The following is a 61,643-nucleotide window of genomic DNA, read 5'->3' as shown; positions in this document are numbered from 1 at the left end:
GCTGGCTTGCCTGCCTCCTGCAATCTTTTCCTCCCCATTCTCTCTCACATTCCTAATCCCCCACCCCACTCTTTCCTTAATTTTCACGATGAACAGGGACCTTATACACCTCCATGTTTCAGATCTGGCTGTATTTAGTGTTACAAAGCCTGTTTGGAGGAGGGGCTCCATACACTCTGCGGGACTCTAAGAGGCTCATGGATAGAATTTAGGCAGACTGTAAGCAAGGCTGTTCATTCAACAAGAAGCACAGTTCTAGCTGGGATTTGCCATGTACAGGCATTCAGACATTTCTTCTGTAAGATTCTTGCAATACCATTTCAATCACTGCTTTGAAATTATATAGTGAGCAGACCTTTGGCTATTTTGATATTTAATGTATTAATTAACAAGCATATGGCACAAGTGACATGTTTTCACTATGACATAACTACACTGATGCAGTGGGATTACTTCACAACCCTAGGCTTTGTTCTATTAAGACCATGGTCTGTGGGCTGCACATGGGTGTATATAGTGAGACTGCTGACCCAGAAGCCTGTTTAGGCAAACTTTAGTTACCTCAACACGTTGCCTTTCTTTTGTTTCCATATGCAGCGAAGTCTCATTTCTGTCTTCAAATGTCATACCAATTTGTTGACCTTGAAAATTCCTACTCTGTCTAAGACCTTTTTTCTCCAAGGGCACAGAGGACACCATGTCACACCTCCTAGTTCCTGGACTGGAAACGATTCAACTTCATCCTCCTCCGCCAAATGTGCTGCTTCCCAGCCAAAGTGAGAAATACACACATTTACTAAACTGGTAGTGAGTTTTCCTTTTGTGATGGTATTTGAAGATCTGTTATAAATGAACTTCAACATTAAGAATCATCTGGTTTAGAATATTCAGTAGCAGTTGGAGTATAGCCTACAGGGACGACATGTGCTTCGTGAGACTCCACCACCATCCTCCTCCTCCTCCTACCAAGTAAAGCCAACACGGACACAACAATATTCTGATGGTAGTTGATGACTTTAGGCATAGTTTTGAATAGTTTTACCTAAGATATTAATATTTAGGAAGATGAACAAAATATATACAAATATTCTTATGCTATCTCCCCACTTTTTATGTCAGAAATCATTCCAAAGTGAAATGTTGAAATGAAGAATTAAAGAAAATATCCTCATCATATACTCAACTTTATAGGACTAAGTCAAAATGTGATTTTGGGATATATTTGAGGGAATTATAACTTATTTTTACAAACATGGCGGTGTGTGGCAGAAGCAGGAGAACCAGGAGTTTGAGGCCCAGCTGTGCCACAGCAAGGCTGGGTATCCTCTAAAACCAAAGAAAACACAAAGTGAAACAAAATTGCAGTAGTCAAATATCTTGCTCCAGGAGGTACAAGACTCATTGGTCCTTGAACTGCACCATGAACTCAGTGAACAGAAAGAGCCAGTGTTATTTAGGACACAGTTAGAAAAATGAAAGATGGGGGTAGGGGTGCTGGAGAGTTGACTCAATAGCTAAGTTCTTACAGTTCTTACTTGTTCTTACAGAGGACCCGGGTTCCATTCCTAACACCTACATGGCAGCCTACAGCCACCTGTAACTCCAGTCCCAGGGGATTTAACATTTTCTTTTGAATAGGCACCAGGCATGAATGTCACGTACATTCATACATATGGGCAAAAATATTCATACACATAAAATATAAAACTAAAAGAAAGAGAAAGGCTGTCAAAGTATTCTTCAAGAACAGTCTAAGTTGGCTACTAAAACCAGGCAAAGCAAACAAACTGAGCCAAACCAAACTAAAGTAGTATAAACTGATTAAGGCAAAGTTATTTATCACATAAAGTATAGTTGTGAATTAAAACTATACATTTTGATATAATAGAATTTATGCAGATTATATAATTTAAAAAATTTAAGTGATTTAGAATTTTATACACTGAATAAAAACTTCCTCCAAACCACTAGCAGCAACTTTTTAGACAGTAGTAAGCAAAAAATGAGGGTCATTATTACAAGATTCACAACAGTCTGATTAATGCAAATAGAAAAAGAATAGAAATTAATGGGTATGCAAATTGACAAATGGTTATGGATGCCAAAACCTATTTTGATAAGCAATCTGAAACAATTGAGAGCCATTACCATCATTAAAAAAAATTCAGTAGGATGATTGTTCACACACACACACAAACACACACAGACACAGACACAGACACTTAACAGGTTTCAAATTATTCAAGAAAGATTAGTTCCCTTAATATAGTAGCCCAGGTGGTGATCCCAGCACCCAGGAGTGTTGGCAGCAGCAAAGGTCTTTATCAGTGGCTCTTACTGCTCATTGTTCTGCTTTTTATCCACTTTTTTTTTTTTACATATTTAGTTTCATGTTAAAGTTTTATTTGAACAAGCATCGCACACTAGAGTAGGGTACTTCTAAACTCTTGGCAAGCACTAATGATGAGGAGAAGTGTATAAATGAGTCCCCCAGTGTGGTCTGTGTACAGGAATACTTAAGCTTTGGGTAGGCCTCCTGTTCTACACACATGTGTGCATGTGTCCAGGAAGACAAGTAAGAACATATACTATAAAAAGTCACACATGCACGAGGGGGCATGACAAAAAGCTAAAAATAACTGGTGACTTTGGCAACCTGCTTTTACCCCATGTCACTCTGTTTAGTATTAAGGATTCTTTGTAGAATTATTGGTGACCAAAGAAGGCATTATTCAAAAAATGCTATGTAAGAAGCATGGAGACTATTGACGGATTTGATGTTCTAAATTAAATTAAAAAATAATTTGATCCTTAATGAGCAGTTCAATTTCTTGTATTCCAAGGCAAGTGAGCATAGTGGCAAGCCTCAACAGTGTTGCCTTGCTGGGGAAAAGCCCATCTTGTCTTTGTTGGTTTGCTCTGAGGGTGCAATCCAGGGCTGCAATGAAGTTAAGCACACTATTACTGAGTGTGCATTGTGCAACCAAGTAGTCATGCCCCTAGCCTTCCAGTGCCACTTGCTTTATTTCCCCCAGGTCTATGCCAGCCAGAATGAAAATCTTCCAAAGACCACAGGGATGCACCGACTCCTACCTACTTAATAGACCTGAACACACCCCCCCTTTTAAATTAACATACCATTTAAAGATTCTTTAAAACATTTTTATTGTATGAGCGTTCTGCATGCATGTACATATGTGCACCACGTGTGTGCCATGGAGTATGGAAGAGAGCATTGAAACCCTGGAACTAGAGATACAGACAGTTGAGTCACCATAGGTGTCTTCTTCAAGACCAGCAAGCCCTCTTACCCATTGAGGCTTCTTTCCAGACAGGAACATCATTTTTAGACGAATAATTAAGCAACATATATTCTTCCTCCTCTGAGTCCAATTACAATTAAGGAGTATCTTTTAAAATTATCATTAGGAACTAGCAACAGAAGTCTGGGTTTCATTGTGACATCTTATTAGGATCATTATCTACCACATAGAGATCACTGTATTTGTTATTCCCTCCCCCACCTCCCTCTGTCTCCCCTCTCCACAAATATGCCCTTGCTAGTTCTCCCCTCCCCCTTGCTTTAGGTCTCTTTTCTGCTCATAGCTTTCTACTTTCGGTTCCATATATATCCCCACAGGGTTTCTCTGTGTAGCCCTGGCTCTCCTGAAACTCAGTTTGTAGAGCAGGCAGGCCTTGATCTCAGAAGACCCATCTGCCTCTGCCTACCATGGATTAAAGGTGCATCACCACAATAGGCCATTTTACTTCGTATTTTTAGAAAATACTAAAATAAAATTAAATAATTAAAAAAACTATGTGTATGTGTGTGGGTGCTTGAGGGGGCCAGAAGAGTGTATCAAACCTCCTGGGGTTATGCGGTTGTTACAGAATTACGAGGATGTAAACTGCCTGGTGCTGGCTGCTGGAAACTAAACTCAGGTCCTCTGCAAGAATAGCCTGTGCTTTCTTAACTGGGAGCCATCTCTCCAGACTCTTACTTTGTGGTTTTGACGTCTATGCCATGGAGAGGTTCTTTCTGATCATGTTGTTTGGGGTTCTCAGTGCCTCTTCTCCATTCTTTTCAGATAGGGGAAACTTCCATTGACCGCCCCCCCCCCCCCCCCCCCCCCCCCCCGCCATTAATCCGTTGATGGGATTCTCTGTGTCTTAAGCTTTTCAGTGTTTGTGTGGCTGCATGTGCGCATGAGCACGCAAGTGCATATATGCACCTCTGTGCAGGGGTGCACACATGGAGGCCAGGAGGGCAGCAGGTGTCCTCTTTATTGCCTTATGTAGGGTCTCTGAAGTCAGGATCTGCCTCTACCCCACGGGTGTCCGCATCTGGGGTTCTAGGCATCAGTGGGTATGCCTGGCTTTACGATGAGTGCTAGGGATCTGAGCTCAGGCTCTCATGCACACAAAGCAGCCATCTCCCTAGATCCTTTGCCTTATTCTCATCTCAGCTCCTTATTCTACCCACAGCTTTGGTATTTTGATCCTATCTTGCAGTTTTCCAAGTTATAGCTAGACTCATTTATTTACTTATTTTTTGATGTTAAATTGTAGTATTTCCTTGAACTCTTCCTCCATCTGCTAATCTTTTTTAAAAAAAATTTCTTTTAAGCTGTCTTGTAGTTCCTTGCGATAGACCTAATAAACAGTCCTGAGTCAAGTAAAACAAGTCATTATGTGAGGCATTCCCAGTGCTGTGTGGCTACAGGAGAAGCTCCTTCGGGAGAGACCTTAATGCATCTGGTAATCTCTAATCTGCTTGATATCTGTTGGAGCCTCCCGTTGTATTTACCAGACTGAGATTCTAATTTCCAACATTTCCGTCCCAGACAATTTAAATTTCCTTGTTAAATGTCTCCCGTGCAGCTGAGTTCATTCACATTGCCCAGCACTGCCACCTCCCCCTCTACTCCCCCACCCCGCCCTTTTCACTTGCAGATTTTCTCACTGGTTACTGGTACTGGACTCAGTTCCTTAATCATCTTTTTTGTCTGTAATATCTTTAGGTCACTGACCATTTTTGCTAGTAAACTCCTGAGATCATTATCTGGTGTTTTCTTCTTCTTCTTCTTCTTCTTCTTCTTCTTCTTCTTCTTCTTCTTCTTCTTCTTCTTCTTCTTCTTCTTCTTCTTCTTCTTCTTCTTCTTCTTCAACTGCATAGCTCAAGAGTTACAATCTTTTGCTGAAAATGGTGGGTAATGATTTGCCTTTTCATGATTACTTTTTTTTTTTTTTTTTTTCGAGACAGGGTTTCTCTGCGTAGCCTTGACTGTCCTGGACTCACTTTTGTACACCAGGCGATTCGCCTGCCGCCGCCACTTTACTTTTTTTTTAATGCTAATTTGTGTGCGTGTGTGTGTGTGTATGATATGGTGGGTGTTTGAACAGAGAATAGCTTGGCAGACTGGTTATTTCCTTCCACTGTGGGTCCTGGGGGATTGAACTCAGGACATCCGGCTTGTGTGATGTCATAGTTAGCTTTTGTTGTCAACTGGACTTATCTTGGAAAAGAACAATTCAGCTGAGGAACTGCTATCAGATTGGTCTGTGAGGCATGTTCTGGATTGCTCCTGAATGAAGGATGGCCTGGGCTGTGAGCAGGGATGTCCCTTGGCAGGCGGGCCTGGGCTGAGAAAGGCAGCTTCCTAAGTCAGGACCATGCCCCTGCTTCAGTGCCTGCCTTGTCTCCCCCAGTGACAGGCTGTGACCTGGGAGCTGTAAGATGAAATAAAGGCTTCCTCCCCAAGCTGGTTTTGGTTAGTGCTTTATCATAGAAACACGAACACCAGAGGAGAGTTTATCTGCTGAGCGACTTCAGCAGCCTGTGTTTTTAAGTTGTGATTTATGAACCTACTAGTTTAGATATAATTTCTGGTTTTATCTGAGGCTTTTTTAGTAATAGCTTGCTCTTGAGGGTTTAATATACCATTCATTGAGAAAATTAATAGTAGCAGTATCAAACCACACACAATACAGAAATACACTTAAAATCAAGTAAAGTCAACTAACATATAACCAACAACTAAAAATGTACTAATGTACAGTGTATTATGAAATTAAGAATATTAAAAAAATCAGTTTTAAAATACAAATAGTAAATGAGTGAGATAAAGGGATAGGACCAGAGGAAAGTAGAGAAACAAGAGTAAAGATGAAAAAATAGCGAATGAATGAAGAATGCTACTGAGGAGATAAAGGCAAAAATAAAGGAATACGAAAGCATAAGGTTTAGAAAATAAAGATAGTAAAAATAAAAAGATTACCCAACAATGAAGAACATGTATAAAGAAAACTAGATAAATGGCAAAAAGAGTAAAAAAGGAAACCAATTGTTTTAAAGACAGACTAACATAAAAAGATGGCACTGGAGAGGTGGCTCTGTGGTTATCAGCACTGATTACTCTTGCAGAGGATGTGGCTTTGATTCCCAGCACCCACATGTGTCTCACAAGTGTCTGTAACCCCAGTTCTAGGGGATCTGATGCCCTCTTCTGGCTTCAATAGGCACCAGGCACTCGTTAGGGCTTATACATAACACGTAAGCAAAACGCTCATTCACATAAAACAAAACCAAAAAAACCCCAACAACCCAATAAAGGAAAAAATACTTCTGAAAGTATAATATTAAGAAAACCCAACAACTAGAGAAATACAAGGGGAAAATACTAAGTGTTGGAGTGGCTTCTTTCTTTGGTCTTTGAAAATTGGAGACTGCCAGGTATGAGCACAGGTTGGGTGAGAGGTCAGTTGAACTGAATCATGGCATAGTTAAGCTTGTTTTTGCTAGGTGGTGTGGTGTCTGCTGAGCAGGCTTCAGTTCTGTACCTTCTCTTTACATACCAGCGGCCTCTGCTGGCCACACAGAGCTTTGCAGTCTGTTCTGGAGAGGTTCTCAAACCCTTCCAAGACTCCCCACTTCTGATCTTCTTGGGGAGTGGGATGGTCTGGCTGGGAATTGATTCTCATAGACACTGGGGGTGAGGGAAGCCAGCACTTATCACTGAGAGCTGCACAGGTAACTATTCTCATACTTTCAAAGTCTGCTAAGTGTTCATCACTTTGCTGGTAGATGCAGCTCTGATGCGAAGCCCTGCGCCAGGACTTTGCAGTTTAAACTCAACAGCACTGGGGTAACCGGCTCAAGAAGCTGTCTACTGCAGCCTTCCAGCCCAGTGTATTAGGGTTATTACATAACCAACGTCAAGTTGGGAAGAAAAGGGTTTATGTGGCTTAACCTTTCACGGGCAGAAACCTGGAGGCAGGAGGCCGTGGAGGACTGCTGCTTACTGGCTTGCTCATCCTGTTTTCACTACCAGTCCAGGGATGGCCTCGACCACATGGGCTGGGCCTTCCCGCCTGTTTATAGCCTGATCTTATTAAGGCATTTTCTCAATTGAGGCTCCCTCCTCCCCAGTGTCTCTAGCTTGTGTCAGGTTGACATAAAAGTATCAAGTACACCCAGGGCTACTGAACTCCTTACTATCACTTAGTACTTAATGAGGTCTGTTCCCAGGTACTGGTGGGGCTACCTCTCCTTGCTCTTGTGTCAGGAACTCTTGCTCTGCACATGTCTCAGGGTTGCCTCTCTCCATAGAGATGGTAAAAGGTTGAATTCAGATATGTTAGCTTGATTGTCCCATGTTCTCAGGCCCTGCTTGGCTTGGTTTTACACAGTATGTTCCTTTCAAGATGGCATCTGAGTCGCACTCTCTGGGTAGCTTCCCAACCTGAATGCTGGAAAGTTAACTTAGGTCCTCTGCAAGAGCAGTACTCACTCTTATGCACTGAACCATTTCTCAGTCCTAGGAAACCCCTCTTAATGCTAAACTCTTCTACAGCAGCAACTGTATCTGGCTGGGCTTTCTTCATTTTGATTCATTGTTCTGCTTTTCAACAATTTCCAGCTGCCTCACACTCTTGCCATCTATTTCCGAAGAGTGTTCCTTGTTTTTGTGTTTGGAATAGACTTTATTTTCCTCAGCCTGATATTTCTGCTTTCCTAGGTCTCATGGAGGAACAGTGTAGAAAATTTCAAGAATATAAACTTCTATATTGCTATGCTATTTCTATATACTCTATTATAGTCTATAATACTATATTATTTCATACTGAGTTTGCCATGACTAATTAATTAAAAGGATGTGGACTGGAGAGTTAAAAGCCCACACATTTTTGGGGCTCACTATCACTTGTAGCACCTATTCCAGGAGATATGACATCCTCTTCTGGCTCCTGAGAGCATTTGCACAGGCGACACACTCAGAAAATCATGCACGCATAGACACTTAAATCTTTAAAAAGAAATTCTAGCTAAAGCAAGGAAAGAAAATAAAATTTGAGACAAATAAGCCTAAAAAAACAAGTTCAACTTTATTGTTCAACAGCAAATAAGGAAAGACTAATATATTTACTAATACTTAACAGTTGGTAATCATATAACCATAAAAACAGCTTGCATGCCTCTCAGTAAAGAACTAGTTTATACATACAGATAATGTATTACAAGACAGCCATTTAAAACACGAGGTAGATTTACATGTATGACATGTATGTACTGAAATGGAATGGCCTTCAAGAGACACTGATAAGCCAGATGCGGCAGGTGGAGGCAAGAGGGTTAGGAGCTCAACATCATTCTCAGCTACATAGAAAGTTTGAGTCCAGTCTGGGTTAATTGTCTGAAAACAAAAAACAAAAACAAAAACATCCAAAAAACCAAAACCCCCAAAACAAAACCAAACCAAACCATATCAAAGCAGAAAGTAAAAACATTGATTAAAAACAAAAACAAAAACAAAAAAACCAAAACATCTTGGGCTGGAACAAGAACTTCCACTTCCAGAAGACCCAAGTGCACTTCCCAGTACCCATACTGGGCAACTCACAACCACTTGTAACTCCAGCTCCAAGGGATTCTATACTCTCCCCTGTACTCTGTGGGCCCCTGTGCACACACGGGTACACATGCACACACACTCACTCTCTCTCTCTCTCTCTCGCTCTCTCGCTCTCTCTCTCTCAATCATCTATTTAGTAAAATATACATTAAGTATCCAAAAGGGAAGGCACTGAATGAACAGTGAGTGCATCAAAGGAAACTGTATCAGGACACACTGGTGTACTGCAGTCTTTTCTTCAGAATTATTAACAGGGAACCAGCGGGATGGCGCAGTAGGTAAAGGCTCTTGTTATTAAGCCCAATGACCTAAATTTGATTCCCAGCCCACACGGTGGAAGCAGAGAACAGACTCCTGTAAGTTGTTCTCTGACCTCTAGACACACAGACAAAATAAAAATGTAATAAAAACGTAAAAAACAAAACACTGTTAACTGTGATTATCTTTAGATAGTTGAATAAAAGGTAGGTAAGGTGACAGGAGTTTTACTTTTCCTGTTTTAGCATTAAATTGGTAATATTATTTCAATAAAGGTTAAATGTGTAGGCAGAACTGCTTTTTCTTTGCAGTTTAAAACAAAGCAATAATTATTTGCACACAAAGATGCAATAAAAACATACATATATACACATATGCACTTAATTTAAGCACAGGGACATGGCTAGACTTGATTTTTTTTCCAGGGGGGCAAGGTCTCATGTAACTCAGGCTGGCCTTGAATTGTTATGAACCACAGGTTGACCTTGAATTCATGATCTTTGTGCCTTCACTTCCCAAGTGACACCACCTTGCCCTGATGCTTATTGTTTTAAAGTACAGAACACAGCTCAGTTAACATTACCCAAAGATCTCAAATCACTTCATTAGCATTCTTTAAAACCCACAGAGGTTTCCACACCACATGTGCACATAGTATCTAGGAAGACCTTCCCAGTGTCTCACTTGAATGCCATTCTTACTCCACATGATCCATATGTGTTTTGCAGCATCACACTTCTGCCTCAGAGGCTGGTCTTCTGATCAGGTCACCAAAATATGCAGTGATTGTCTTTAATTTGTTGTTAAGAAAGTTCTGTTCTATTTCCACTTGCCCTCCAGGCCCAGCCAATGACGCCACCTGCCAGGAAAAACACAGAAGTCATGCACATGAGGGTTTTCTTTTTCCTGGAGTCATGGTCTCACTAAATAGCTCTGGCAGGCCTCCTCAGCTGTCCTCAAACTGATATCCTGCCTTGTCTCTTGAGATTAAGGTTCCCGACCACCACACTTAGCATAAACACGACTTTCAAAACAGCCCCTCCCCACAATTTACACCTTCAGTAAGCGGAGGGCAGAGGGCTCTGTGGGGCAAAGCACTTGCTGTTCATGTTTGACTATCTGGGCTCTACCTGGAATCGGCCCAAAGACAGGGTGTGGTAGCGCAGCACGGAAACAGAGCTCCAGGGCCTCATATGCAAAGTGCACGCACACGCGCGCGCACACACACACACACACAATTTTAAAAAGTTGTTCAATTAAGGTAGTAACATTCTCAACATTCCCTCCAAAATTAAAGGCTCTAAAATAATAATTATTTCTCATGTAAAGCATAAATAGTGATCTCGAGTTTAAGTAGTGTTCTCAGAACTTTTCAGGGCCCTTGCATGAGGGACCTATGGGCAAGCAGAGATGAGAGTGTTTGGAGATCAGCAGCAAGAGTTTGTTAATCACTCAACAATTATAAATCGCGTGCCACCAGTTTTTGTTACAGGGAGTAGAGTGCAGCAGATAACAGAGCCAAACACAGTATCTGCCTTCAGAAATGCTCACAACCCAGCAGTGTTCTTTTTGTTTGTTTGTTTCGAGACAAGGTTTCTCTATGTAGCCTTGGCTGTCCTAGAACTCGCAGCAATCCACCTGCCTCTGCCTCCCAAGTGCTGGGATTAAAGGTGTGCACCACCGCCGCCTGGCTTTCCAGCTCTGTTCTTATACTGAGTCTACATGCAGGCACAGAATGAGAAAACTAACTTACCCTGGACAGACAAAAGAAAATCTAAGAGAACATGCTACTCTCAAGTACTACGATGAAATCCATCTTCAACCTTAGGACTTCCTCCTCTTACAACAACATATACTTTAAAAGTAAAACGAGTCATGGACTAAATTCATACTCAAGTAAATACAGTGCTTTAAGCAAACTAATGCTGTCAAGATTGAGCTGCCGTTATTTTTCATTATCAGGTTCAACTGACAAAATGTTACTTAGTTTTTAAGGTTTAATGAACTGAAAGAGAATGTACAGTAAAGACTGGCAAGATGGGAAAGACAGGAGAACTGAAGGGTAGCAAATGAATTTAAATCTACACTCTAGGCTTTTGGCACATTACCTAAATGTCAGCCTCACCAAAAGGCAGTCTCAGGGCAGTAGAGAGGGTAGGGGGACATTAGTTCCACTTCCAGCACAGACTGGGCAGCTCATAGCTACCCGTAACGCCAGCTCCAAAGGCTCTGATACCCTCTTCTGACCTCCACAGGGACCTGCACATATGTGTATACTGTCTGTCTCTGTCATCTACACTCAAAAACATTAACAGGTAATTTGGACTAGAATTAGAACTAAGGACTGGGTTTTCGTCACTAAAATGTTACTGAGGCCATACTAGGAAAGGGGAGGTGAGAAAAAAATGAAGATGGCTGGAGATAAATGATGTTAAGACAAGATTTGAAAGTCAAATATTAACTTTCATAAATGAACTACTGTAAAAATTTGTGCTTGAGGCTTGGGTTTGATGTCCAGCATTATGAAAGAACTAGTGATACAGGTGACCATGACAAACACCTTCGTTTTCAGGTCAGAATCCACAGGCAGAAAAGGGGCCACCCCAGGGCTTGCTCACCAGCCTTGACTGTCGCTTTGTTACATCCAAATAATAACTGCATCAGAGCAGAAGCAGACAGAAGCAGAAAAGAAGAGACTTAGGCAGCTAGATAATTAGGCAACATTCAAACATAAAGTCAGCTCCATTTTCCTGCAAAGTAAAGAGGAATGAGATTTCTACACTTAAATCTTTGCTAATGGCATTGCAAAGAGCTTCTTAATGCCACCAAGCTGATAAAAATCAATATAATTTTAAAGAGCCCCTACCATCAACTGACAGGTATAACATTCTTGCAGGCAACAGAATGTCATCTCTGCTGGTCTAAGTGACTGATAACCAGCTCCATAGCTTTGTCCCTTACTAACTATCATAATCTGATCCTTGATACACAAAGGCTGTTGCTCTTCAGTTCAACAAGGTACCCAGACCAAAGGATCAGGAGTTCTGATTTTTTTTTTTAAAGGTCCTTCAGCTTTAGTGTCTTTCTGGAGAAAGATAACATATGTAGTGCAAGGATGCACAAACCTGCTCCAATTGTCTAGCAGCAAATTCTCTATAGACAAGAGGGCTACTAAAGACTACCATGTGGCCTCAATTATCTCCCTGTACAAGAACAGCATCCCTCTAGACAGCTGGGTGCCAGCAGCAGAAGTACAGGAGGAAACTGACAGTTAAAGCCCAGAACAGCGCTCTCTACTTGCTTCCAATTCTTAGCACTCTAGTATTTGTTTTGTTTTGTTTTTCAAATCAAACAGAAATGGACTAGACCTGATTAAGCAGATTTTTAAATTTAAAGTACATCAATTATTACTTGTGTGTGGGTGCATGATCCATGGTGTATGTGTGGCAGTCAGAGGACAACTTGTGAAGGTCTCTGTTCTTCTACCACCATGTGAACTCAGGACATCAAGTTCAGATTGTCGGGCTTAGCGGGAAGAACCTTTATCTGTTGAGATATTCTAAAAACCCTTAGAAATTCTTTTATAATTCTTTTGGCTCATTTTGTCACGTGAGTTTCTGTCACCCCCAATCTCATGGTGACGAACTACTGCAGTATCTTATGAATCTTGTTTTTCTCAACAGTAAATACTCTATTCATGGGAGGCACCAAGTTGCTAGGGTGCTGGGTCTTCCAGCCTGTGGCAGAATGGCTAGGTACATCAGCAAACTTCTTCAGGAAATTAGGCTGATAATCTCACGTGCATATTCTTCACGGTTGGAATAATCCAATGTGCATTAGACTCTTATGAACCCTTGGGGAACTATGCACCAAACTGCCATAGTGTATACGTCTACAATTATTTTAGAAGGACGAGTGAACTTCTATGTACCCTAATTCGTAAGGCTTGTTACTCTCACGCTCAACAGTCTCAAGCCTACAGTTCCTCCATACATGCAGACACCCAGCACCGCCTTTAACCCTCTTTCATGCTTCTGGTTTCTGAGCCTGGAGTAAGGGCACCTACCTGAATTACTTCATGGCATTCACCACATGGATACGGTTTTAAAATATATTTCTATTGTTAGTTTAATTTAGAATATTTTGATATGACCTTTCACAAATTATAACATTTAGAAAGAAGTAAGGCTCTAATTTTCTACTTCAAAAATGCCAGTGAGGCTGGGCGTGGTGATGCACGCCTTTAATCTTAGCACTCAGGAGGCAGGGGATCAGTGTGAGTTCGAGGCCAGCCTGGTCTATAAAGTGAGTCTAGGACAGCCAAGGCTACACAGAGAAACCCTGTCTCAAAAAACCAAAACCAAACCAAAACAAACAAAAAAACCAACCAACCAAACAAAAAACCCCCAAAAATCTAATGAACCAAAGGTAGTTATAGTCAGAATATTTTCCAAATAACAGCATCATTTACAAGGCTCTCTTATTTGTTAGTATTTCTAGTTATTCAAATACATACTACTAGATTTTAGACAGCAAATTTTAGAAATGTTTTCAGGGCTAAAGAAATGGCTCAGAGGTTAAGAGCACTTGCTGATCTTGGGTTTGGTTTCCAGCACCCATGCTGGGTGGCTAACATATGTAACCTCAGTTTTAAGGGATCTGATGCCCTCTTCTGGTCTCCAAGTGTCACCTGCATACACATGGGATAATTCTGACACACTTAAACAACAATAAACTTTATAAGCTATAGCAGCTTCAGACATAGCTCAGTAGTCAGCACCTACCCACTCCCCTGCACCACATATGGAATAGAATTTACTTTTGATGCTGAGCATTGAACCGAGGGTCTTGTGTATGCTAATATAATCTGCCACTTAGGTATACTTACAGCCACCTATAGAAGGACTTTTTAAAGGCAACGAGAATCTAGATACTAGAAATAAAATAGGTGCTATCAGAATATGCATCTAAAAAGCCACAGAGGGTAGAGTTGTACTAGAGCAGGGTCAAGAGTTGCCTGGTGGAGAGCTACAGGTTTATCTTATTTTATGTGCATGGAGGAGTGTTTTGCTTCAATGTCTGTGCAACATGTATGTGCAGCACCTGCAGAAGCCAGAAGAGGGTGCTGGATCCTCTGGGACTAGTTGCAGCCAGTTGTGAGCATGTGGGTACTGGGAATTAAACCCTGGTCCCCTAAAGAGCAGCCAGTGCTTAGTTGCTAGGCCAGCTCTACAGCCCCCACATTTACCTTAATGTAATTCCAGGGATGGTGCTCAACGTCACCGCGCTGTACGTTCCAGCACGAACGAGATCCAAGTGCTTGGTTTGCACTGAGAAGTGGAAAGGTTCTAAGCTTCCGTGTTTTGTGTAGTTTTGAAAGCAAACAGGGACAAGGACGACGGCAGCCAGCGCATGGGCTGGGGCCTGCTCTCATTATTCTCATGCCTCTTCATGTGAGGGAGCCCACGGACGGGGATCTCCAATATTAGTGCCGTCTGACACTGCTGCGTGAGGACTGTCAGACGACTAAGATGCTGAGAAGCATCCCTTTCTACTACACTGGCTTACTCTTTAAAAAAAGATTTCATGTTTGCAAAGTATGGTGACTCCAAAGCTAGTGCTGCCCAGAACGCGAGACTATTAAAGGAGAGAAAGGAAGGAAAACAGCAAGAAACAGGAACCAAGCAGCAAGATACATTTCAAACTGTAGTCTCTGAATCAAACCCAAGTCTCTGGATTTCAGTAGCAATTTCAGATAGTTATCTGTCCCCAAAGAGCCCCACAAAAAGATGTTTTAAACAAATTAGTTCTGGTTCAATAGAGTTTGGGTAGCAAGGGCTACATGTTCTAGAACAACTCCAAAAGAAAAGGGAATAAGAGGTCAAGGAAATAGGGCACCTAGAAAAATATTTCACTGGCTACAAGTCAATGGGCACCATCTCCTACATGGAGCAATTTCTAAGACAGTTCTGTTTGCATGATCAGTTTAGCAGTGAGTACAATGTAGCATATCCTCTCTGAAACAGAAAGTAAGTGCTTGCTACTAATATGTTTATGGAAAAACATAGCCCTAGTCAAACACCAGGCTCATAATCAACTCATACTTTCAACTTTGCACCACTATCTCTTTTCATTTTACAAACTTTATACACGGATATACTTTCTGTTAAAAAAAAAAAAAAAAAAAAAAGGCTGACTTCCCCCTGCAGTTATGTCATCTACATTTCAGACCAACCAATTTCCTTTACCATTTTCTAGTGTCACTACTTCCTCTAAAGGCAGGAAACACAAAGGGACCACCAAGCCTCATACTGTGTGCTTGTGGATGGAGTCTATGTGGGTACTCACATACAAATGAGACACGAATGGAAACGTGTGCACATGTTGCGTGCAATTAGGTGCTTTCCTTTTCTTAATTGTTCTCCTACTTTTCTTTACCAAATGAACCATCTCCCCAGTTCCTACAAGTTTTATTCTGACATATTTTGAGGATAAAAATAAAAGCAAAAAGCAAGTTAATTTTTCTTTGTGTTAAAAGGAATTCAATCACTGAAACTTTCATACTAGAAAGTGGCTTCTAGCCAGGCAGTGGGGACACATACCTTTAATCTCAGCACTTGGGAAGCAGAGGCAGGCGGATCCCTGAGAGATGGCAAAACCCAATGGGAGTGGTAGTGGTGGAGGGTTTTCCCATTGCTACTAATATACCCAAATGAGTTTGTCTATGTACTATTAAGGACCAGGATTTAGCCGGTGAGGATCATACAGCCTCTTAGGAAATAGTTTGGAGCATCATGTCTATCTAAGTCTAGAACACAGTTACATAAGTAACACGTAACAGGTTCAACATGAAGCTGACATAAGAAACTCAAGAACCCAAATGATATCCACACATACTACTTTGGGAGGCTTAATGCTGGGCCAAGTAAATTGTAAATAAACAACAGAAGACAAGACGGAATTTAATTTCCCTCTAACTCAGTCTAAGCACTCAGCTTTTTCATGTACTATTTTTATAACCCAGAGAATTTCAACTTTGGAGGACTTTGTAATTACCTGGGGGGTCTAAAAACAATTTATGCTTGGGCCTCACCCCAGAAAATAAACCAGAGAATTTTTCTTAGTAGATCAGGGTTATCCTTAGTGGATATTCAGCCAAAACGATAAGTCTCTCAGATAAGAAAGAGAAAACAAGTAAAATACATTAACTGAACTTTAAGGAATATACATGAGTTGAAGGGACAGATAGGTGATTTAGAAGGAGAAAGAAAAGTATACAGAGGGCCAGCACGAGGTGAATGGTCCAGTAAAAGGACAAGAGATGGTGAAAATGGTCAAGTTAAGGCAACCTGCTTCCTTCTCATTTTTCCCCCTCCCACTCATAGCAACCCTCCTGGTTTTGCTCATGTGCTGGCATTATGAACCAGTACACCTTGGTAAGGTCTTATCTCTTTAGCAGGGCTACTATTTTCTAAAATATAGTAGAGGTGGGTCTTTGTAAAAGTAACTTTTATTCTACTGATGTAATTGTATCTTCAAGCTTACGGCCTCCATCTGCTAACCTAGGCCTAGTCCTAGAAGTTTCTAGGCTCTATATAATATAATCTAGGCCTTGAACACTTTCAGCCTCTGAGACTTAGTGCTAAATAAGCTCACCCTTTGTAGCTCTTCCTGAATTCTGGCTGGCTTGTTCAAAACTCAGCTGCTTTGGCTAACTCCTTTGCAAGCTGACTGATTCAGCCTCACTTCTCTCTTAGCTTGAGTGAACTGCTCTGCTTGGCCTCGAACTAACTCTATCAATCTGTTCTAATGTTCTCACTCCTTCTCATTCTCTGGCTCGTTCTGTCTTCACCTGTGTCTGGCTTGTTCTTTCTTCACCTTGTCTCTGTAAACTCTCCTGGTGTAAACTGTTTCTGAATTCTATGAACTGAACTGCCACAAACTCAACTCAGCTACACTGCCTCTCATTCACTGACTCAGCCAAATTGACAAGAACTTAGAGATCTGCATGCCTGTCTCCTGAGTGTTGGGACTGAAGGCATGTAGGACCACACCTTGACTTAAGCGGGACTTCTTACAGCAGTTCTCTGGTAAGGAAATTACCCTGTATCCTTGTCTGTCCATCCTTTCTAACAGCTAAGCAGAGGTGCACAGAATTTCCTCAGCAAAGGCTTACCTGGTCAATATCAGCATTTCTCGGAAGAAAATAAACAATATTATTAGTGATCTTCTGGGAAAGCTTGAAAATTTCAAAGGTGAAGAGCAGTTAAGGATAAAAAGTTCATTTCTGAGCAGAAAGAGATGTTCATTATTTGTCATTAATCAAGTGTACATATTGACATCTGAAGAATGAGACACGAGATCTGAAATCTATCAACGACTGCATCCAATAGAAGATGCTTTAGTAGAAGGCATTGCACACTGACGGTCACTACCCAGACCCGAGGTCCTGAAGAAACTTCCAGTGTCTGCTAATTCCAAATAGCAAGTACATCTATGTATTCTCAAGGTAGGTTTAGTAGGGCAGAGCTAGAACAAAGGCACTTGGCTGTGTGTCACAAATTAGCAGCCATCCTGTCAAGCCATCTTCATAAAATTCTAGCAAATAGCATTTCTTCTCCATTCCTCAGGAGCTAGGGCTAATCTCTTGCATTACACTGGCAAAATCAAATAGCAGCAGAGATCTACATACATCTGTGTCTACGGATAATACATGTATTGATCAAACAACATGTAACTTTTATACTATATGTCCATAAAGGTTTCGTTATTACTATCATAGGAGTGCGTGTATGTGCAACTCCTGGGTATATCAGAGGACAATTCTCTTCTTGTACCCTTACTTGGGCTCTGGGACTCAAGGTCAGGTTGCCAGGTTTGTGCAGCAAGTGCCTTTACCAGGCGACCCATTTTTCTGGCACCACATGACCTCTTTTCAGTGTAAAATACAATGGAATTTATCAAATGTGATTAGCTAATGCCTTTCCTCTACACTTTCTCTCTCTCTCTCTCCACACACACACACACCCCTTTCCTCTCTGCAAGCATTTACATATACTATTAGGACTTCCAAAGGATATCCATCAGGAGACATCATTGTCCTAATGTCGAAGATCTCGGCAGTAGCATAATCTGGGCCCCCCCAAGGTGGGCTTAGGAACACAACATCAGCCTTTAAGCACGGAGCCAACAGCAGGAAATCTCCACAGATAAACTCTATCTTATCTGCTATCCCATAAACTTCAGCATTATTCCGAGCAAGATCAATCTTAACGGGGTCGATATCAATGGCAATCACTAAAACCAGAAAAAGAAAAGTCAGTTGACATTAAGATGGTTTTCTGAATAAAGCACTTAAAAAATACTTTATAGACCTACAGCCACACACAAAATTCTAGTTAGAATTTATTTAAATTAAAAAGCCTCACATAGAGTTGTACCAAGAGAACATCATCTAAAGAACAGGTTTCCATACTGTCTCGCCCAGCCATCTTGCAACGCATGCATGGCCTTTGGGGGGAGGGGAGATCTATGTACAGTTAGAGCAGGAAATGCTCACAAATGTTCCTGCCTCCAGGCAAAGCTCAATGCTGGCTTACAGAAAAAACAAGTTTTCTTAAAATGAGCCAACCTTTCTATTCCCACATGCTGCTAGGTCATCACAGCATTAGGAAGGCCTAGTATTAGCTACTTGCTTCCTTTTCTTCTCAGGGTTTAGTAATCTTCAAAGGCAAGTGATAAAATGACATCAAGAGGCTATAGAGCAAGCAGTGGTTCTCAACCTTCCTAATGCTGCAATCCTTTAATACAGTTCTTCATGTTGTGGTGACTGGAACTATAAAATATTTTGTTGCTACTACATAACTGTAATTTTGCTACTGTTATCATTTGTAATGTAAAGATCTGGTATGACCCCTTTGGGGGTCGGTCACAACCCACAGGTTGAGGAACCACTGCTACAGAGGGAGTTGGCAAGAAGACCACAGCACTAACCTTCCTTTAAGACTCACATTATACATCTTCCTTTACCAAATGTGTGCTAAGCTACATAAACCCCTGCAAAAACCTTACCAAATAAGAAACTAATCTATGATTCACATTTTTTTTTCGTGATATTTAAAAAAAATTTTCAGACTTGCTTTACCATGGTACACATATTTTAACCACTGTCTTATGACAAAATGCTAAAAAGGGATGAATTTGATATTTGAGGGGAATATTTTCAGGACACTCACATATACATATGTGGCTTATCTGAAAAAATCTGAGATTTTTAAAATACAGAATTAGTGGAAGACAAGAAAATAATTATTCTGGTAAATGTGAAAACTACTGGGAGATCATATAAAGTTAGCAAATCTACTAGAATCTTGGCTCTAGAGATTCGTAGGTGTATCCATAAAATCCTGTGCAATTACTTATCTTTTTATGTCTCAATTCCTTTGTGAAATGAAGATAGTAGAAGACATAAGTTATGACAGTTGACTAAATAAGTATATATGAAGTACCTGCTAAACACAGTATGCAAGATGAATAATAAAGAGAGCAAGCTATTGCTTTAAATATTTGGCATAAAATTATCAATGATATACTAAATCTCATCAACAATAGGAATAAAAGAATATTTTCTGCATAAGTTGGAAATAAAACAATTTCTGGCCATGAATAACTACATTACCTCTTTTCCCTGTTAAGGCAAACTGGATGGTGTTTCCTCCAACTCCACAGAAAGCGTCTACCACAATGTCACATTTGAAGGACTGGCTGACACGGCCTGCAATGTGCTCAGCAATCTTCTCAGGGGTAACTGAAAACCAGCCCTCTGTAAAGGGAGAATATTTTATTAAAATGTTCAATTCCAAGAATCCATGCATGAAAAAGAAAACATATTGCACAAGTTAAACAAACTTGGTTTTGGATCTAGAGAGACGTCTCAGTTAAAAAAGCTTGTACGGCTCTTGTAGGGGACCTGTCACAACCACCTCTAACTTCAGCTCTCCCGGATCTGATATCCTCTTCTCTTCTCCATACTCAGGTGTACCCTGTACCTATACACATTAAAAAATACAAGCTACCTAGCTTTAGAGAAAGGTTCTACAAAGTTGCTAATTGCTGATTCATTTGTAAGATCACATTTCTTTAGTAATTGCATGGAGTACATCTTTTCTGTGTGAGGCACTCACTACTGCTTATCAGCTATGGAATTTGGCAAGTTCTAACTGACCAGCTGCTTCCCATACTATGATGAGTTTCTCAATTATTTTATACACAATGGAGAGGCAATGACAATTTCTACTGACACTTTGGGAACATTTACATGGTTTCAAAAAAATTTTTTTATTATTATTACTTTCTATGTGTTTTGCCTTCATGTATCTATCCATGGTGTGCATGCCAAATTCACTTTTTTTTTTTTTTTTTAAATTTGGTTTTTCGAGACAGGGTTTCTCTGTGTAGCCTTGGCTGTCCTGGACTCACTCTGTAGACCAGGCTGGCCTAGAACTCACAGCAATCTGCCTGCCTCTGCCTCCTGAGTGCTGGGATTAAAGGCGTGCGCCACCACGCCCAGCTCAAATTCACATGTTTTTAAAATTATAATTTATTCACATCACATCCTGATTGTTATCCCTTCATTCTTATCTTCCTGTTCCCACCCCCCTCTTTCTTCCCTCCTATTCCCCTCCCCTGGACCTCTGACAGGTGAGGTCCTCCTCCCCCACTGTCTGACCACAGCCTATCGGTCTCACCTGGACAGCCTGCATCCCCTTCCTCTATGTTCCCGGAGGGCCTCTCTGCCAAGGGGCAGCGATCAAATCGAGGCACCAGAGTTCATGTCAGAGGCAGTCCCCTGTTTCCTCCCCCTTCCCCATGTGGAGAATGAGCTCTTCATAGGCTATTTAAATGTCAAAAAAAGCAAAGAGTGGTAACCAGTGACCAGGAGGCTGCTTCAGCATAGTAGGAATTGCCATCTTCAGAAATGAAGCTACACTTACCTGGAGGAAAGAAATAGCACCCTTCCTCTCTGCTAGAAAGAGGCTGCATTTTTCAGAAAGAAACTTCTTTAACAAAATGATGTCTAAGTTTTCCTGTTCTCACTACTTAGTAAAGCTTTAAATGGCTCTTCACTACCTAAACTCCTTAAACATTTTGTATTTCTTCCCCAGTCTTTGTTTTTCTAATAAATTCCCCCAAAACTTCTGTAGCACACAGGATTTTACAAATTATATAGGGGGCATAGAATCACCCACACTCCACAACAGAGCAAGACCTCCTGATTTTAAAGTTCATAAGGAGGGATAGTTAGTTGTAATATGAAAGTGAGTATCAGTCTGTGAGACTAAGTTAAGTCTTTAACATCAGAGAAGTGGGGGCTTGAAAGATGGCTCAGTGGTTAAGACCACTTCTACAGGCCCCGAGTTCAGTTCCCAGCAATCACTTGGTGGCTCACAACCATCTGTGATGAAATCTGACTCCCTCTTTTGGTATGCATGAAAACAGACCTCTCATATACATAAAATAAATAAATCTGAAAAAAAAAAAAAGATCAGGGGAAGGAAAATTCAATGAAGGATTCAAATTTTTAGTGCTAATTATATCATAAATTTCTACATTAGGTATATCTTCATCAGATGTTCTTTTTAATAACCTACATACTTTTGCTACTTGGCATAAGATGCTTCAAATGCCAATTAAATCTAAAATTAAAACATAGTTGTATATGTGTAACTGAGAACAACAAGCATCTTTCCTTGAAAGATGTCCAAGCCATGCTGGAGGACTGCGTCAGTGGTACAGTACCTGCCTGGCTCAAGTGAAGCCCTGGGCATGGGAGTCTGAGGAGCTACTACAGATTAAAGGAATCTAAGGAAACATGAAGAGTCGATGCACAGCACACTTCTTCATGACAATGTGTGTTCCAGAGATAACTTACTATCTTTGGTTTATTTTCTTGTTGTACAAGGGGATCCTGGATCTTGATTATTTTCACAGCAAAAATCCTTGTTCTAAGAAAATGCACACTAAATTAATACTGGGGAGTGGCATGCAGGTGGATCAGAAAAAGACAACACATACACATACACTGAAAATTATTAATGTCAGAGATAGCTGAAGCAGAGTAAAAAGGGTATGAAAATTTTGCCTAACAACTTTTTTGTAAATTTAAAGTGGCACCTAAATAAAGTTAAATAACACAGCAATATTTTATTTACCTTTGTCCAACTTGATGCCATCATCAAAGCGAGAGAAGAGCCTGTATCTCTGGGCCCAGTATTTTGCCAGCTCTGGAACAGAGGCTATTTCAGGTGGCAGACCATTTATCTTTTTGTTCTTGTTCTTTTTCTTCTTTTTCTTCTTCTTTATTTCAACTAAAATAAGGCACAAATAATACAGATGCTGACCATGAAAAGAGAAGTATGGTCAAATTCCAGTCAATAATTACTTATTAAAACAAATATTAATTGATTATTAGGTTTCAGTCTCCAGAAGATTAAAAGCAGCAATATATAAAGACGAAGAGTGCTGCCACAGAATAAAAGCAAGATTACAGATAAAGCTCCATTACATTTAAATGTTTTTAAGGATAGGACTATGTTCTAATCTGACCATCAGGTCATTGCAAATAGGCAAAAATGTTGAGATAAAAGTACTGTTTTCACTCACCTCAGCAGGCTACATATAGATTAAGAATCTAAATAGCATAAGAATGTCAGTTGTTATAACACTGGTAATGAAAAAAAACCATAAAACACCTGAAGTCTACAGTGTAAAAAGGCAGGAGATAAGTGAGAGGAGACTTAGGTTTATGTGTGTGCACACAAAGGAAATGAACCAACTAAACTAAGTGTCCTGGCTAGTTTTATGTCAACTTGACATGAACTGGAGTCATCTCAGAAGAGGGAATATCAACTGAAAAACTGCCTCCATAAGATGGGGCTGCAGGCAACTTTCTTAGCTACTGATTGATGTGGGAGGAGGAGGGAGGAGGGGAGTGCTACCTCTGGGCCGGTGGTTCTGGATGCTGTAAGAAAGCAAGCTGAGCAAGGCAGTAAGCAGCATCACGATCTCTGTGTTCTTGCTTCCACTGAACCCCTGCCTTGGCTTCCCTCAAAGGACTGTAGCAGTATATATATATAAGCCAAATAAACCCATTCTTTCCCGACTTACCTTTGGTTATGGTGTGTGCATAACTAAGAGCCTAAGCTGCTCTAGGAACAGAAGAAGGGAAGGACCGTGACAAATACAGCTGCTCCAGAAGGGCAAACACGAAGCATTTCAACAAAATGGACACTAAGCTAAGTAAAACACCTTCATCTTTATTATTAAAGAAATCTGGCCACTAAGAATGTTTATTAGTGCCAACTACTGTGAACATGGTTAATGTTCTACCAACCCCCCCAAATCATTACAGAAAAGCAATTACAAGAAGAAAATGTGTGCCTCAATTTCAACAGGAACATGCCATTGCCAGCTAGGGACAGAGTGGCGGCAGAGATGAAGGTCCACACAGCGAGTTCTCTCATGTTTGTCTTGATTGATCCAGCTGTTTAACATCGCAGCTACTAGCTCATTCACATTACATGCCTTCTCTCCACTTAAAAGAATCCTGAGGTTTAAATGCTATGGAAGTGTGAACAAGGGGCACACAAGGGGACATGCATTCCTTCGTACCTTCTGTTTCTGCGTGGGGAGAATGTGTTATTTCTTCAGTTATACAAGCCTGCTTCTCTGGAACAGTCGCTACCAAGGAGCCTCCTTCACTCTTTTCTGCTTCAAGTTCACTGGCTGAAGAGACGGTCTGACATTTTTCAGGTTCTGGATCTCTGCTCTCCATAAGGCCATCAGCTCTGTCCAAGGACATGTCTTGTTCCTCTGAGTCACTGCTTGTGCAAGTGTCTTGCATTTTGTTGTGGGAAAGAGACTCCTGTGATACCTCCTCATCTACTGGTTCATTAACCCATCTTAGGAATTTTTCCACCTGAAATTTTAAGATACCATAACAATCATCAATTAACTACAAACAGAATCTTCTCACCTTTTACCATGTGTGACTTGATTAACAAGCCATCATAATTATTAGCTCAGAGAAATACAATGTATCACACAAACTACAAATAATTCTGGGCTATCTGGAATTTAGGAGAGCACCCTGTGAGTTCATTAAGAATTCCTTTAAAAGAAGCTACACGGCATCGACAGAAGAGTGGCAGTTTGTCTTGAGAGCACGCACTGCTCTTGCAGAGGACCTTCAGGTTCTAGCTCCACACAGCAGCCCACAACTGTCCCAGTCCCGAGGAATCTGATGCCTTCTGGTTTACACACGTATCAGGCATACACATGGTGGACATATAAACACACAAACATTCATAAACATAAATACATCTAAAAACAAAATAAAACCCGTCAGAGCTATCTCACAAAGAATGAGTAAGAACAGCAGAGCTGATAAGATTAAGCCATAACAAAATTAAGTCTCTTCGCTAAAATGCTACAGCAGCAGTTGGATGAGGTACTTCCTTGCATTTGCTGTACAATGAACTTTATCAGGGCAGGATGGTACAGGGGTGGGGTGGGGAGGGAGGGGCTCCCTTCTCTGGGAAGAAGGGGAGAGGGGAATGGGTAAGGGTGGAACTGGGAGGAGAGAAGGGAGGGGGCTGCAATAAGTATGTAAAGTGAATAAATAAAGAGAAAAAGATACATTTAAAGTTGAAAAAAGAATGAGAAAATTTCAGAGCAGGAGACAAATGATAAAAACCTTACACTCTGGGAGGAAAGTGCCACCTATCTACACCCAAGAGAACTAAGGACACAACAGCCACTACATACAGCTGTTTCTATATTCATCAATAGGTGAATGTATGGGAATTATTACTCTCAATACATTACAAAAAGTCTTAAGAAATTGACACTAGGCAGTCTATTTCAGGTGTAAGAAAGGGCCATTAAAATATTGATTAAAATGGCATCAACCTTGACCAATCTGAATATATATAAATTTGCAGCATGCTTTGCCAGAAGGTAGGTGAGGGACAACAAGGCCCTTGGGAAGCCTGAGGCTGTGCTCCCTGCCCTCAGAGGACACCACCACTGAGAGCAAGGCTCCGGACATCAGAAAAGCCCGTCCCCAGCAGAACTCAATCACAAGATCATGCTCTAAGACATTTATTTCCTATGTCAGAAAGCAAAGCACAAGAGGGGCCTTCAAACTGTCACGGCACAGCGTGAGTCTATAGACTGGGCTTGTATTTTAGTTTCATGGGCCAAGCCTATTACTCCAAAGTGTGATCAATCTTTGGATGAGCTCAGAATCCAGGCTTTTAGTATAAAATCTTATCAGGCTCTGTACTGGGATCCTACTTTATGTCAAACAGGTAGGAAAATTCTTTGTCCTCATCATCTGTACCATGTGGGCAAAACAATTTAATTGAGTTACCTTTTTAGATGCTCTAACTTTTTAGTTTTTAAGCAGCTGTTTCTTCATATAACCTCAATTTCTTTCCTCAAACCTAGTTTATATAATATATAACTTGGTAAAGCTAGTGGAAAATACTCTGAGATATCCTTCAATCTTGAAGTGTGAAACTTCCCATTTGAACACAACTTTAAGAAACCAAATTATAAATTGTGCTTCTATCTGACCCGAAGGCAAGCTTGTGCCCACCTTACTCCGCACTTTACTCTTCTTCACAAGAGGTTTTCCCGACTCCTCGGTGAACAGGATGTGTTTGTTCTTCACAGTCATCCGCTTGCGCATGTCCAGGTACCGTGACTTGTATTTCACGTTCTTCTCTAGATACCTGACCTGTCGATGACTGAAACTTGGAATTCCACCATATCTAGATCAGACCAAAAGAAGTGACTCACATGTTAAGTTCTAGAAAAATCTTCCTGCATAGGAAAACAAACAACCGAAAAACCCAAAAACACCAACCCCGGCCCCCGCCCCGTAACACTCTTTACTAGTATTTGCTAGATATTATAGCTGCAATTTAACCCTAATAAATTTTGAAAATGATGAAATCACATACTATATGCAGAAGAGTTTATGGTCTAGTTCTTATGACAGATTAAAAGTAAATATGAAGGCAGATTTCTGAGTTTGAGGCCAGCCTGATCTACAGAGAGAATTTCAGGAGCGCCAGAGCTAGACAGAGAAACCCTGTCTCAAAAAACCAAAAACTAAAGCTGAGCTCACACCTTTAATCCCAGCACTTGGAAGGCAGTGGTAGGCAGATCACTGTGAGTTCGAAGCCAGCCTGGTCTACAAAGTGAGTCCAGGACAGCCAAGATAACAGAGAAACCCTGTCTCGAAAACCTAAAAACTAACCAAACAAACAAAAAACGCAAAACACCACCACCACCAAAACAAAACCCAAAAAGCAAATGTGAAAGAAACACCAATGATGAGACTAGCAAGGTTATTTTTTTCTTGTTTGATATAGGGTTATAGCATGCAGCCCAGGTTTGCCTTAAATTCTTGATTCTCCTGCCTCAGATTCTTGAATGCTGAATTATAAGTGTGCACCATCACAACTGAAATACATTTTTAATGTAGATTAGAAAGTGGAAATTATGTAGCAGACTGCAATAAAGAAGGATAACAAAAATCCATTTCCTTGTTAGGAAAATTTTTCTTAGAGTTAGGTCAAAGACCTTAAACATATTGGGACATATTCAAATTTATGTCAAGAATGGCCACTGGAAGCTTAGTTTAGAGAAAATCTGATCCAATCACTTGAGTTTTTGTCTGTCTGCCACAAAGTTTTCAAGCCCCTGAAAATTTTCTGTTTGAGTCATGTTACCTTAATAATAATAATAATGAAAACAATATCCCTTATCTTTCTCTTTAGGTAGAATTCTATTTCTAAATAGAAAAGAAAAGTTACACCCCAAGCAATGAAATTTATCTCCATGAGTATGGTGTACTATTAAGAGCCAAACAACAGTCTAAAAAAAAAAAAAGTGGGGTGTGGGTGTGGTGGCGCATGCCTTTAATCTCAGCACTCGGGTGGCAGAAGCAGGCTAATCGCTGTGAGTTCAGAGGAAGCCTGGTCTACAAAGCGAGTCTAGGACAGCCAAGGCTATACAGAGAAACCCCATCTCGACAGACAAACAAACAAACAAACAAAAACCAAAAAAACCAAACCAAACCAAACCACCACCACCACCAACAACAACAAAAAGAACCCAGCACTGCCAACAGCGTAAACAGTTTTTACACACATTGTTAAACTCTGTCCTCATTAGCTTAAAATGACTATATAAACTACTGCTGTCTTCAGGTTAGTAGGTGGCTTTACAAGCCATTTGTAGAACTTTAATTATAAGAACGTACTTTTGAACTAATCCGGAGTTGATTTATATATTAATCATGAGGCAGCCTTCTTTTCCTGCTGAATTCATGATGCACAGCTTATTTAAATTTCCTAACATATAACAAATGTCTAGGACATTAAGTCTGAATGCTTAGAAACAAACTCAAAGAATGGGAGAAACTGACCTACACAGTACATATTGAGGCTGCTTTATCCACTCAGTTCAGTCTTTCTGTCATAAGATGAAATTACCATTTATGCTTAGATAATAATCTACTCATTCATGTTTAATTTTAACATTTGGGCATTTAATCCCGGAGAAAACTTGGTTTCCACACACAAATGTTCATAGCAGCTTTATGTACCAGAAAAAAATCCAAAGGCCTTTTAAAAGGCGAATGGTTGAACGATTTTTGGTGTCTCCATTACAATGTACTGAACAGCCCATCAACGTCACTGGAGTGATCAGGTAAAAGCTGTGTGTGCTAAGAAGGTGGAATATACAGCACACTGCTGAGAAAAGTAAGCTGTAAGCTGTGCATCCTCCATTAGTGACTTTTAAACAAGGAGGTAATCTGTGTGCCTAGTTGCGAAACATGTGAATGTTCACATCTTTGCTGCCCAGTGTGCTTCCTAGTCACTAGAGGAACAAGGGGCAGCACGATGAGACGCTGGGTGGCAACCACAGTTCTAAGCTCTGAGCGTAAATCCCCCTTGTGAATGTGATCTGGACAAGGTCAAATGTTTGTGCTTACAGCTAGCTGCTGTATCTGTGAAGAAGACTGGAACGCCTAAGTACAGCTGAGTTAATACAGGGAATACAAATGTACAACATGATTTCTACTGCTAAGTCTTACTAACATGAGAAGCTGGTATTTTAATTGCATTATTTGCAATGACATCAAATACAGCCTTAGATATTAGCCACGTGAATGCCAAAGACATTTAAGGTAGCTGAGGTTATTAAGATTTCTAGAAGGCAAAAGCCCTTATGAATAATTACTTTTGTCCTGAGCCATGCTTGAATCCTAGAAGGAAACCACTGTCATCAACTTCTGAATCTGGGTTTTCATCGATGTCCAATTCATGGCTAAACAAACAAAAAGACAAAGGATGGAAATGGTAATAAGCCACGACTTTCAGTGTGAAGAGTATCACATAAAACCACAAGGTATGGAAACAAAGTATTTTAATCAGGACTTTCCAGATAACTTAAAACTTTCCAGTGTTTGAAACATACTAACAAGCATGCATACTCTTTTAATTTAAAGATTTTAACTCGTGTGTATGCATGTCTTTCTATGTGCATGTAAATACAGGCACTAGTGGAGCCAGCATGAAGGCCTCAGATCCTACGGAGCTGGAGTTACAGGCTGTTGTGAGCTCTCTGACATGGGTGCTTGGAACCTAACTCAGGTCCTCTGGGAAAGCCATGAATGATCTTGACTACTGAGCCATCTCTCCAGCCCCTAACCTTAAACTCCTCCAGTATTCTACCTCTATCTCTGAAGATGATGTAAATATGAATCTTTCTATGTAACCTTGGATGAAGCCCAAGATTAGTTTTCTGGAGGAATTCCTCTACAGGTCTCCATAAAAAGAAAATTCTTGAGAAGTACCAATCAGACCAAAACAATTTCTAGAGAAGAAATGTTACTAAGAAGAGTAAGGTATGGGGGCTGAAGAGCTGGCTCAGAGACTCCAAAGCACTTTCAGAAGCCCAGTGTTTGGTTCCCAGCACCCACAGTGAGCGGCTCACAACCCCCTCTAGCCCCGGTGCCAAGGGATCTATCTGATGCTTACTTCTGCCTTCTCTGGGCACTTCACACACTACCCTCAGAACATAAACATACAGGCAATAAGAAAACAAATCCTTAAAAAAGGCTGTGATACAGGTGGTAAGTAACCGGAGAATCTACAGGGATGGTTCCTCTTCACTGCCAACTTGACTAGACTTAGAACATCTAGGAAACACACCTCTAGCTAGGCCAGTGAGGGTTTTTCCTAGAGGCTTAACAGGGGAGAGAAGAACCACCCAGAAAGACTAAAACAAGATGGGAACTCGTCCTTATCTCTCATTGCTTCCTGATGCAAGGTAACCAGCTACTCGTGTTTCTACAGTCTGAACCTTGAGTTGTTTCCACCGATGTGCCTTTCCTGCCACGATGGGATCACAGTTTCAAACCATGAGTCTAGCTAAGCCTCCTTTCTTAAGCTGCTTTTGTCCAATATCTTGTCTCAGAAGTGACAAGTGACTTAAACAAGTTTAGAAACCCTGATGGCATGACCCACAGCATCAAGCAGAATACAGCAATAACCTATAAAGTTTGTCTTTCCCAGGAGGTCTGCTACATGCTAGGACTATGAGCACACACCCTTCTGCCTCTAGGAACCTGTCATACACAGTGAGGCAACTAATAAGCAGAGTTTCATATGTACAGCCAAAGCACCAGCAGCAGTGGCATACTTGAATGGACTACACCAGCAGCAGTGGCATACTTGAATGGACTACACTCGCTACTCAGACTTCAGAGTTTTCTTATCATTTTTCTAGATGCTACACGGAAGAAAAAAAAAGTCCTATGGGGAACACAACAAAGAAATTTCTCCACCTAATGCTCTAGTTTCAGTACTTGGGACACATTTGACTTTATATTACTCTGTATTGTACTGTATAGGTGGTAAACAGAAAGGGGATCTTCGCTGTAACTTTAGATTTAAAGTACTGAAATAAAGTACTTATCTTTGTCTCAGTATTCCTATGCATACAACAAAGGCATTTGATTGAAGTTTGTTTCAGAAATAGGTTAACATATATTTAAGAAAGAAATTCAGTTGTATGTATGGGCTGGGCTGTTTGTTACGTAATCATCACCTGAATGCTGCATACTTCATTGATGATTAATATACTGTCATATACTGTGTGATAGCTCTAGTCAACCTAATGATCTTACAAAAATTGCTCTCAGTCTCATTTTGTAGATGAGGAACTAACTTTTACTTAAGAGTTTATGAGTAGAATTAGCATATGACTCTGAGTCGAAAAGTCTGTCTAATCGATCCCTCTTTTCCTTAGAGTACAGTGCTGCCAGGCTAGGTGATGTGCAACTTGCCTTCTCTTCACTTTGCTGGGCTTATGCTCAGGGGGGTCATCCTCACTCTCATTTCCATCAGCCCTCTTGGGGTGTGCGCCTTCTTTACTTGTATTTGTTCCTGAAGACTCCTGCAACTCTAAAGAGAGAGAGAGAGAACAGTGGATATTATTCCCCGGGGTCTGGCAACTTCCCTGTTATTTTCAAACGCAGTTAATTATATGCTATGCCTGTAAGATTTAAAGTTTCCTCATCTAATCATACAGTTATGTATTACATGATAATGTTTTGGTCAAGGATGGCACTACATATTGGAGAACACTCAATCGTGGTCCCTCGAGGTCTTATCACAACTCAAGTATTTACATTTCAGTGTCCTCCGATGTATGCACCGCAGAGAAATTACCTGATAACAAACCTTTGAGAACCTCATCTCCTATGTAAATGAAGCACAACCATGCTTTAAAAGGCAAAATGAAAACTAGTTTCTCCAGATCTACACAAAGTATACCACAGGGTACACTGTTGCCTTTCTGGTAACTGTTGTTAACTGTTGGCAGTAATCAATTAATCTGTGAGGGTGTGCGATGGTGAGGTGGCATGCCATGACCTGAGTGTTGCGGTTACAGGATACGCTGTGGGAGCAGGTACCCTCTTCCAGTATGTGGGTTCTGGAGATCAAACTGTGGTTGTCTGGCAAGTGCCTTTACCTGCTGAGCCATCTCACTGACCTAGGCACCTTTATTAAGGTGAACAGTAGTAATATGTCAGAACGCTCTAAGAATGGAGTCATGTGATTAAGAAATCTTAGTGCTTGTGAGAAAACTCCAAGAAAACAAGACAAAGAATCTTGAGACTTTAGTTTCTTCAAAACACAGGACTGTTCTTGTAATGTGGGTCTGTGTTCCTCTCAGGTACAGTGGATATGAGTGAATTTACTTCAGATAATTCACTACAACAGGCTATTATTATTTGTTTATGCCTCTATTGAAAACCATGGCTTTGTCTCGTGCAGCCTGTGCTGTGACCATACACTTTACTCAAGCAACTTCATACCCCTCAGAGTATAAATTACCTGATGCTCTGAATAAAGTTGGTTATTGCATGAGACTTTAGTGCAGTAGACTTTATGGGCTCCATTTTCCAAGCTTCCTTCACAGCAAGGAAACAGAGAGAGACTGGAGAGTATCAGTGACAAAAAGTAGAAATCACATGTACATAAAAATATAACACAGATTTTATGCTTTGATCTTAATGGGAAAATGAAAGTATGTTAAAACCTCAAATCCTCACTGTTCCTGAGGGATGACACAAAGGAGCAAATTATAACCAATCACATACATTTATAACTAAGGGGCAGACAGTAGAAGGCAGTGACCGAGAAGTTTTACTGTGTTTGGAAAAGAAAAAAAGCAGAACTAGGGACAAGAATAAAAAGGATAATAAGGCAAAACCACAGTCTAATATCCTGATCAACATGTTACAAACTTTTATATTTTAATAAGAAGAGAAGCTGTGATGGTCAGTGTCCACTATCAACCCGACAGGGTCTGGGGTTGTTCTAGAAGACCGGCCTCCAAGGATACTATAGGGCATTTCCTTAAATAGGTAATCTGTCAGGGTCAAGGTCAAAGGGTGCGTGGCACTATATTCTGGGTGTGGTCCAGGGCAGCATACAAAGTATGAGTTGAGTATGAGCGAGCATTCCTTCCTGACTGCAGCTGAAGTAAGACCAGCTGCTTCAAGGCCCTGCTGCCTTAAATTCCTGTTATGGGGTCCAAAACCTTCCTTAAGGTGTTTTTGTTAGCAACACAAAGCTGTATTTTATCATAGCAGCAGGAAAGAAACCAAGAGACACATCAGGAATATACAGAAGATCACCAGAAACTTAATATATAAAATATCAGTTAAGAAAAGATGAATACTGACTGGGCGTGGTGGAGCACACCTTTAATCCCAGCACTCAGGAGGCAGAGGCAGGCAGATCTCTGTGAGTTCAAGGCCAGCCTGGTCTACAAAGGAAGTCCAGGACAGCCAAGGTTACACAGAGAAACTCCTCGAAAAACTAAAATAGAAAGGATGGTATCAAAACAGAAAGGAATGAGACTGTAATATAGCAGAGAAAAGAGAAATAGGAAAGCCACAGTGTTGCGGTTAATTTATAAATATGACCTAATAATGTTTATTATATAGGCCTATAATTATTATTATAGCGGTATTTTCTAACCCACTAGCAATCAATCAAGACACAGACACTTGTTATATTTTAAAATAGCCTTAGTTAACCTGGGGCAGAGCAGATATTAATCCCCTAAACTGCATCCCGTATTGGGGCAGGTATAACATGCCATCTGTTTCTAATTATTTCTGTTGAGCCACCTCCATCATAATCCCAAATACTTGCTAATTATCATCATCCGCGCTAAGTCTCCATCCATGCCGGCCATGTGCTTCCCCTCCACAGCCTTCTTCCTCCTCTCCTCTCTTCCAGTCTCTTCTCCTTCCCCAGATTCTTTCAAAGTCCAGGAACCTTAGCCACGCCTACCCCATTTGCCCTGCCCAGCTGTGATGGTCTTTTATTGGTCAAACGCGGTGGAGCACAGAGACAGCAAGCAGTAATTAGTCAAAACACACCAGACAACCTCCAACAGCACAGAACTCTGCAAACTTCAGCTGGAGCCACAACTGGTTCACAGCTGCATCAGTCCTAGGACAGGAGAGGCTGGGGCAGAGGGACCACAAATTCCACGACAGCCTGATTAGGTAGCCACGTCTTATACAACCTCAAATTTCTCACCGAGAAGCTCAGCAATCTATGACAAGCAAAGCGGTGGCTACAGAGGCACAGAGGGAGGATTATTTTTGAGGATGCAATTCCAATCTTACCAATGTAGATGAACAATCAATGTACTGTTTGTGATATAAAATTAAGATGGGATACTTTTGTTAAGTATTAGTGTTAAGTAGATTGTTTGATGAGTATTACCTGACAGAGTAAGTCTGGACAATCCTACCTTGAGCTGCTTGGTCTGTGCTTCCATTTCCACTTTCCTTGGGTGCTCCACTACGGTGGTCACTTCCTCCAGAGGCAGGGCACTCTTTTCCACTGCTAATTTCATTCAGCTGCTTGTCACAGTGTACAGTGCAATCTACCTGACTCTGTTCTACTTCCTCTGAACTCAGAATTATATTATTAATTCCAGTAATAATTTCATTATGGTCTTGATTATCATTTGACCCAGGACTTTCGTCATCAACTGTGTTAGGTGAAGAGGAAAAAGATGTTAAATCCGCTTTCATGCTGCTCTCATATTTCTCATCAACCTCTGCTTGAGATGCACAAACATCTACGTCACTGTTTTGTGAGGCAGCGAAAGTCCAGCCCTGAGCTTCCCAATACCGAAATTGTTCCAAATAGTACCAATAAAGCTGACTATAATGCTGCTCCCATTCCTCCTTTGTATCAGGAAGGTTCCAAGGTTCAGAAGACACTGTCTGGTCTGGATATTTTTCTTGCCAGCTTTGCCACAGCAGCCCTTCTCCATATTCATTCCAATACTTTTCCCAATTCTCTGTGACCTCCAGCTGTGGTGACAGTGTATTGTCAACAGGAAGGCTGTCTGTTTCAGTATCTGTTTTACTTTGAATTTCACATATTCTGTTGTTCTCACAGTGTTCAACTGAAGATGGATCATCTGAAACTAACAGGTCATCTTCTTCATGGTCATTTCTCCAAGATTCCCGCACCATCTCATCTAAGCACTTCTTTCGATGTTTTCTTCTTTTTTGCTTTACTTTATTTCTTGTATTCATAGACACCTGCACCAGATAAATGGTAAGAAGTCTGAGTCTATTTGAAAGGTAGCATGACTAAAACCACACCCAAATTCCCAGTATGGGCCTTTAATACACAAGGAAGTGACTCTTAAAGTACTCATGAGAAGAAAAGTTACATGTGGGACGTATCTCAACCTGCAGTTTAGTTATAATATAAATATGTAAAGTGTTTCAACCATGAATCAATCTGATTGTAAATAAAAGTATAGTTCTTTATGCTGATTTATGAAAAACAGGAAATAGAAATATTAAGATCAATACCTCAAAATTCTCATGAGCCGACACTCTACCAAACTGAATTGGCAATCCCATGCTTCTCATGAGTTTGGCCTCTGAGTCAAGTTCACTCTCATTTGGGCTATGTGATTCTGCGGTGCCATGGGAATGACCATCTTCCTCCTCTTCTGTAGCCTGGCCTCCTACAGAGAGAATGGGTTAGCTTCATTGTAGAGAAAAATGCAAAGGCAGGTTTTCTTATCCTCATTTTAAAGAAGAACCTAAGATCCAGAACTCTTACACATGACTTGCTCACATTTGCACTAATGCTACGCTACATATTAAAAACAAACAAACAAACAAAAAGAATTGGTGGTAAACGGAACTAATATAAAAAACAACAAAAAATTGAGGTCAGGTTGTCTACATAGCAAGCTCCAGGTGAGCCAGGGTATATATGACACCACCTCAAAACAAAGCTACACAACACACACCCTCTCTCTCCTCAGTAAAACAAACAAAACAAAACAAAGCCCTCCAAGTTCATGATCAGGCAACAGAAATAGACATTGATAAAGAAGAAACCTTATGTATGAAATTATGCCAGAGAATCTCTTAACCAAGGAAAAAAGACAGGCATCCCATCAATATTCCATCCAATAGAATTAGGAAAGCCCAGGTGAGCACAGGATGAGGAAGATGAATCAACTAATATTGTGGTCCTCTCACAGTAACACAGCTTCTCAGGCTCAGTAGGAGCCTAGTGCTTACAGAGCCCTTATTTGTACAGCACAGTATGAAACCTTGCCTTATCCTAGCTTTGAGAAAGTTAAAGTATTTCAAAGGAAACTTTGACAGATTGTATTGGGGTTGTCTTTGGCTTTTAACCGTGCTACAGATCTGTTCATTTTGGGAAATAAGATAAACAGGCTAAGGAAGTCGAAGAGAATATAAAGTGAAATTCACACTAATTCTATTTTTCAATTGGGAAGAGAACTCAGATGGGCCTATAGTGTCTTATTATGTCAGACAAAAGGCTGTACATGTTCACTTGGGATTTACCCCAATTCTGCCTTTACTATAAATAGCTGACAGAGAGACTTCATGTTTTCTACTTTTCAAAACTTCAAATTCAGGCTGCAGAGATGGCTCAGTGGACTACTAGGTGATCTTCCAGAGGGTCAGGGTTGGACTCCCAGTACCCAAATGGTGGCTCACAACCATCTGCATTAGTTTCAGGGGGATCTGTCTGATGCCCTCTTCTGGCCTCTTTGGGCACTGCACACTTGTAGTACATTTATATACATGCAGGCAAAACACCAATATTATTAAAAGAACAAGACTTTTTAAGTTTCAAATTCCAGGTCATGGTTACAAATCAGGAAGGAATGGTAGACAATGGAAAGTCTAAGCCAAGCCAACACAAACAACAGGAAAATCAGGAAAATAAAAAGATGAGTTTTGACAGAAATTCTAGAAGTACATCTGTGTGTGTGAAGGAAGGGTTTACAATTACAGGTTTATTTGCCATTCACCATTTATGCCAGCAAGTACAAGTTACCACAAATTATATACATGAATATGGTAGTACAGCTAACTTTAATCAAAAGGATATGTATCTTACTTTACATTACCTGCATTATTGCCACTGCTTCTGACATAGTAGCCTTTTAATCCCAAGTTGTACAATTTTCGATCCCTGTGAAGCAAAATAAATAATTTATATTGGAATAAACTGAACTATAAACTTGGAAAGAAGAGAGGGTTAACAGAGCATAAATTAGCTACAGTAAAGGTTAAAAAATAGAGAAGCAACCTGATAACACATTTTTCTTACCTACATACAGACAACAATGTTTCTCATGGAGTTGTAAAAATTGATACCATACACAAAGTAGTATTTCTTGACATATAACAGCAGTTATTATTGCTAATAATTAAAATTAAGAGGAATTTCTCCTGAATATTGGGGGGAAATCTTATTTTTTTTTGTTACACATAAGCAAGTAGGTGTTCTGTAATACATCTGAGTGTATTCCAGTAGGGGAAAGATCGAGCTTACACACATATAAAGCTACATGCATGCTGCAATGTATTTGCAAATAGGAGGAATATCTATTACACAGCAGACAAGGTACCCATGGTCTGTATAAAGGTTGAATAATGATGTTCTTACGAATCTTTTCTGTAGCACACCTCTTTCTAAATCTTTTAATTACCATAATTGGAAATTTCATTACTAAAATAAACCTACAGAACATTTAAAGTGTCCTACACATTGTAGCTAAAACTACCTCCTCCTGTTCACGTTCTTAGGGTCTCACTATGTAGCAAACAGCAAAGTCTGGCCTTGAGCTTGAGATATCACACACCCCCTGTATGTCACTTCAGTATCCCAACTACTACAACCGTAGGCATGAGCCACTATGCCTGACCCTAGCACTAAATTTCTGGTGAACTTATAACTTCACAAAGTAAAACTCCTATGTGTTTTGACTGCATGATTGCTGGCCCCACTATCTACCAGGAACACAGACACCATGGGCAACAAAAGGAGCGGGAGCCACACACAGGCATCACTGTTTTGTCTATCAACATCCAAATATATGGGACACTAAGATACCAGGTGGAGGCTCGGTCAGTGTAGTTACCATTATGGTTACAATGAACAGATAAGGACATGGACTGAGGAAGCTAGAACTAAGTTTCGCCTTGTTAAAGGTTACTTAGGAACATAACGGTTCAGTACTATAAACTCATGGTATTAAGTACAGTAAGTACAGAAGTAGTTTAAAGTGGTGAATGTGTCCAGATATCCAGATACATATTCCCACATGTGCTACATTTTACGTCAATACTAAATAACTGTCTACGGAGAAGACACAGGAACAATAAGGACAATGAGCACGCAGCTTTCGGTTTTAAAGTTCCGGGTTGGTTAACTGTAATTGTTAATCTAACACAACTTAGAATCCCTGGAAGTAGGGCCTCTAGAATGTTCATAAGAGATTATCTTAATTGTATTAGCTGATGTAGGAGATCTACTCACAGGCAGTGGCATCACTCCCTGTCTGAGTATGGGGATAATGTCTTGTGAAAATGCACAGAGCCACAGAGCGGGGACTGAGTACCAGCATGCATGTGTTCACCATTGCTCTTCTTCTGACTGAGGCCCCAATGTGACCCACTTGCTCCCTCAAGCTCCTGCTGCTGTGGCTTCCCTATTATGATGGACTGACTATGCCCTGGAACTGAGAGCTAGAATAAACCCTTTCTCTCCTAGGTTGCATACTTTTCAGCACATTTTCATCACAGCAACAGAAAAGAAACCTGAGACAAGTACTATTATCTCCTAAAAGAACCAACACACAATGGAGAAGCAGTGTAGAAACTGGAAAGGGAAATCTGGGTTGCCTTACCAGGGAATGTGAGATATGTCAGCTAGCAACAATAAGCACCCTAAAAGATCTCTCACCAGGAACACTGAAGATCAGTATCAACAATCTCAACAATCTATGCCAGGCTAGGTAGAGTGGCACACACCTATAATTCCAGTACCCTGGGGGCTGAGGAAGGAAGATTACAGGTTTGAAGTGAGGCTAGCGTGGGATACATTGTGAGACTCTGTCTTAGAAAAACAGTCTATGCTAACATTAACAAATGCTTAACAAATATGAGTACGCAGAAAGAGGAGGAAAAGGACTCCTTACAAAATGCTGATAAACCGCAGCCTTCAGAAACAGCTGTTTGAGGTGTGAGATGTCAATTAAAACTATGCTTGTTAAGATGTTACCCTGGAGTATGTTGCCACAAAGCACTAGTTTCAACAATTGGAACGATCGCTACACCAAAGAAACGCTGGCACCCGGCACTCAGTAGTAATCAGAATCATGGCCAGAGCTGAGAATGACACCATGTAGCAATCCTGCCAAGGCCTGATTTGACAGTACTCCAATGAAGTATCAGACAGACCCAGGTCAGGTACAGTAATCCTACAGGACACAAGGACACAACTTTTAATTGCCACTAAGGACACTAGACTCCTGACTGTAGATTCTGTGGAATCACGGGTCAGAATGGAAAGAGATACATGGGGAGGAATTTCAACTCACTACAGTAGGTATGCAGGAGAATACTATTTGTTTATGGGCAATATGGAACGCAGTTTATTGAACTGTTTAGAGAATAGGTTCATGTGTGTTCATGTGTGGATGCACGTATGTGTGTGGCTGTACACATGGAGTCCAGAGATTAAACTTAGGGGCCATTCCTCAGGCACTCTTCACTCTCTTTTTGAGACAGCATCTCTTAGTGGTCGAGATCTCCTCATGTACTCCACGATGGAAAGCCAGTGAGCTCCAAGAACCTGCCTATCTCTGCCTTCTCAGTACAGAGATTACAAGCATGGGCCACCATGCCCAGACCATTTCAGGTGGGTTCTGGGCATGAAACTCAGGTCTCATGTGCAAGCGCTTTACCAACTAAGCCAACTCCTTAGCTTTGTGTTATTTTCTGCAAACTTTTTTAAAGTTTAAATTACTTAAAAATGGATTATAGAAAACAGTTAAAACATAATTTTATAGCATAAGCAGCTTTATAATAAAAGCAGTAACTACCAATTCCGCATTTCCTGTGTCTTATTCTAAGCACACAATTTTATATTCATAGTATAGTATTTTTTATTCTGATGAATGGCTCAGGTGATTAAGACCAGCACAAACATCTTCAAGGGTCCAAACTAATATATCCAACTTATACCATCTATTCTTGTGTATTTCACAGACTCCTCCAAAATTAAAGCACAATTAAACCGATGATACTGCCATCACTGCCACCAAATAAGACTCCTTATTTACCAGTGACCGCTCTCTATCGGTGAAAAGTAGCAATGTAAGAATTGAACGAACTTTGGTAAATCTTCTTTGTATGCTCTGTCCATACCTTCGTCCTCTCAATCCAATCCCCAACAACTTCTGAGATCTTTCTCATTTTTTCATTTTTCTATTGTTGTCTCTAATTTTAAAAATTGCTTTGTGAGATGGTTTGGCTATAAAGCCTATGTTGGCCTACAATTTACTGTTATCTTTCTTAATTAAAGCTATATTAGCACTTTACTGCACAAATTTTTGAGTGGTTGTTTTACAAACCACCATTCACACTACTGAAGATAAGTTTTTTAAAAATGCTGATGTTGCTAGGGTAAACTAATATAATTTCATTCTTCTGCTTCAAGTTTTCTTTTCTGGGGTTTTATTATTTTTGTTTAATTAGTGTTACAGAGATTCACTAGTAGACCTTCTGAACTTTAATTCTTTCTTTTAAAGTTTTATTAGTATAATCATATAGTGGTGGATTTCAAGTATACCATTTACTTTGACCATGTTCAATGTGCCACCCCCCAACCCCCTTAATCGTCTCTTACTCCCCTCCCTCTCCAGCCAGTCATTTTCCTTTCCCTGAATACTCTCCTCTTTGGATGCTACAGTGGCACAGTAGTTTGGTGCAAATACTGTACTTACACACCAAGTCCTCCACATTTAATTTCTCATGTCATATGCATGCTACATATGCACATATACACGAAATCTAGATTCCACAATGAGAGAAAAAGTTTGATACTTGTCTTTCTGAGTTTAGCTAATTCTGTGTGAGATGATTATCCACAGTACATTTCAAATGACATAACTTCATTGTCCTTTATGGATAAATATCACTGTGTATACAGGCCTGTTTATTTATCCACTGATCTGTTAACAGATATCTAGACTGAGTCTATAATATGGTTACTGTGACTGGTGCTACCTACAATGGACACGATGAGCAGGTGTCTCCACCATGTGTGGAACTGACTCCTCTGGGTCTATCTGCATTGCTGGGTGGTTCTATTTTTAGTTTTTTTTTTCAGGATCTTTCATACTGATTTTCATAATGGACGATTTCATCCAATAATTCCATAAAGCTTTTCTCCCTCAATCCTAACAAATATTTGCTAGGACTACTGTTTGTTTTCTTAGAGACAACCATTCTAGGGTGAGAGGGAATCTCTGTGTAGTTTGGATTTTAGATTTCCCTTGATATCTGAAGATGATGAACAATTTTTCATGTATCTGTTGATAATCTGTATTTAATCTTTTGAGAAGTGTCTGTTCATCTCATGCGCATTTACTGATTGGGTTGTGTTAAATTTTTGACCTCTTTATGGTAGAATTGTTAAGTTCTAGGTTCACTTTTTTATTTTAGTTACTATTCTATTGCTTTGAAGAGACACCATGACCAAGGCTGCTCCTATAAAGTGAAGCATTTAACTGAAGCATTGCTTAGTACCATGATCATCATGCAGGAAGCAGAGGGGGATGGCACTGGAAAGCTTTACACCTTGATACTTAGGTAGCAGGTGGCAGGAGAGAGAGAGGAGTACACAGACAGACAGACTGGGCCTGATGTGGGCTTTTGAAACCTCAAAGCTCATCCCCAGCGGCACACCTTCTAATGCTTCCCAACAGTTCCACTAACTGGACTCAATAAACAAGTCTATGAGGGGCATTGTCGTTCAAGTCACAATACTGCTGCCAAAAATAGGGTGGGCAGAGGGATGAAGAGAGCATTTCATGGGCAAGAACCCTTGCTGTGCATGCCTGTAATGCTGGTGTTTGGCAACAGACATTCAGATCCTAGCTGCTCACTGGCCAGTCAGTCTAGCCTAATTAGAAAGCTGCAGGTTTCAGTGACAGACCATAGTCCAAAAGGAGTAAAGCCGAGAGGGATAAAAGAAAACATTAAACATCCTCCTCTGGCCTCTGCATACCATGAGTGTACACACTCACACCATACACAGAGGCCATGAACCTATGGGTACCACAAAATGGTGGTTTGAATGATAAATGTCCCCGATAGGTGATAGGTCAGGTATTTAAACACTCAGTCACCAGTTGGTGGCACTGTTAAGGAAGGAGGTGGGGGCAGGATCTGAGAGTTTGCAGCCTTGCCCACTTTCAGCTTCCTGCTGAAGTTATCTGCTGCTATGCCTTCTGTGACACGGACTCATCCTCTGGAAAATTAAGCCAAAATAAACTCTTATATAGGTTGCATTTGGTCATGGTGTTTTGTCACAGCAACAATAAAGTAACAATACAGCTAATGTGAAAGATACAAGCAGGACACTTTTGAGAAGCCGAAAGCAGGTGTGTCTCCTTTTCGTATGCAGTCTTCTTTCTATCAACATTTGCCTGCCTCTGTGCTAAAAACAAAATCTGTTAATCTCCAACTCAGCTTCCTAAGTTTTTTTTTTTTTTCCTGCTTGTGACATTAAACATTCTGTCTTCATCTAAGCAGCTTCTTTAAGAAGTCCTCCAGGTGCTGCCCCGGCCTCCCTCCAGCTGGGATTAAAGGCACAGGCCCCTCACCTCGCCTATTTAATGTACTTGTTCCAACTCTTTCTACATCGAAGGAATATTGTCTTCACTCAGGTCATCTTCACAGCAACAAGAGACTTCAAGAAAACTCGGAATGGAGGCGTTCCTTTCCCTTTGCACAGCCTCATGATTTTCACCATCTTGCTACAGATGGATTTCAAATTGCCACAGACCTGTCTCATATCCATAATCAACTGAGTAATTGTGCAAACAGCTAGCTTAGTGCAATATTGATCTCCTTTGCTTAGAAAATAAAATCAGAGCAGCCTGGTTCTGTCTTATAATCCACTGCCTATCAGCACATCTAACAGGAGCACAAAAAACAAAATTTCACTCAATTAAACGCACACCTCACTATAAAGAGGACAGTATTTTTGATAATAACATTTAACATGGTGTTTTATCTCTTTCTTTTTTGAGGAACTTTCAGATATACTCCCCAAGTACATAATGAAAAAGAATACCTTCAACCTTAAATCTGGACTTTCTTTTTTCTTTTTGAGACAGGGTTTCTCTGTGTAGCCTCGGCTCTCCTAGACTCATTTTGTAGGACAGGCTGGCCTCGAACTCACAACGATCCGCCTGCCTCAGCCTTCCCAGTGCTGGGATTAAAGGCGTGTGCCACTACACCCGGCTAAATTTGGATTTTCTACCAGAAGGTTCTGATGATTCGGGCAAAATTTTAACCGGAAACATTTTCCAAACAGGATATCTCTAAAACTTCTGTAAACAGAGTTAAGCCAGAAGTTTCAATTATATAAATTTTTGTGGGAGAAGATTTTACAGTTTGAAGAGAGAGCTCTAGTTTGAACTTTCACCTCATTACGCTGGATTTATTAGTTTACACTTCACATGTCCATCTTACTGGTGTAGCTCAGGCTGGTCTCAAACCTGTGATCCCTTCTGCTTCAGTCACTGAGGCATACGATTACCCGCCTGGCCCACCTCGTCGGACTCACTCAATTTTGAGATTGGCCCTTCATTTACGTAAAAACGAAATAATACATGTAAGGCACCACATTTAAAAAATAAAAATTAGAATTAATCTTCCTTTTAGTAATAGTAAGAAAACGTCACGCCTGGAGAGGCTTCGACTCTACCCTAGAGGCAGGTCATTTGGCTTTCAGGAAAGCTTCACTCTACCTTGGCGACATCCATATTCTCGAGCAAGGATTAAAAATAATAATAATAATAAAAATAAGAGGACTGTGGCAACTTACTCCACAAATGCCCGGGAGCAGAGGCAAAGGATCTTGAACTCCTCCTCGCGGTCTTCAATGAAGAGCAGCATTTCAGCCACGTGGTTCCACTTCTCGCAACACATTTCGTTCTCCGCGGTCGCTTTCGGTCCGTGAGGGGGCTGGGCCTCTTGCTCGGTGGCTGGAGACAGAAAAGCCTCAGCCGCGCGGGCGAAGGGGCGGAACGCGCCTGGGAACGCTCGAGCCGGGAGCCCGCTAAACGCGCCACCGGAAGTGGCTACCGGAAGGGGTGGGGCGACTGGCGGTGCTACGCCCAAAGCGGCTCGGGCTTCTTCCTCCCAGGTGTTTATAAGGAAGCTGGCTCTACCTGAGTGTCCGGCAGTCCCGGCAGCCCAGCCGCGGACTAGCTGCCGAGGTCGTTGGCAGCGGCTCGGTTTCCCGTGCCTTCCGCGTCAGGTGCGTCGGGCCCCTCCTGGATCTCCCCGCGCTGTTCCATCCTGTGGTATGCGTGGTGTCGGGGTCGCGGGGCGGGGAGCGGAAAGGCGGGATGGTTCCCGGGTCTCTGCGTCTGCGCTGTCCGGTTAGAGAGCCGAGTTATTTCCACTCCTGTCACCCTCGGGTTCGCTGCGCCAGGCTCTCTTCTCTCTCTGCTCCCGTAACGGCTCGCAGCTTTTCTTGCGTAGCGAGGCGTCTCGCGTTCCGGGTGACGGCCCAGCCCCAGAGCCTGGTGGAGCTGGAGGGGGAAGTGTGAGACTGTAGTGACCAGGCCCTTGGTACCGGTTAGAACTGTTGGTGTGCCGACTGAGCAGGCTTGGAATCCTGGTTTTTGCACTTTAGTACCCATGGGGTCTGGCAAGTGGCAGCATCAGATCATCTATCAAACGGGGCCGAGTAGCAATATCTACCTCGTGAGGCTGCAGAGAGGATTAAAGGAAACAGCACTTTTTATCTGTGCAAATTCGAGTCAGTCCAGACCTTGTAGATGCTGTGTTGCCGCGCGGTCGCTGTTTTTTTTTTTTTCCCCCCAATTTAGCTCAACTACTAAACATTTAGTAAGAAATAAAAATGCATAAATTGGATATATAAAACTTGCAGCATTACTGTACTGGGTGGAGGGAGAGGCATTCTGTATTAGGTGCTGTGTGAGACTGGCCAACAGCTTCCTCAAAAGCAAAACAAACTCTTGCTTGAAGGTTTTTCAATCATTGAAGACTTGGTTTGTACTATTAACGTGGAAATATCATTGTCACTTTTTATGGGCTATGTAAGAACTGAGCTGAAACTCAGATATTTAGAATGCTCATTTGTGTTTGTGCCACATTTGTGAATCGATGGAAATACTTTTAATTTTCAAAGAAAATGTTTATTCCCACATTCTTAACACGGGTTTATTTTGCGGTCAAATATATATATATATATATATATACATACATATATATAATTTAGGAGTTAGGAAGGAAAGTACCGCAGTTGTAGATACACCAGTCTAGATGTGTATTTTAGGTGGGCATGGTGGCATCTTTGGAGTCAGACGCAGGCAGATCTCTCTGAGTTCAAGGCATCTTGGTCTGCAAAGCAAGTCAGGACCATGTAGTGAGACCCCTGTAGGTAGGTAGATAGATAGATAGATAGATAGATGTATTACAGAATCATTGGAGTGAGTAGACCTAGAATAAAGTACAGTAAAACAGTAGTTATCAAAAGAGTGCAAGATTTTGGCCAAATGTATAAGAACATTTTCTAACAACAACAACACAACAACAACCAACAACATTTTTTAAAGTAAATGCATATCTTTGAAAGGAAAGGTGGAGAAAGAAACTTAAAATCACAAAGTTTTTTTGTTTGTGTGTGGTTTTTTCTTTTTATTGTTAAATGACACCTGGGTGTTGGGGCTTATTGCTTAATGGTGCTTGCCACAAACCATGAACTGACTCATGAAAGCTTCCCTCCACCTCCACACGAACAGCCATGGCACATGCTCACACATGCACCCTCCTCCCAGAGTCAGGTAATACAATCCTTTAAAAAGTAACTAGCGGCGAGTAATTGTACTTATTTCTGGGGGCACAGGGCAGCATTTCAGTGGATGGATATGGTGTGATAGCATTTGTGATCGGATTGGAGGAAGTGATAGCTCTCACCTCAGACATACTGCTTCTTTGTGTTAGGAACATTGAGAATGTTCTCTATGAGCTGTTTTTGGATACTCATCATGTGAACCACATATCTCCCACTGTGTTTCCCTTTGGCTGTGTCCCCCGACCCATTAAGTCGCCCTGTGTATATCCTTCCTTCTTGCCCTGGAAGCCGTGCTAACCCACTGTTGTTTATCTCTGAGATTAATGTATGAGCCTGAGATGGAGCAGTCTGCTCACCTCAGTTACCATCCCCTGCAACGATCCCCACAGAAACTCACAGAGGTTTGTCTCTTAAGTGGTTCTGAGTCCATATGCTCATACTCAAGGGTAACTACAGCAGTGATGGCAACTATTTTTCATATATTTGTTGACCAGTTGTACACTCTCCCAAGGAATGACTGTTGAAATCATTTGCCCTCTTTTTTAATGGGATTATTTGGGCTTTTCTAGTTGAATCTTTTGACTGCTGAATACAGTGTGGAAATAAGTCAGCTGTTGGATGAATAGTTTGCAAATGTTTTTTTCCCATTGTCGTGGTTTTTTGTTTTTGTTTTTGGTTTTGGTTTTTGGTTTTTCAAGACAGGGTTTCTCTGTGTAGCCTTGGCTATCCTAGACTTGCTGGAACTCACAGAGATCTGCCTGCCTTTGCCTGCCAAGTGCTGGGATTAAATATGTGTGCCACCACGCTCAACTTGTTTGCTTGCTTTTGATGTTTGTGCTTCAGGGCACAGTTTCCTCTATATTTTCTTCTAGTACTTTTAAAGTATAAAGTCTGACATTGCTGTTTGTTTAAAATAAATTGGCTGTAAATATGTGCATTTACTTTTATATTCTCTGGTTGGTTCCATTGGTCTGCATGTCTGTTTTCATACCAGTTCCATGTTCTGCTTACATTGTATGTAGAGGGATTTTCATCCAGCAACAAAGCTGCTCTGGCTGGAACATAGACACACCTTTAATCCTGAACAGTGAAGGTAAAGTTAGTCTGTAGAAGGAGGCATCTGTTTTTGAAAGGGAAGTCTAACTGAGTCAGACAAAATGACAAATCAGAGAAATATTTGACAGAATAGGAGATGCCCAGCTCCCAACAAGAACAGAGAAAAAAGAGAGGTGACTAATGAGAGCAATGCAGAGGGAGAGAGAGAGAGAGAGGAGGCAGTTTTACTGGAGAGTTCTACAGAGAGAGGTTGCGGAGAGAACAAGGTAGACACGGGTGAAGGCAGAGCAAGCCAGAGAATGAGAAGGAGCCAGAAGATTAGAACATGTTGCCAAAGTTAGTATGAGGTAAATCGAACAATTCAGTCCAGCTGAGAGAAGCCCCCTTGAGTCAGACAGCTTGGACAGGAGTTTGAGCCACAACAAATAAGTTAAACTGGCCAACAAGAGTTCAGAAAGATCTAGAAAGGCTGAGTTTAATCAGCAGTAAGTTTGAGAGGTTGAAAACAGTCTATACCTAGATTAGATTGTTTGGAGGCTAGAAGCTTCCAGGACTAGGTGTAGGTTAGCAGACGGAGGCAGTAAGCCTCAGAGACAACAATTAAATCAGGCCAATAAACATTCCTTTAACAACACTGAAGGCAGATGCAGTCATGACGTCAACATGATTTCAAGTTTTTTGTGTGTCCTGATGAGTTTGGGGTTTGTACTAGTTTTATGAATGCATTTTTCTATTTTTGTGAAATGTCTTTGATATTTTTATTGGCATTTCTTTGAATTCAAATATCATTTTGACTAGTATGCACACTTTACAATATTAATTTCTCCAACTCATGAGTTGTTTCATCCCTGTTTTACAGCTTTCATTGTCGAGATGAATGACTCCCTTTGTCACAGATATTCCAAGGTCTCTTCTTTTCATCTCACTTCTGTTTTCTATATCCACTGTGCTCATACTGGAGATAATATATTGCACCCAAAGTTTTCACTGTGATTTATCATATGAGGTTTTCAATTTAAGTAGAAGCTTCTACTTTGTGTCATTTAGGCTTTCCTGATTTTTGGAGCATTTGGGTTTTCGGGTTGGCAGTGCTCACTTAATTTATGTAAAACTTGGTCTTGTCCTTAGTTTTAGGTATCTACCTCGGTCTTACAGTGCACACTTTGTGGATAAAGAGACTATAATTATATTACCAGTTTGTCTGAGGAGGTACCAAAGAAAGCTATAAAGTCACAAGATATTAAACTTATTAAAATTAAAGAAGTCTAGATTATTGTAGTCAGTTGGCTTAAGTAATAACAGTAAAAGTTTCAAATTGTTAGTTGAGCCTAGGCAATTTCTTTTAACCTATTTGAAAGTTAAATAATTTTGCTTATTAGCAATGTTTAAATTTTTTAACAATTTCTGAGATACAGTTCACAGTAACATGCCCCAATTTATACTGTGCAGATTAATGGGTTCAGGCATCCTACTCTCTAATTCCAGGATATTTCATTTTCTCTTTGATTCTCCCCAGCCCTGGCAACCACCAATTTTCCTATCTTTTTGGATTAGCTGATTTTGGTATGACATATCAATGCGTACATAGTGTTTGGACATTTGCTTTTTGTAAAATTTAGTTTATTCTGCTATTTTCCAGGTTCACCTATGTTGCAGCAGGTCTCTGCTCTTTGAGTGGTGCTGTCTTATATTGATATATCATTTTAATCCACTCATCAGTTGATAGGCATCTGAATCTGTCCACTATTCAGCAGTTATGAATAATTCTCCTACAGATGCACACGTTTTTTGTGTAAATAGTGTGTCTTTAATCTTCTTGGGTATATACCTAGTAGTAGATTTATTGGGTAACGTAGTAACATGTTTAGCTTCTTCAGAAACTGCCAGGCTGGTTTCTCAAGGCATTACATTTTGCTATATTGAATTTTAAATGATCAAACTGGCAAATTATGATTCAACTCTTACGGTGGATTGGTTAATGGTAGCAACTTTTGATTTTATTGTTATTATCAACTTTTGATTTTGATTTGATTAAGAAACACCTGATACATTAGTGAAATGCACCATTGGCTGTGTTTGAGAGGGTATTTTCAAGGGGTTGGCCCTTGGTACTGAATACAAAGGGGGAAAAGCATGCTGTTTGCTGGATTCCTCTTTTTCTGCTTCCTGTCTGTTGCCATAGTAGCAAGTCTTTTATGCTTCCATACTTCCTGCCATTTTTTTTCTGTATTCCTTTGAACTGTGAGCCAAAATAAACCCTTCTTACTGTAAACTGCTTTTTTTTTGAGTATTTGATGGCGGTGATGAGAAAAACAACCAATGCAGTGATGTAATAAGATGTAGGTTGAGAAGCTTAACACGTACTGTGTCATCCTCTGTGAGTAGAACAGGCTCAGTAGTCTCCCAAATCAGATGAAATCCTCTATCAGTCAAAGTGTGTGCTCTGTTACAAAGTTAGAGCGGTTAGTAAGCCCTGACAGTCATTTAGATATCCTACGTTTATACTGCCCCCTGATAGATGCCTATATATTTTTTAACATGAAAATTCAGAATGTTTAATTGTTGGATAAAATGTAGTTCTTTTTTTTGTTTTCCTACTTGGCAGTGTTAGAGATAGGACCCCGCATCCTACACATGGTAGATAAGCATTTACCACTGAGCTACACCTTAGCTCCACTCCTAAATGTAAATATATATATGTATTTCATTTATTTATTTATTCATTCACCTTACAACTTGATCCCAGCCCCCTCTCTCCTTCCCTCCCAGTCCCACGCTCATGCCCCCTTCCTCCCATTACCCCCTCTCCTTCTTCTCAGAAAAGGGGAGGCCTCCAAGGGCTACCAACCCACTTTGGTAGATACAAATATTTTATGACTGTAATAAAACAGTTTAATGGGTGGGCGTTAGTAGAATGGTGTTAATCAATGTTAAGCTCTGTAGAATATCTTGAATGTAACTGACTTGTAGTTTGCCCAGGCCTGCCATTATTTGTCAGACATTTGTGCTCCTGCCATTTATTTCATGAAAATGTAAATTTAAGGTACTAATGATTTTTGCTTAATAATATATTCCTTTTGTTTACTGTGTTTTCAGAATACATATATTGAAGCTATATACAAGATATCTATGTAATTTCTGGTAAGTCAAGTAATTGTTTTATAGAGTGTGTTCAATATCATATAATGTTTCTTTGTTTTTTTTCTAGACAGGGTTTCTCTGTGCAGCCTTGGCTATCCTGTACTTGCTTTGTAGACCAGGCTGGCATCAAAAGCACAGACATCCACCTGGGTCTGCCTCCCAGAGTGCTGGGATTACAGGCATGCACCACCATACTCCTCTCATACAATATTTTGGTGGCTATGTTTTCAGTCATTTATGTTTTAATAGAAATTTTAGTGACTGTAAGATAAAAAGTGCAGTTTTAAAAGTTTTGTAATATCAAAAGAGAGGATAAGCTCTTCTGTAAATCTGTTTCTCTATAAAAGAACATCTATGTGTATGTCATCCTTTCCCAAAGCTTTGGATGACTGGGCTGAATCAGATACTCATGCCGTCCTTTGTGAAGGACACTGTTAGCTCCAGCATAAAAAGCACAATGCTCAGCATGACCTGCGGAAGGAATGACTTAGAGTACCAGTTTGAGCTGCAGTTTCACTCTGCAGCAGCTTTTCCCTCTTAACCACAGCTTGCAAGTTATTTCAAAAGACAAACCCAACCCATTTCATGATTTTGTAGACAAAACCTTTTCTAAGCATTAAAATGCACTACTCATCTTTGGTACTACAGATGACTCTCCAGCCAGGTGGGGGGTGGTGGGGGGGTGGGACACGCCTTTAATTCTAGCACTCAGGGAGGCAGAGGCAGGTGGATCTCTGTGAGTTTGAGGCCAGCCTGCTCTATAGAATGAGTTCCAGGATAGCCAAGGCTACACAGAGAAACCCTGTCTCGAAAACAACAACAAAAAGACTCTCCATAGCACTTATGTAGACTAAAATATTTGACTTTGTTGCTGTGAAGACAATAACTGCATTATTTTCCCCTTGTAGCGTTGAAGTTGAAACATATGGCAGTGAAGAAAGAGACAGAATCTGGAATTCTCATCTAAAGAAAATGGTGGACAACAACCAAACCTGTGCTGCAGGGCAGGACCCTGTGCCCTACATGACTTGCATGATTCATATTCTTGAAGAGTGGCTGGGTGTGGAGCACTTGGAGGACTATCTGAATTTTGCAAACCATCTCTTGTGGGTTTTTACCCCGTTGATACTCTTAATACTTCCGTACTTTACTATCTTTCTTCTCTACCTTACTATTATTTTCCTCCATATCTATAAGAGGAAGAACATGTTAAAAGAAGCCTACTCTCATAATTTGTGGGATGGTGCGAGGAAAACAGTGGCAACTCTGTGGGATGGACATGCGGCTGTCTGGCATGGTAAGCAGTGATGCTGCAGTCTCTGTTGCCTTGGTGTGTAGCACTGACACCACATGTCTGCTTATGGATTGGGAAGTTACAGAAAAATAGAATGGAAGGGATGCTTACAATTCCTTGTTGATCTGTTTACAGGTATTATGTATATGTATGTTGTTAGATGATTTTTCCTAAACATATTTATTTCTGTTCAAGAATCACACAGTTCTTAATTATTATAAACTGAAATATGAAAATTGATATTTAAAACATCTATAAAATTGCTTACAACTGTCAACCTTTCTTTTCCTTACCACACAAAGCACTAGCTTTTGTTGTGACATTTTCACATGTAACTGTCAATGTCCTTTGTTCTTATTCAGTGCCTCCTCCCTTTCTTCTCACCATTCTCTACCCCTGCTGTTCCTGCCCCTGTAAGCAGTCCTTGTGCGTTCCCTTCACATGTGCCCCTCCTTTTTCCTTTAGACCTCTTTCTATCCTCACCTTCCTCTTTCTATTTCATAGTGACTGCTTTTTCTTGCTGCTTTCCAAGATTAAACTGCCTTTCTTTCTTTCTTTCTTTCTTTCTTTTTCTTTCTTTCTATGTATCTATCTATCTATTTATCTATCAATCAGTCATCTCTCTATCTATGCGTATGTGTGCATATGTGGGTGGCTGTGCTGGTAAAGGCCAGAGGAGGGTGTCAGATACCTTGGAGCTGAAGTCACAGGCTGTTGTGAGCGACTTAGCATTGGTGATGGAAACTGAACTCAGGTCCTGTGCAACAGCAACAAGTTGGCTGGGCTGTCTCTCCAGACACACTTGGTTTTGGTTTTTGAGATAAGGTCTTGATATGTAGTCCAGCCCATCTATAATTTTTAATTCTGCTTTGACTTCTAATACAGCAAGTGCCACCATGCTTGGCTCAAAGAAACTTTTTGTTTTAGTTTTACTTCTTAGAGACAGGTTCTCTATGTAGCCATGCCTGTCCTAGAACTCTCTATGTAGACCAGGCAGGCCTTGAACTCACAGAGATCTGCTTGCCCCTGCTCTAAGCTGTGTAATACGTGTAATACATTGGGCCTGCACTGGGGAGTCAGGGCCAGAAGTCATGGTATTGAGTCTGGCAAACAGCAGTCATACGGTTTGGATGCTCTGAATTCCTAATATTTACTCATTAGATTCCCCACTGGCCAATACAGGTCTCTGCCTCCTCAGAGCTTCATAAAAGGCAGTATCTCAGCACACATGTGTGTGTCTCAGAGCTGCACCTTGCTGGTCTTAAACCAGTGACATTACGGACATAATTATGAGACATGTTAGGAATTTACATCTTCCTCCAACATACACCTTGTTTTTATTTTAATATATAGTAAGCAATCTGAATTTATATGTGAGTGGATAAGACAATATAGGTAAATTTAAGCACTATTTATACTGGAACTCCAAGGTAATTTTAGGTATTGTTTATGGTTTAGAGGAAATACAGCATTCAGCACCGAGCCTGCTTCAATGTTTTATTATGTTGAGATATTTGTCTGCATAAGTGACATTTCTTAAAAAGTTTATCTGTGACATAAATAAAAAGGCATTTGTATCTATAGTTTGATTTTGTTTTACACAATTAAATTTTAATGTGTGCTTTTTAAACCTCAGAATCTTAAAAAACACACACACATCAATTTAGGAAGGAAAAAAATGCTACTTAAAGCTTACGATGCCAATGAACTTTGTTAAAATTTTGGTCTATTTATCATTTGTATATGTATGGCCAAATACATGCCATTAATCCATCTTATAAATATGACTTTTAATAATTTAGAAACATATTTAGTTACCGGTCACTGAACAAGTTTTATCTCTTTATAATGTTTTTACTACTTAAAAATATACTAGAATCTGCTCAGTATTTTACATTTTGAAGTTAAAATTTACCCTCAGATTGTATGTATTCTATAATTTTTCCAAACATTTTGTGACTCTATAAAATACAAAGAGACACTAGTTTGACCTTTTTAAAGTAACCCATTTTTGTTTGGTTGGTAATGAGTCAGTGAAGTCCCTACCCTCAAGTGGCTAGCAGCCTTCTAACTCAAACCTTTGATTTGATTTTTTAAAAAAGCTGTGTTCCTGGAAAATAGGAATGGATTCTTAAAAGCTAGGTTCTTAACATTTTTCCCTTGAACATTCATATAATAAGGGAAAGTCCTCAATAGCCTTTTGTGTTTTAAAGAAAATTAAGAATTATATATGACAGCTTAACTGCAGCAAGATCACTGTATGTATCGTCGTATGTGTGTATGTTGGACAGATAAGATTTTTAATTCTCTTCATAGTAGGAGCCTACTTATGCTAAATATACATGTGCAAGAAAATGTAAGTGCATCCACAGCTAGGTGCTGAATCATTTGTGGCTAAGAAGCATTCAAAGCCACGAGCCTGGAGTAGCTGGCTGTTCCCAGCTGTCCAAGCAGCCTTCCCTAGGCACATCTCGTACAGCGACCCTTTCCCCACACTCCAGCCTCTTGTGCCAGCCAGCTTGATGCTGGGGTGGATTGTGTCCTTGGCTCATCTAGGCCCTAGCCCTATGCTTGGTTGAGCTTCCCTCGGCTGCCTTCCTTTTCTCCAGTCAGGCATAACTGTAGGCTCACGGCTCTGCTCTGGCTTTCACCCCCCATTTCTGGGCCCCTTGCTGGTGGATCCCTTGACCTTCCTGGACTCCAGCACTGCTCTGCTATGTCTTCAATCAAGTGCCATGTGTATTCTCTCCTGCTGTGCAACTATAGAACCAAATTATTCTATGTCTACAAGGAAGGGAGAAGGGTGAGAAACTATCAAAGGGGGAAGGGACTAGGAAGGCAAAGACAGGCTTTTAAGTTACTGCATTTTATGTATTGGCAACTTGTCTTTCAAACAGGTTATGAAGTTCATGGCATGGAAAAGATACCGGAAGGACCAGCACTTATAATTTTTTATCATGGAGCTATTCCCATAGACTTTTACTACTTCATGGCTAAAATTTTCATCCACAAAGGCAGAACTTGCCGTGTAGTAGCTGACCACTTTGTCTTTAAAATTCCAGGTAAAATTTAACTGTATGTAGTGATCAAATTATGTGCTAGTCTCTCTTTTTTTTTGTATATACTTTTATTTTATTACACATGTATAAAACAAACTACATACAGCAGGGAGAACCATGTGACAATCATGAGAATAATGAGTGCTATACATGTTACATTCATAGTGAACTGGCCATCTGCATTCATCTCCTTTGAAGTAAGTGTCTTTCCTGTCTTGTTGGGTCTAAATTTCCGATTGAGATTCAATATCTATCCTATCTCAACTCTAATAGCTTAACTTCTTTAAGTTAATCTAAGATGAACTTGTCCCCTAATCAACTAAGCTCGGTTGTAAAACTATACTATCTTGTCTTCAATGCCCCTCAGAGACTTGAGAAGGAATAAAACTTAAATTCCTGAGTGAATCAGCAGTGTGGGTTAGCAGCTTCCAAAATGTACAAATTGTGGTAGTCTCTCTTTAGTATTATTTTTTGAAAGTATTTTGCCTCTTTAGGGAAAATTTTTTTGAAAAACATCTCATTATACAATTTAAGTAATGTATCTTTAAAAAAATGGCCCCAAATGTCATCTACTTTTTATTTGTTTTATGGACAGTCTTGCTCTGTTGCCTAAACTCACCTTGAGTGGGTAATCCTCCTGCCTTAGCTTTTCAGAGTCCTAGATTTCTAGGTGTGGGCACCACTACTAGCTCTAGTTATACCTACCCATTTTTCCTCCCTTTTTCTCTCCCTCCCTCCATCCGTCTGTCCCCACCACTGGCTCTAATATTTCCTTCCTTTTTTCCTCTTCTCTCCCCCTTCTCTTCCCTCTCCCTCCTTCTCCTCCTTTTTTTTTTGGTAGTACTGTGGATTGAACCCTAGGGATGAACACATGCTAGGCAAATGCTCTACCACTGAACTATAGCCCTCCAGTTTAATTTCTTTTTCTTTATTAACAGAACTTTAGTCAGTATTTTCCAAGGTTTGTTTTTTGGTTTTTTTTTAGATCTTTTGAAAACTGAGGCAGGATCTTGCTGTGTTACCTAGACTAACTTTCAGCTTATAGTCTTAAGTAATCCTTGTGCCTCAGCCTACCTAGTCGGTGGAACTGCAGACACACATGCCCAACAGCTGTCTTAAATCTTGAACTTTGGTTGTTTCTTACTGTGATGCTGGAGACGGAACACTAGGCAAGTGCCCTGACCCTGAATTATATCCCTAACCTAAATCTTGAACTTTCAAGTAGAATTTAAAAATGATACATATTTTTCTATACAAAGTAGTTCAGTTTTCATATTTTCTGTAAGATAATATTTTTTCCTTGTTTAATGCTGTTAAAGCTTAATAGCAAATCATAATTGGGAAAAATACTCAGGGAGTATTTTCCCACACTATCTTAAAGAGTATGTGTACATCTTATGTCTCTTCCAGTATGAGCTGCCTCATAGACTTAAGCTCTTGAGATTGAAGACTGCCTTTTAAGTCTCTTTATCATGACTTTATATCTTTTAAAAAGTTTAGTCAAATTGTTTAAGATAAAATAGTTACTTTAAAAAATCATTGAATGAAATTACTGAGAATAAATCTTACTTTCTTTCATCACTAAATCACTAGACACAAGCCAGGAGAATTGATAGTATGTTCTCTCGAGTAATAAAAGCAAAGCTGGCCCAGCAACCAGACTCAAACCCAGCAGCGAGTTAAGAACAGTCTACTCCAGTGCCTCCCATACATATGGTTAGTGCTTTAGTATATGTTAGAACACCTGTTTGTATTTTGTGTCTACGTTAAATCAGATATAAGGCTTTCCTTTAGAAAGAATGTGACGACTTTGTGTGTAGATTGGGAATGGATGGATATTATCACACCATAACAGGTTATTTTGATTTTTTAAAGAGACATATTTTTCCATATTCACAAGCAATTTTGTGGGATTTATTCTCCCCTATAGATTTAATGTAAGCATTAACGTCTTTCAGTGGCTCCAACCCCTGTCAGGTTTTGGATATTAAACCTAGGGCCTTCTACGTACTTACCAAACAATCATACCACTGGTCTACCCGGCAACCAAGGACAGTTTTATCATACGGCTCAAGCGTTTACTTAACTATTCTCTTATGGAGCACAGGTTTGTTTCTAGCCTTTCCACAGGTACGCATTTTTGGTGTTTTCAAACAGTTCCCTTTATGCTCATCCTATATTTTGACATTGATTTACCTTTAGTCATTGAAAATTTTTCATGAGAATTTTTGTATTTTATCTTGTGATTTATGGACCCTCCCTTCCATTTACTTTGAGAATACGTCTGATTTAAGTCAGTGCAGTTTTCGTGCAGGGTAAGCATTACTTAAGTCTTGGCACTTATAATGTTGTTTTGTCAATTTAAGGCAATGGGAAGCTATGTTAGTCTGCCCAGTGCTACAAACTATCCAAGTTCTCTCAGTCTCAAGTAGGAAAATACGTGTACACTGACAGGCACATAAAGTTCTGCTGTAGGGTCTTTATTAGAGTACCTCTTTATTGACAGGATGTCTTTCATGCAGGAATAGTCAATCTGAAAGCTGTATAATATTAAAGTTTGGAATTAGCTGTTCCTGAATTGAATACCCTTCCTCAGTTGGTTAAAAACTCTCAATGATATTTGTTATTGTTATAAAAATTTAACTGTAGGATTAGCATCAGTCAACATTTTATTTCAGTAGAGTTGTTTATAGTCTTAGCTAAATTTTGGTGTGGCTGAACATAGTTGGGTTTGCATTATCTCAGGTGGTTCCTTGTTACAGGGTTAGTGGGAGATGAGGTTTTTGGCTTGAAGTTCAGTGAAAGGCTCTTAGGGCTGTCAGAGTGCAGCAGGGACAGCAGAGTGCTGTGTGACTTTGGAGTGTCACCTAACTCTTAAGCCTAAGATTTGTCATCTGTAAAATGAGGAGAAGAACCCTCATTTTTCATGCTAGTTTTAAGTTTTAATAAGAGTGTGAAAATGTAAAGTAGCCAAAGTAAGGAACTGATCAGTCAGGAAGTAATCAATAGGTGTTCAGTAAGATATATACTACTTAATAAATAGGTGAAACTGGTCTTAAACCTTAAGAGCTGTTCACTTAAGAAAGTTTATAAAAGTACGGGTAGTAAATTGCATAGATCATGGTGAATTTTGCTCTGAAAGAATTGAACAAGATCAAGATATATCTTTGTGATTATTATTTTTTTTTAACAGGGTTTAGTTTATTACTTGATGTATTTTGTGCTCTCCATGGACCAAGAGAGAAGTGTGTTGAAATCCTGAGGAGTGGCCACTTGTTAGCTATTTCCCCGGGTGGAGTTCGAGAAGCCTTACTCAGCGACGAGACCTACAACATCGTATGGGGTCATCGTAAAGGCTTTGCGCAGGTTGCCATTGATGCAAAAGTGGTGAGTCATACCACAGTAACTGTTCAAGCCAAGCTTAGTAGAATTTCAAAAAAGTGCTTAGGAAGCGCGTCAAAGTATATGAAGCCAGATTCTCTTATTCTAAACAGCATATATGTTAGTATGTATAACAATTTGTAGGCCATCTTAAAAAACAAGAACTGATCTAGAAATTTGGCAAGTGTCCAACAGGGTTATATTTTTGAGTTGTAAATTCCACTTTTTTCATGATTAGATTTGCAAGTGTGTATACAGGCCTGCCATCCTTTCAGCTACTCTCTTTTAGGATACAGTCGGCTCATTCTATGTGTTTTAAGCCTTTGCTAACTTTGACAGGAATGAGTTGGTGTGTTTCATGGATGAATTTGGTTCATTAGTTCTTCATGTGTAGTCGGTTTTTATACCCACACGTGTACTATGTGACTAATGTCATTTTTCATCAAATGTGATTAGCTGTTTTATACTATAATGACAAGAAATGGACAGTGATGTGACAGATATTTTTAAAGCGCTTTCCAAATGATGTCACCGATAAAATTAGATCTAGTTGGGAGATTTCACTGTAATTCCGTGCTTCCTAGACCAAATGGTGAAAATGTGCTTTTGGTAGTTTTTTAGTCTCTTGCTTTCCATATCACATTTTATCCTAAGGAACACTAGTTTTCAGCAGGGGACATTGCAGTCCCTTGCTGGACTCTTGCTGTTTTCTTTAAGCCAAGACGTTGAGTCAGCTGCAGTAACTTTCAGCGTTTCTGGTTGCTGATTTTAGAGACCAGTCTGTGTCTGGTTTGACTGTGCAACATGTAAATTTAGACTGTTGATTAAAAAAAGAAAAGATTGTGGGTGACTCATTCTAACTTAAGATTAATATCTAAAGAAGAATGATATTTTTATGTTTGAATTACAAAGTTTACAGTAAAACAAAATACTCCGAAGAGCTCAGTAGTTCTTTTCTCTCATGTCCCTGTGCATGTGCTTATATGTGATTCCTAGAAGTCATTGTATAGCGCTCTGGCATGGGCTTCTAGTTTAAATTAGTCTGTGTCCTAACTTTTTAAGTAACATGTGTTTAAGCAGTACAGTCCTATAGAAGATTATAAATTCTTTGAGTTCAGGGGTTTTGTATTTAAATCCTTAGTGTAGTGATCTTCTTTGAGAAGGGTTTAAGGATTTGTTGAGTTAATTTTTTGTCTTTAAACACAGATTATTTAGCTCAGCAAAAAGCTTTTTAATTTATTCATGCATTTGTTGTGTTAGTAATAAAGAAAACTGACTAATAACATATTTTACCCATTTTCTAAAGAATTTTATAAGCACAGATGTGGAAATCAGAACTGTAACTGTCTGTAATATGGTATACAAAAGACTGCATGTAGCTGTGCAAAATTAAGAATAATCAATGCAATCTCTTAAAGTAAGAATAACCACAATTCTAAATTAAAACAGAATAATTCTAAATTAAAACATAAATTTTCTTTAAGTTTATACTTTGAAAGACAGTTTTTTAATATAAATTTCAGATAAAGATAAAAATAATTCTGAGGCTTGTAAGTTTATCATGGAATTCTAATTCTTCATCCTTATGTTTATAGCTATTTGGATTTTTGTTTTGTTTGGCTTTTTATTTTATTTATTTATTTATTTATTTATTTATTTATGGTTTTTCAAGACAAGGTTTCTCTGTGTAGTGTTGGGTGCCCTGCACTTGCTTTTTGTAGACCAGGCTGGCCTCGGACTCACAGCAATCCCCCTGCTTCTGCCTCCCTGAGTATTAGGATTAAAGGCATATGCCAGCATACCCAGTATGTTTATAGTTTTCAGTAGTATATCTCTTAGGAGACTTGAAAGAGAAATGACAAAACTTTTTAGATTTTTAAATTTCATGGTAACTTTTTACAAAATTCCAAAAACTTGAGAGGTAGCCTTCTATAAATTTAAAATAAATATAAAATTTAATGCTGTGAATTTGCCAATATTCTGATTGACAGTTTGTAGCACTTTTGAGTTTGTCTCAGGGCTCTGCATGGTAAGGGAGTGACATGGAATATTTGACTGTTGTGCTTCACAGCCCGTGGGTCACCTAAAGCCATTGGAAAACACAGACATTTACATTACCGTTCATAACAGTAGCAAAGTTACACTTAGAAAGGAGCAATGAAAATAGTTTTGTGGTTGGTGTCACCACAACATGAGAGCTGTATTAAGGGGTGGCAGCTTTAGGAAAGTTGAGAACTGCTGCTTTCATGTTACAGATGAGGAGACTCAGCAGAGAGAGATGGAGGGATGGAAGAGATCTGATGGCAGCAAGGCAGCCGCAGAGCAGCTTGCAGTTCAGGCAGCGGTGCTGTTGCCATCCCTGACTTTATTTCACAGTGAGTGCGGACATCAAAGATTGAAAGAGTCTTTAAGAGATGTGAGGAAAACTTTGCAGCAAAATATTTGCATAGTTTTAAATGATAACTGTCCCTTGATAGTTCAAATCAAACTTCCACAAACAATGAGAAAACACTTAAAACTATGGACATACCATTAGCTACATTTAAGAATGGACTACCTGGCTGAGCGTAACTCATGACAGAGTACTTGTTTAGCATGTGCTGGGCATTAAGTTTGATTCCTCAACAATGTTCCCTGCCCCCTACCCCCTGAATAACTTGAAAAATTAACTGGACATACTAAAAGAAGCTAAAAGTGGGATCCAAATGTAGTGACAGAATATCAGCAGAAAATATGAAAAGGTCATTTGAGTGGGACAGACTTATAATTACCATATCCTACTCTTTATTTTGTGATTTTCTGAAGGTTCTGTTTAGGTAGCTTCACATCTAGGTTGAGAAAAATTAATTTATTTACTTGAAAATAAATAACAAATGTAAAACAAAGGAACATTGTATTTAAGAATTGTTTATTTGTGTTACTTTATCCATAAAAACTTTTGATATAAAGTTAATTATTATACTTCTCCCAACTCTTCATATGAAAATAAGGCTTAGATTTCATAAGCAACTTGTTTAATATGTCCTATATTTTTACTTATGCAGCTGTCTCATATACAAATTTGTACAAGGAAAGGGTTAAATAATTGTACAAGATCAAGTTGTAATAAGCTAGTGTTGTGTTCGTACTAATGGAAGCTTGTTGCACTCAAAAAACATAGGTTCAGAGTACACAACGTGGAAGATCGAGCCAAGTTGGGCAAGCTTTCTTCTATGAAGTGGCTTCTGGAATGTTCTGCTTCAGAAGTTTAGATACTTAAGCTAAATCAGTTAAATGAGTCGAAGCTAAATCATCTTCATGAAGTGCACACTGTGCCACAGGCTTTTGGAATCATGACTGTCTGTATACATGGTCAGTAGTTACAGTTAAGAGAGAAAGGCAGTCAGTGTATCTGAGCTGAGCAGCTTTCCATTTCTTCTGTGCATTCAGAGTTCACAATCCTTGGAATGTAACTTTTAAAACTTTAGGATTTTTATCCACTTTACAAAACTTGTAATCTCGTAGATAGTAGTGGACATTTACAGAAGAATTCAGTGCCATTATCATCCTTAGTTTCATAAATTAACCTCATCAAATTAAACATCCTTCACTTGGCAGTTTTGTCTGCTTTTTCTAGTGTTGAGATTACTGTTGCTTGATTATGACCTCTGTATTTATAGAACATGGTTCATTAGAAGCATTGCCTTTCTGTTATTTACTCATTTCTAATTTAGTTCATCCATAACTTCCTTTTATCTCGTCTATTACAGGTACTTTTCTAAGTGCGAGGGATACAAGAGTGAACGAAACATGTATTAGTTGTCCCTGAAATATATTAGATGTCTTTCCTCTGGTAAGAGGAGAGAAACAGCAAGTGATCAGCTAGTTCAATGTGAGGATAAGTTTTATGAAGTTTATCCTGTGTTTTCTAGTCTCTAAAACTGAGTGAAAAAGACAATATCATTATCTAAAACTCTGCAGGTAAAGGCATATAGTTCTGTAAATAATATGAAACATGAACACACGTACACGTAGCTTTATCTACTTGAAACATTTATTTCAATATTTGTTTATATATGAAAGTATTTTGACATATTTACTGTTTACAATAACATAACCTTCCTGTATGATACTTTATATTTTCTTATTTTATGACATTTACCTAACATGTCTATTATTAAATATCACATTTAACCATTGATGTTCATGGAACATCCTATAAACTTGTTATTTTAAATTCGTTAATTTATACACTTTTAAAAATTCTTATATACACTATTCATTGATACTGAACATCTTGTATTTACTGGACTCATAAAAATATTGTGTTACTAATTCCATGAGAACATCTTGCTGAAACCTATCATTTAAATTTATATATAGTTTCCCTTTGTCTTAGTTACTTTTCTGTTTCTGTGACCATGCCATGATGAAGATAGCTTATAAAAAAAAGCATTACATTTTGGGCTCA

General features: G+C 39.9%; 2 protein-coding genes across 3 annotated transcripts in view; one reads left to right on the top strand and one right to left on the bottom strand.

Moving 5' to 3' along the window:
• Positions 1–9,222: 9,222 nt before the first annotated feature.
• Positions 9,223–43,376, bottom strand: Tgs1 (trimethylguanosine synthase 1). The gene is made up of 13 exons (XM_051159737.1): positions 43,262–43,376; positions 36,264–36,328; positions 34,675–34,832; positions 33,591–34,395; positions 30,598–30,715; positions 28,488–28,574; positions 25,831–26,005; positions 23,841–24,147; positions 22,382–22,537; positions 19,849–19,992; positions 18,251–18,467; positions 17,347–17,425; positions 9,223–10,029 (listed from the first exon to the last, which is right to left on the bottom strand). The coding sequence occupies exons 1-13, from the start codon at positions 43,363–43,365 to the stop codon at positions 9,901–9,903; spliced, it is 2,544 nt and encodes an 847-aa protein (XP_051015694.1). The 5' UTR covers positions 43,366–43,376; the 3' UTR covers positions 9,223–9,900.
• A 7,021-nt stretch (positions 43,377–50,397) lies between these two features.
• The window catches only part of Tmem68 (transmembrane protein 68), a 15,805-nt gene continuing 4,559 nt past the window's right edge, over positions 50,398–61,643 (top strand). Inside the window, exons 1-3 of one of the 2 annotated variants that reach the window (XM_051159718.1) lie at positions 50,398–50,756; positions 53,651–53,815; positions 57,006–57,199. In XM_051159718.1, the coding sequence (XP_051015675.1) occupies positions 50,432–50,756; positions 53,651–53,815; positions 57,006–57,199 (684 nt within the window). In that variant the 5' untranslated portion in view covers positions 50,398–50,431. The remainder of the gene's footprint in view (positions 50,757–53,650; positions 53,816–57,005; positions 57,200–61,643) is intronic. The other variant, XM_051159725.1, reaches the window with a different exon arrangement.

This window comes from Acomys russatus, chromosome 2 (assembly GCF_903995435.1).
Source record: "Acomys russatus chromosome 2, mAcoRus1.1, whole genome shotgun sequence".
In the NCBI taxonomy this organism is placed as follows: Eukaryota; Metazoa; Chordata; class Mammalia; order Rodentia; family Muridae; genus Acomys; species Acomys russatus.
This window is presented reverse-complemented; position numbering and strand designations above follow the sequence as displayed.

Excerpts from the sequence above, each read along its gene's own strand:
- Tgs1 (XM_051159737.1), bottom strand. The coding sequence starts at position 43,365 with ATGTGTTGCGAGAAGTGGAACCACGTGGCTGAAATGCTGCTCTTCATT. Across the intron at positions 26,006-28,487 it reads AAGCATGGCTCAGGACAAAA|ATATGGTGGAATTCCAAGTT; the intron begins GTAATTATTCAT and ends GGTCTGATCTAG. Across the intron at positions 17,426-18,250 it reads ACAATGATGTCTCCTGATGG|CTTTGAAATTTTCAAGCTTT; the intron begins ATATCCTTTGGA and ends ACTGCTCTTCAC.